Raw genomic sequence first — 71,361 nt, 5'->3', positions numbered from 1 at the left:
TTTTATGTTGTATGTATTTTACCACAATAAAAAACAATAGATAACAAAATAAAACTAGTTGATGGAGGGGCGACCGGATGGCTCAGTTGGTTAGAACACGAGCTCTTAACAGTGGGGTTGCCGGTTCGATTCCCACATGGGATGGTGGGTTGTGCCCCCCGCAACTAAAGATAGAAAACGGCGACTGGACTTGGAGCTGAGCTGCGCCCTCCACAACTAGATTGAAGGACAACTTGGAGCTGATGGGCCCTGGAGAAACACACTGTTCCCCAATATTCCCCAATAAAAAAATTTAAAAACCAAACAAACAAAAAACTAGTTGAGGGAAGTTTGAATACGTAGTCTCAAAGTTTCTCCCTAAAGATTCTTTTTTTTATTTTATTTTAAGATTTTTTTTATTGGGGAAGGGGAACAGGACTTTATTGGGGAACAGTGTGTACTTCCAGGAATTTTCCAAGTCAAGTTGTTGCCCTTTCAATCTTAGTTGTAGAGGGCGCAGCTCAGCTCCAGGTCCAGTTGCCATTGTTAGTGGCAGGGGGCGCAGCCCACCATCCCTTGTGGGAGTCGAGGAGTCGAACCCGACAACCTTGTGGTTGAGAGCCGGTGCTCCAACCAACTGAGCCACCCGTCCGCCCAAGATTCTTTATTAACTACAAAGGAATAAGTGGTTACTTTATAGAGGATAAATCTGGCAGACACCACTTTAGTCTCTTGTCAAAGTTAACTGCTAATGGAATAAACATTATCTTATTAGTGGGATAAACGGACATCAGCGACCTCCTGATGTGAGAGGATGATGTCCAGTGTTTAGAAAAAAGCACATTTGTGTATGCATATATGTATATATGTATATGTATATAGAGACATGTCATATTCACACAAATATAAAGATAGTGAGAGAAAGCATATGTAGCAAAATGTTCATATTTGCTGAATGTAGGTAAAAGGTAAAGAAAATTTCAAATTAAAAAGTTAAAAATAGGGACAAGCCCAGTGGCTCAGGCAGTTAGAGCTCCATGCTCCTAACTCTGAAAGTTGCCAGTTTGATTCCCACATGGGCCAGTGGGCTCTCAACCACAAGGTTGCCGGTTCAACTCCTCAAGTCCCCCAAGGGATGGTGGGCTCTGCCCCCTGCAACTAGCAACGGCAACTGGACCTGGAGCTGAGCTGCGCCCTCCACAGCTAAGATTGAAAGGACAGCAACTTGACTTGGAAAAAAGTCCTGGAAGTACACTCTGTTCCCCAATAAAGTCCTGTTCCCCTTCCCCAATAAAATCTTAAAAAAAAAAAAAAAGTTAAAAATAAATCCTCTTCAGGTCAGTGCAAGTGAAAGAGAAGACAATGGGATCCATTTTCGGAAGAAGGCTGTTAACTGGGTTTCAAAAGCAACTGCTTAAACAAAACAGAAGGTTACTAGGCATAAAACAAATAAAGATCTGTAAGATCTTTGAGGAAAAATTTATGCAACTTTATTGAAAGTCATCAAAGAATACCTAAATACACAGACAGATTGCCCATATTCATGGATGGAAAATACAATGTCATAAAGATATCAATTCTCCCAAAATTAATCTATAATTTCTATCAAAATCCCACCAGGTTGTGTGTGTGTGTGTGTGTGTGTGTGTGTGTGTGTGTAACTTGAGAAACTGATTCCAAAATTTATGTGGAAAGGCTAAGGACCAAGGAAGCTAAGATTTTGAAGAGAAAAAACAGCGTGAGAGACACACCCTAGCAGATATTAAGATACAGAGCCATAGTAATTAAAGCAAGGTACTATTAGGACAAAAACTAAAATAATAAAATCAATAGTGGAGTAGATGAGACAGCCCGGAAACAATTACTTGTATATGTGGAAATACAATACATGACAGAGGGAACAGATGGACAACTCAATAAAAGGAGCTGTGACAATTATTATCCATATGGGGAAAAAATTGGATTTCTGCTTCACACATAAAAATGAATTCTAGATACATTAAAGAGCTGAATGTAAAATAACAAAACTTTCAAATTTTTAAAAGGAAACATAACTTCCTAAGGCAGAGTAAGGTAGACAGTATTTGCTAAATATAACACCCCTACCCCAAAAAAAGCAAAAATATAAAAGAAAGGTGACTTTTTAGGGCACTTTCATAAATCATGATAAAATTGCTATAATAATAATAATTACCATTTATCATCGACTCACAACATGCTGGGATTAGGCTAAGTACCCTAACCCTTATATCCATGTAGAGAAGTGCCCCTGGCCCCATTTTACAGATGTGTGAACAAGCACTCAGAGAACTTGTATCCAAGGTTACACAGCCAGCAAGAATACAAACCAAGATTTAGCCCCAGGTCTATTGGGCTCCAGTTCCTGTTCCTTTGTCCCTACACCTTACCCTCTCTCTGACATTGTATGGCAGAGTTAATAACACCCAATGTGTGTGTGAGGCAGAGAGATACACTCAGATAAATAACTCTAATACAAACAAGTGTTAGGGTACATAGTATACTTAGATCCCCAGCTAGTTCACGTCAGATATTCAATAGATGATTAAAAAATAGGAATTTCCTTTCTGCCTGTCATCCTGAGAAGACAAAATAGTTGGCATGTGATAAAGAATAAGAACAGCCACAAACTGTGGGGCAGCTGAAATTTGCCAGACACACATATGCACACGCCCCTGATCTTAGGCCATTTTATGAATTCTGTAGCCAGACTTTAGCTGGGGGGGCTCTGATGGGCTAACACTTGGCACATTTTTTGTGCAGTGGGTGAGGTGAAAAGAAATGTAGGGGTATAAAAGGAAAGGGGCTCTGGAGTACGTGGGAAACTTTTCACTATTTCATTATATGTCAAATGGTGTATAAAATTTACAGCCCACTTGACCAAGTATGTGACCTTGGTTACAGCTAAGGAAAATGGATATTTTGTATAATCTTTTAGCTTTTCATTATAGTGTTACAAATTACCTTAAAATAAAGAAGTGTCTAAAGTAAAAATGAAATCCATTCCCAACCATTGTTAACAACTTACGGTAAATCCTCCTAGACATTTTCTTCTATGTATACATAATCATTTCAAACACACTTAGTAAATGCAGCCTGGAACAGAGAAATAAAATTAGATCCTGGAACAGAAAAATTATAAAAGACATTAGTGGGAAAACTGGGAGTGTCCAAATAAAGTCTGGAGTTTGGTTAATATTAATGCACCAATGCCAATGTATCAGTTTTGGTGTTGTTGTTTTTATAATTTTTTTAAATTGGGGAATATTGGGGAATAGTGTGTTTCTCCAGGGCCCATCAGCTCCAAGTCATTGTCCTTCAATCTGGCTGTGGAGGGCGCAGCTCAGCTCCAAGTTCAATCGCTGTTTTCAATCTTAGTTGTAGGGGGCGCAGCCCACCATCCCAAGCAGGAATCGAATTGGCAACCTTGTTGTTAAGAGAACCCCATCTAAACAACTGAGGAGCCATCCAGTGGCCCCAGTGTATCAGTTTTGACAAATGTATCATGGTTGTGTCAGATTCTTGTTAACATTAGGGGAAACTAGGTGAAGAATACATAGGAACTCTGTGTACTCTTTTTGGCAACTGTTCTGTAATCGTAAAATTATTCCAAAAGAAAAAGTTTATTTTAAAAATACACTTTAAAATAAGGATCATATTCTACAGTTATGCAATTTTTTTTTTCACATAACAAGATGTGGGGACATCTTTCAGGCTGAAAATCACTTTATTCTTTTTGATGGCTGAATAGAACATGATATGGATGGACCTCAATTTATCCAACCAATGTCCTCTTGCTGAACATTTAGATGGTTGCAATTTTTCCACTGCTACAAACTAGAACTTCCTTGTGTATCTATCTTTTCATGTTTGCACAAATATTTCTGTAGGATCAATTCCTAGAAGTGGATTTGTGGGTCAAAGGTATGCATGTTTAAACTTCACAGATAGTGCCACCGAACTCATTTTTCTTCCCATCAACTTTATATGGACATGCCTGCCCCCCAATACACACACATATGCAAGTGCGTGCATTCCTGGCCTTTGTACTCCTTATCCCTGATTTGCACACTAATCCAGCAAAGGGGCTACTCTTCATGCTATAGTCCCTATCCAGCGGGTTATTGTGTGGGGCACTGTTTCTGCCAAGTCTGGGGACGGCCATGACCCTGACAGCGAGATCAAAGACCTTATACTTGAGTGAGTTTCTCAGAGGCCAAGCTGTATAGACTATGTTTCTTGAGCTAGAAGCAAAAGACTATGTGCACACTTTCCAAGAGGCTGAATGTGTGCCTGACTGACAGGTGTTTACACCACCCGCTCATCTGCCACAGTCAGGGGGGTGGTGTTAAAGTTCCAGGAGCATCAGATTTTCCCAACAGAACCATTAGGATAAAGAGTGATGGTGACTGCTAATTTGGAGAGGGTGGTCAGGAAAGGACATTCCGAAGGAGTGATTGTTGAGCAGAGGCTTGAATGAGGTGAGGGAGGGAGTGTGAGTTGTGCAAACATCTGGGGGAAGGCAGCTCCAAGCCAACGGAATTGCAAGTGCAAAGGCCCTGAGGCAGGAGCAGGCTTGTGTGTTCAAGGAATGGCGAAGCAGGCCAGCGTGGCTGAATCAGAATTAATGAGAGAGGGAGTGAGCCCACACAGGTGGCCAGGGACCAATTCAAGAAGGGTCTTGGGGGTCTTTAGATCTTATTCTAATGGGAAGCCACTCAAGGATGAGAACAGGAAAGAAACAGGACGTGATTTACCTTTCAAAAGACTACTTGGAGAATGTATTTCGAGGGGCAAGCACGGAAGCAAGGAGACAATTCGGCTACTGCAAAGTCCGGGTGCAATATGGTGGTGACGTATTCCAGCAGAGGTTCCACCTCAGCACTACTGACATTTTAGGCCAATTATTAATAAGTCTTTGTTGTGGAGGCCTGTCCTGTGCATTGCAAGATGCTTAGCTGCATTTGCCCAGTTATGAAAACCAAAAATCTATCCTCCTCTCCAGCTGTGCCACAAATGTTTCTAGAAGTTGCCAAATGCCCCCTAGGGGCGAAATCACTCCAGTTGAGAAATGTGTTACTGTATTAGAATGACATAAAGGAGGTAAGATGAGATTGGCTCTGGGTATATTTTGATGGTAGAGCTGAGAAGATTTGCTGATGGAATGGATATAAGAAAAAGAATCGGAGTGGACGGGTGGCTCAGTTGATTAGAGCGCGAGCTCTGGGCAACTGAGCTGCCAGTTCGATTCTCACATGGGCCAGCGAGCTGCGCCCTCCGCAACTAGAATGAAGTCAATACGCTGCCACTCAGCTCCCGGGTGGCCAGATGGCTCAGTTGGTTGGAGCGCGGGCTCTCAAGCACAAGGTTGCCAGTTCCATTCCAGCAAAGGGATGGTGGGCTGCACCCCCTGCAACTAACAACAGCAACTGGACATGGAGCTGAGCTGCGTCCTCCACAACTGAAATTAAAAAGGACAACAACTTGACTTGGATGGAGCTGATGAGTTCTGGGAGAAACACACTACCATTCCCCAATAAAAAGTCCTGGAAACATACAGTGTTCCCTAAAAAAGTCCTGTTCCCCTTCCCCAATAAAATCTTAAAAAAAAAAAAAAAAAGAAAAAGAATTAAGAATGACTTCAATGAGTAAATAAAACGTGGTATGTCTGTACAATGAATAATCAGCTTTAGACAAGAAGGAAATTGTGCAATACACTGCAATATGAGTGAACCAAGAAGACATTATGCTAAGTGAAGTAAGCCAGTCATAAAAAGATAAATAATGTGCGATTCCACTTACATGAGGTACCTAGAGTAGTTAAATTCATAGAAATAGAAAGTAGAATGGTGGTTGCCAGGAGCAGGGGGAGGGGGAACAAGAAGTTGTTGTTTAATGGGGACAGAATTTTAATTTTGCAAGATGAAAAAGTTCTGGAGATTGGTTGCACAACAATGTGAATATACTTAACACTACTGAACCATACACTTAAAAATGGTTAAGATGGTAAATTTTGTTACATGTATTTTACCACAATTAAAAATAAAACTAAGTTAAATATATATATATATATATATATATATATATATATATATATATATATATATATATATAGCGTTTTAAAAAAAAAAATGAATGCAGTTTCTGGCCAGTAGATTCTGCTTGATTCTCAGAATGTGGCAGCTGCTGCCAGAAGGTTCCTCTGGGCAGTGGTTGCCCAATACAAGAGAATTTTCCCTCGGGATGTTTCTGCCTTGCAGCCCTTAGGGCTTAGGCTGCTTGTGAAAGAGCTGGACAAACATAAGGGCACCCGGTTCTGGTCATACAGAACTCTTTCAACACAGTACTTCACCAAACATGCTCCCGACAGTTGTCGATGGAAAGATCAAAGAATGAAGCGTCAGTGACTCTAAGGGGAAATATTTGGTATGTCTCTTCTGTCCTCTGGATGTCACTTGTGCATGTTCTGTAGAAATTGCACTTCGTGACAGCGCAAATGCATTTCACAGTGAGACTTTCATTTCACAACCGGGATTTCAGTTGATTTGTATTTCAGCCATCTTGCCTAGATAGACACATCAAAAAAGAATGGTGATTGGGCACTCTGGTCAGATTTAGTGCAACAAATTCCTGAGATCAGGGAAAGCTGGTAGTACATTAGGAGGCCTTTTCATAACTGACCTAAATGGAATTATCAAGGCATTTGTGTGTCACTGCCCTCCCAGGGAACTGAAAAGTGGAAGAGGCACTCCACTTAGGAAAGGCGTTCGAGAATATGGAGGCCCCGTGGGAATCCACTCACACTGTACACCAGATTTTCCTACACGCCAGCCCAGCCCAGCTGCTTCCAAAAGATCTTTGAGAAGATAAGTCAGTGAATCGAAACTTGGGAGCCTGCAGTTTCTCATACCAGGAGAAACCCACTTGTCTGAATCTATTTTTCACACCTCAAGGTGATAATTTACAAAAGTGCAAAACGTTTTGCTTTTATTTTTAACTATTAGTCTGTTTTGTTCTTGTAAATCAGCTAAGACTTCTTTTAAAAAGTTTCGTTTTTAAATAATTATAGATTCAGAGGAAGTCACAAAGAAATGTATAGGGAGGTCCCATGTACCGTTCACCTGGTGTTTCCCGATGGTAGTTACATCTTACGTAATTATAGTACAATATCAAAAGCAGGAATGTGACGTTTATACATTGTGTGTTTATCTGTGTGTGTAGTTGTCTCGTGTTGTCATATGTGTAGATTCCTGTAACTCTCATAGCAATGAAGATACAGAACTATTCTTTTATCACAAAGATCTTTCTTGTGCTACCTATCCTTTTACCATCATACCCACTTCCTCCCCTTTTGAGTCCCTAAACCCTGGACATCACTAATCAGTTTTCCATCTCTATAATTTTCTTAGTTTGAGGATGTTGTATAAATAGAATCACGTAGTGTGTAACCTTTGAGGTTAGCTTTTTTCACACAGCATGCTTTGAGATCCATCCAAGTTGTTGCACGTATCAATAGTTTGTTCCTTTTTATTGCTGAGAACTAGTCCATGGAATGGCTGGACTGTGGTTTGTTTAACCATTTATCGATTGTAGGCTATTTTGATTGTTTCCAGTTTGTTTGTTGTTTGTTTGTTTATAAATTTTATTGGGGAATATTGGGGAACAGTGCCTTTCTCCAGGACCTATCAGCTCCAAGTCGCCGTCCTTCAATCTAGTTGGGAAAGGCACAGCTCAGCTCCAAGTTCAGTCACTGTTTTCAATCTTTAGTTGCAGCGGGCTCAGCACACCATCCCATGCGGAAATCGACCCGGCAACCCTGCTGTTCAGAGCCCACACTCCAACCAACTGAGCCATCAGTCTGCCCTGCTTCCAGTTTTTTTCTGTTTTTTTTTTTTTTTTTTTTAAGGAGGGCACAGTTCACAGTGGCCCATGCGGGGATCGAACCAGCAATCTTGGTGTTATTAGCACCACACTCTAACCAACTGAGCTGACCGGCCACCCCATCCAGTTTTTTACTATTACAAATAAAACTGCTATGAACATTCTTGTACAGATTTTTGTATGGACATAGTTTTCATGTATCTGGAATAAATGCTCAGAATACAATGGCTGGATTGTATGATAAGAATATGTTTAGTTTTTTAAAAAACTGCTGAACTGTTTTCCAGAGCTACTGGACCAGTTTATATTCCCACTAGCAATGTATCCAGTTTCTCCACATGCTTGTTAGCATTTGGTATTGTCACTATTTTTATTTTAGCCATTCTGGTATATATATGGTGATATCTCTTCGTAGTCTTAAATTGCATCTCCCTAGTGACTAGTGATGTTGATTATCTTTTCATGTGTTCATCTGCCATCAGCAGATACTCTTTGGTGAAATGTGTCTTTTATGACTCATCCACTGTCTAATTGGAGTGTTTGTGTTTTTAATGTTGAATTTTGAGAGTTTTTTATATATTCTAGACAGGAATATATCAATTCATATATGTGGGGTAGCCATGCAGTGGAGTATTCCTGAGCCATAAAAAAGAATGAACCTTGAAAACTATGCTAAGCGAAGGGACGGGGCCACAAAACATCACATTGTAGGATTCCATTTTTCTGAAATGACCAGAATAGGCAAATCCATAGAGACAGAAAGTAGATTAATGGTTGGCAAAGGCTGGAGGGAAAGGGAATAGGATTGACTACTAATGGGTACAGGGTTTCTTTTTGGGGTGATGAAAATGTTCTGATATTAGATAATGGTGATAGTTGTGCAACTCTGTGAATATACTCAAAACCAATGAATCACACACCTTGAGCTTGTTCCAGGTCTCCCGTAGAGGGAGTATAAATGCAGAAGGCCCAGGACTGAGCTCAGGGTTCCCTCCACTTGCCAGTCATGCTTTACAATGGCAAGTAACTGGATATGGCCAACAAGACATGAGGGGATATCCGTTAGGGGTTTTCTGGGCAAGTTGTCTTAACTTTTAAAACAGGACACAAGACAGAGGTGTTCCCCCTTTTCTAGTTCTGAACATTGTCATATGCATTAAATTAGGGGTGTCCAAACTGCGGCCCGCGGGCCAACTGCGGCCTGCAATCCATTGTTAATTGGCCCACAGCAAATTCTAAAAATATATTTTATTTACTTAAATAAACCAGGTGAGGCAATACGTACTTCACCTCGAGTGAGTGGCCCGGCTGTTTGTGTATTTTACCGCATATGGCCCTTGGTAGAAAACGTTGAAAAAAGTTTGGACGCCCCTGTATTAAATACTCAGAATCGAGGCCATCATCTTAAGTCATGAGGAGAGCCACGCAAGAGAAGGAACCAACTTGCTGGTGATGGTAGAGCCGACTGATTGGAAGGACCCAGGTCCCTGAGGATGTCACTCCACTGAATTAACCAGTCCTTAAATGGCCTTACCTCTGGACTTCTTGTTAAGTAAGATAAAACCCCTTTCTGAGCGACTTTGACTTGTGTTTTCCATTACTTGTAGCCAAAAGCACTGTAAATGATAAGAGTATCAAACACTGCTGAGATATCAAGTAATACAAGGATAATGAAGCAGCTGTCATTGTCTCCTGGTATCTGCTCTCCCTTCTTTGCAGTACTAGAATTCTTAGCTGGGCTGTGGCCATGACAAGACGTTCTAGCCATGAGATGGAGCAGAAGGGTTGTGGTCATTCCATTTAAGGAAGGAGCAGGAGCATGCCGTCCATTTCTACTTTCTTTCCCTTTTCATTGTCTGTCATGGACTTCATGTGTCCCTCCAAAATTCATGTTGAATCTCTAACCCCAAATGTGACTATATGTGGAAATAGGACTTTTAGGGGGGAATTAAGATTAAATGAGATCATCAGGGTGGGGCTGTGATCCCGTAGGATTAGTGTCCTTATAAGAAGAGACACCAAAGAGTGCTCTCCCCTTCCATGGGAGGACACAGTCGGAAGGCAGCCAACTGCAAACCAGAAAAAGGGTCCTCATCAGGAACCAAACCCTGCCAGAATCTTGATCTTGGACTTTCCAGCCTCCAGAACTGTTGAGAAAATAAATTTCTGTTGTTTAAGCTACACAGTCTATGGTACTTGGATGGGGCAGGATTTAAGGGGACATCTGTTGGGGGTTTTCTGGAAAAGCCTGATCCGACTGATACATTGGCTGAAATAAAAGCTTGATGGCAGAGGCTGGAGCAGCCCTCAGACCATGAGAAGGAAGCTCCATGTTAAGGATGGCAGAGCAACAAGAGAAGGAATCTAGATCCTTAGCAATCATGAGTTGTCAGAGCAGTTCTAGATATCCTACAGGACTTGTGAGACAGAAAAATAAAATTGGATATTGTTTAAGTCTGTTATCTGCTGATGGGTTATAGCACTGTTCAACAAATATTCATTCTTTCTCCTCCTCCCCTTTATGGGAGGGGTATATTTCCCCTGCCTCACTGATAGATCACAGGCTTGGCCATGTGATTTGCTTTAAACAATAAAACATGAGCAGATGGGATGGGTATCACACCCAAGCTGAGGCTTTAAATGTGCTTGCATGGTTTTGCCTGGTCTTTGGGTTTCTGCTTTCCTCTCCAGGAGGAGCATTCCCCAGGTAACTGCTGTTCCTTTCCTGGGTCCTGGAATGAGAGACACATAGAACAGACCTGCACCCAACCCACAGCCTGAAAGAGAGCCATCATAGCCAACATGCAGAACCATGGGAGGAAAGGAATTATTGCTGTAAGCCATTGCAACTTGGGGCTTGTTTGTTCTGCATGTTACCACAGCAAAAACTGATGAATACAGGTTCTCTCTGTTGCTGTATCAGAGCTCATATTCTCACTAAAACAAGGAATGAAAATTGTCCTTTGAATCTCATGACACGGAGGTCCCTGGTGACCTTAGGAAGAGGTGCCTCACTGGAGTGGTGAGGACCAAAGGCACACTGGGGCGAGCGAGCGGTGAGTGAGAGGTAAGGAAGTGGAGGTGTGCCTGCAGACCGCTCTTCAGAGAAGTTTGTCTGTGGTGGGGAGGCGAGGTGGGCAGTAACTGGAGGAGCAGGGCATGCTCTGCGCTGGAGAGGAGCTGTGAGGATTGCCGTCAGCTGACAGCCTCTAGTCTAGCACCTCCCGGATCAACTGCAGCGCTTGAGCCAAGGCCACACTCTTCCCAGTCATCTCCCAGTGGGTGACAGAGCATGGCCGGGCGACCAGGGCCTGGCCATTTCTACCGACAACCTAACCGACACAGGTTGAAAGTTTTCCTCTGATTGGTTTTAATGACAGAGAGCAGAGGATGCTTAGAAGCCCGACGGAAGAATCCAGTTGGGAAAGAGCAGCTGACTATGGAAGAGAGAAGCTGCGCAGATGGAGAGAGGGAGGTCCCTGAGAAGGCAGAAGGAGCTGGGGTCTGGACTGCGGGGGAGCAGCTCCTCAGGCCAGAGAAGGAAGGAAGAGGCAGGAGGAAAGGAGGGATGGGAGCAGAGTGACGGCAGACCTCCCATCAGAGTTTTCTTTTTCCCCCAAAAAAGTGGGAAGCAAGATCAGGCCTAGAGTCAGGAAACGAAGTCCTGTGAGGCGCATGTGCTGCGTCTTTGTTGTTTGCTCTTGGCGTTGGTCTTCCCACCTGCACCAAAAACAGCTTTGACTAGATCCCTGGTCGCCAAACATGTTTGAGCCTCAGGGGCTTTTCAGAAAAACACTTTTAGGGGGACCCCATCCCTGAACTGCTGGAGGGGAATCTCTGGGGCAGAAGTGGTGGGGCAGGAATCTGTATATATATTTTTAAATGTGCCCCTGGGGGCGATGGGACGCACAGCCAGGTTTGGGAACCACCCTGCAGGACCTCAAAGATGCCTCCAGCTCTGTGGTTCCAGCCAGAAGGTGCAGAATTCCAGCACAGCATTTTGTTGACGCTATAAACTATAGAATAAGCTACATGCCACTTACTGTCACCTTTAACTACAAAAGCCCCAAAGATACCAGAACTCAAGAGGAACCACAGTAAGGCAAAATCACACTGTGCACACCCTGGCTCCTGCAACCATGTTTCCAAACCCCCAGGTGGGTCGTGGGTCAGGGGACTCCCCAGGCAACAGGACGAAAGGTTGGATCAGGGCCGTCACAGGAGATCGGGGATGCTTGGCTGCCCTGCAAAGGGGTGGAGACCTATCCAGCCTTTCTGAAACCTGAGCCCTGGGGTGAGGGGGGAGGGGAAGGAGGGGCTGCCTGGCCAGGAGAGTCCCAGCCGGGGCCCCTCCACCCCCTTAGCTCCTCCTCTGCCTGGGTGCCCCTTCTCTGGGGCTTCTCCAGACTGTGCAGGCCGCGTCCACTCTCCCTTTGACTCCCTCGGCCCCTAAGGTCGGGTGGGGACAGGCTGGGACCACCAGCCAGCTCCATGGACAGGAACTTTGTGTCTGCTCACCTCCCAGCTTTGGAAAGGAAAGAAGAAAAGTCTGTGTTGATTTGCATTTGGGAGATCCTACCCCCTCCTAAACTTCTGGGGGCAGAAAAAGTGATTTGACCTTGGATTGACTGTAGAAGAAGGGGCAGAAAGAGCCCAGAACATTCCCCCAGGTATGAATCCTTCACTTTTGCTGGTGTGTGTGTGTGTGTGTGTGTGTGTGTGTGTGTGACAAGTTTTCCACTGGTCAGATGTGGAGTTGTCCTTGAGGATCTCTCCTGGACCCCTTCTGACTACTTTATTCCATGATTTTGCTGCCCTCCATTTCATCCAGTCATTCAACAAACATTTCCTGAGTGCCCACCCTGGACCATGTGCTACCATTAAATAAGATCTGGTCCTTGCTGTCAAGGGTTCACAGTCTAGACGGAGAGACAGTAATAATGACCATAATAGCTATCACACTTACAGTGGGTCGGGCACTGGGCTAAACCTTTTACAAACTTTAGCTTATTTCACCTAGCAACAAGAGGTAAGTGTATTACTAACCCCATTTTACAGATGAGGACAGTGAGGCTTAGTGAAGCCAGGTCACACTGATGCTTCTAACCACTGTGTGATGCTGCCTGCCCCGCACTTAAAGAGGCAGTTCAGGGCGAAAGGTGCACTAATAAAGGGTGGGGAGGGAGTGGGAACGCTTTAGACAGCTAGGTTCATAGGGGGCAGGGAATGATTAAGCTTCATTTTGACCAAGGTTCCCAGGGAGTGAGGCAGGAGCAGGCTTAGGGCCAAGTTTGGAGCTGGAGGTAGGCAGGCTCCACAAGATCCACTGGGTCAGCTAGGACTTGAGGTCAGTGGGGTCAGGATCAAGGGTGCTTCTCCCTCACTACTGGGCTGGGGTGGCGGGGACACAGTGGGGAGACCTGAGGATTCCTGGCTAGGTTCCCTGGAAGCTGTGTGTCCCCATACTCACATAGTGGGGCCCGACCTGGGGGGCCAATGTCCCAGCAACCTGAGAGGTGGGTGGCCCAAGTCCTAGGAAGGTGGGGGACAGGCCCAGATCACTATGGATCCCCCTTAGCACAGATTGGACTGTGGCTCCCCCTCCTCACAACTCCCATCTCCCAGCTGTCCCCAGGCCAGGCAGAGGGAGGACAAAAGCTGATTATTCCATTGGGGGCTGTCCTGGGCCCCATGAATGGGGTATTGAAAACCCTGTGCCCACATGCAGATAGGTTTTCATCCTCTCCCCAACCAGACTGTTTGTATGCCAGGGGGAAGGAGGGGGGTGGTGCTGGGAGGGGCATCCATGCCCGGTGCCCTCACTATGTCCCAAGCAGAACCATCTCCTGAGCCAGCAACCCCTCCTTCAGTGGGTGAGGAAAAGGGGCGTAGGGCACTTCTGGGGTGCTGGTTACACCCCAGAAGTGCAAATGTTCACTGAGCTCTATACTTATGATGAGTGCACTTTTTTTGTTTGTGTACCTCAATGCAAAATTTAACAAAAAAATTCTCAAGGGCTTCCCATCCCAAAAAGGCACAGCATCCCAAATGGCATTTACTCTCCCAGCCCTTCACCATATTTTCATATTTGTGAGTCATTGGAACTATATTTTCTTGATTTTTTTTTTCCTTAAATTGCCTCATTTCTTCTGATTTAAATTAACTTTAAAGGGCAATTTTATATTGTTCCAATATATGGAAAATCAGGATCCTTTTCCATAAATAGAAGGCACTGTAAAAAACAATCAATGAAATCAAAACAATAAATGTACATCCATCTCCTCCTAAATGCATATGGCTTACCGCCAGTGGCACCAACACCACCCTTTGGGATACACTGTCCTCCGCTCAGGATAAACTCTGAAGCTTCCACACAGCCACATAGACCTGTCTGGGTGTGGGCTCAGGCAACCCTCCAACGTCATCCCCCATCACTCGCTTTCACACACTCTCTGCTGCAGCCAGACCTAACTCCTCATTAGCTTCAGTTTGTGATCCTGTCCTTCTCATGTCCCAGCTGTTGTTCCTTCTGCTGCCTCCACTCAGAATGCCAAACCAAAGTAGAAATGTCACTTCCCCCTGAAGCTCTCATTGGGCCCTTCCAGCTGGAAGAAGTGCCTTGGCATCTTTAATTCCAGATGTTCCAGCTGTGACTTCTCCACTGTCCCCTTGATGGAACCATCAGAAATGCCATTGACTGGATGGATGTACAAGGAAGCGGAGATGAGAATTGGTACCCAGCCAGATGAGGAGAGCAGGGGGTGGAGGCCCGGAGACAGGAGCACTGCCCCTGCACCCCTCCCCCCAGCCCTGTCCTTCCTCCTCCTCTTGCCACTGGGTGAGTGCTGTCCCCCAGCCCTTGACTATTCCCCTTTCTGGCTCTCAGTTTTCCCAGCTGTAAAATTATGGGGGGAGGTGGTTTGTAGATGAGGTGGTTTCCAGCATTTTTTCAGCTCTGACATTTGTCCAAGGTTGACAAAAGCTAGGGATCTGAGTTGGGGTCAGTGGAGAGCTCAGTGCTGAAGGTAAGGGCTCAATGTACCCAGAGTGTGGGCAGTAAGGGGACATTGAAAACAGGAAAGGAGGGAAAGTACGTGGGCTTACCAATGGCTATTAGAAAGGCAGCTGGTAGAATAGATGGAATCAAATGACCTAGGAATTATCCTAACTTAAAAAAGCAACTGAATCTCAGTTTCTTCATCTGTAAAATGGGAACACTAGTACATGCCTCAGAGCATTGTGGTAAGGATTCTCTGAAGTGACCTATGTGAAAGTGTCTGAGTACAGTAACACCCTGTACACAAGTGAGGGGCGATTATGGAGTTTTCGATTGCCCATGCTGGGCCAGTTTCCCTGCTTCCTGCTCACGTCCCAGACAGTGTACTCAGAATTGTATGGTAAAAAAAAGTGTGGCTATTTGCGTTGGAATACCAGTTCAACCCTTTGTCATGTGGCCTGAGCAAGTTGCCTAACGTCATTAAGTCTGAAATTTCCCCATTTGCAAAATCCTACCTGCCTTGTAATAAGTTGTCCTAAAGATTAAGTGAGCCAGGCTCCGTAAAGCAGTCAGCACAGTGCCTGGTATGTACGTACAGGAGAGCTGAAGCAGAAGGACTCATCTAGGTAAAACTTGTGGGGGAAATCATAATGAATCTCAAAGCCAGTTTACATTTTTAAGGCAAAGTTACTGAGCATCTGCTGAGTAACAGACTCTGGGCAGGGGACCCTGGGGAACACCAAGATGTGACAGGCGTGGCCACATCACCAGGCAGAAGTCCTGGAAAGGGGCATGGATATGGAGCCCAGGGATTCAGAGGAATAGAGAGTACTTCTGAGGGCTCCAGAAAGCCTTCCTGGAGGAGGGGGCTCCAAGCTGGGTCTTAAAGGAGCTGCAGGGCTGTAATGAGCAGGAGTAGCCAGAACTGTTTAAGCAGAGGAGACTGCAGGGTCAGAGTCCTAGAGACAAGAATGATGGGAGATTAACAAGTAAGGTAAGGCTGGTCAGAAGATACTAGAAGGCTTTGTAGGGAAAGCTCAGGGGCTGGGACTCCTGCAAGGAATGGAGAGTCTTTGAGAAATTTAGCAGTGGAGTGGGATAAAGAGATCTGGGTCTCAGGCAGATCTTTCTGGGGTGGCCCTCGGACCAATGGGAGAGGGGTGAAGCAAGGAGGCCAACTGGTTCAGTCAAGGAAAGCGAAGCTGAGGCTTCGGGAAAGCAGGTGTAGTAAAAAGGAGGGGGATGATGGTAAGGACCCTGGTGGGAGGGGAGGCTGTGCTCCTGGGGCTAGGCAGCCAAGGGAGGGGGCAGAGGGCCAATGCGCTTCTCACTCTGTTTCAGCCAGTGCCCTACAGCCCACTCCACTGCCCTTTCCAGGTAGGTGCCCCTGCTCCTCCCTCCCCCACCCTGTCCTGACCCCAGGTACTCAGAGGCTCAGACTGAATACCTCTAGTTCTCTAGATGCCCCGTAAAGGATTGTACCAGTCTCCCCATTTTATGGAAAGGGAGAAATAAAACCTAAAAGGGGTTGTTCCCAAGGCACCCACAGCTTCATGGCAAAGTGGGCATCTTGTAGGTTGGACCCAGGGATCCCCCTGGTGCCAGCTCAACACTCTCCACAGAGCTGAGGCTGGTGGGGGGTCCGAGCCGCTGCCGGGGACGCTTGGAGGTCCTGCATGGTGGCTCCTGGGGCAGCGTCTGTGACGATGACTGGGACGTGGTGGACGCCAATGTGGTATGTCGTCAGCTGGGCTGTGGTCTGGCTCTGCCCGTGCCGCGGCCCCTCGCCTTTGGCCAGGGCCGAGGCCCCATTCTGCTGGACAACGTGGAGTGCCGTGGGCAGGAAGCTGCTCTGAGCGAGTGTGGCAGCCGAGGCTGGGGTGTCCACAACTGCTTTCACTACGAGGACGTGGCCGTCCTGTGCGATGGTGAGCCTAGGCCTGTGATCTAGGAGGGCAGACAGACTGTGGCATGCCTCAGGGCTGAAGGCTAGATAAAGGGACTTCCCAGCAGTAACACTGTTCCCTGTAGAAACCCAAGCCGGCGGTGCATTGCATGGTGCTGGGGAAGAGCTCAAGGCTGGCTGTCAGGGGCCCTGGGCCTCAGTGGTGCTTCTGGCTCAATGTGACCTTGGCCTAAAACCCACATTACTCCTTCTGTATAGGGCCTTGATGATCCCAGCAGAGCTCCCTTCCCATTTTTAAAACCAGATGATTGCGGTCAACACTGGCCATAAGGTCTACTTGGCATAGAACTGAAACAGAAATATCTGAGATTTCTTTTACTGAGAGCAGTGGTTTTAGTTTTCAAGAAAATCACCTGGAAGATTCATTAAAACATAGATTGTGGCCCCGTCCCAGAGTTTCTGATTCTGCAGGTTTGGGGTGGTGCCTGAGAATTTGCCTTTCTGACAAGTTCTCAAGAGATGTGATGCTGCTTTTAGAACTAAAAGAATTCCTCTAGAGCCACTGCTTTCTGGACTCAGGGGGCCCTTTCTCCTGTCATACCCCAGGGTTTCTTGCTTTGACCCTTTGTGTAGCCAGAGGTCCTGAGGGGCGGGTACCTTAGGAGCCCATGCCCTGCCACTTCTGTGGGTATGAGGATGGAGAACAGAAAGACCCATGTGTCCTCCTCCGTTCCGTCCTGATTCCTTCCCAGAGTTCTTGCCCACGCAGCCCCCGACGAGGAAAGTGTTAACCAGTAGGGCGCCCCCTACAACTCCCCCGAATGGAAAAGGTAAGTAAGGGCAATGTGGGGGACCACCTGAGCCTTAGGAGAGGGTCCCAGAGAACAGTCTCCCATATCTACCCTAAGTGGTGGGAAGAGAAGGATGACCGACGGGTGAGTTTGGTCATTCTCCTTCACCACCCTGCTTCCTGAACTCCTTCAGGCTGCTCACCATCTGGATAGGGAAGGAGGATTAATTCCTGTGCAATGACTGAAAATAGTCAGCACAAAGTTAGAGAAAGTGAGAGAGGTGAGGGCTGGAGCTTAATCTAATGGGAGAGTCAGATAAGCACAGAAATGCTGATTATGATGTAGAACAAGAAAATGAAAAGTACCCTGAAAGAAGGACAGAAAAGGCAAGGAAGTCCAGAGGAGGAAGAGGGTCCAATACATCAGAGATCAGGGAGGTCTTCCTGGAGGAGCAGTTGTTGGTGCTGCAGCTGGAAAGGTGAGAAGGCTTTCAGTATAGTCTGAAAGCAGGAGCAGCACAACCTCCACGCTTAGGAGAGCTTTGGCAAGAGCAGGGAGAGTTGCTTTTAGGCAGTTAGTTACACAGTCAAAGCAATCTGTCCTCTGATCCCACAAACCACCCCCAACCTGGGCTGTGGAAGGCAGTGCCTTGGGGGTGAGTAGTAGCTCTTCCTGGGTTTTAAGTCCTGGGGCAACACGCACTGTGGGTATATGGCCATCCTGGGGCATCATGGAAGTCCATTCAATTAGGAGAGGAGGGGAGGCAGAGTCCTGTGGGATTTGCTCCTTGCCCCACCCCCACCCCTCCGCGGTCACCAGGTGAGGGCAGCGTGCGCCTGGTGGGGGGTGCGGGCCCCTGTCAGGGCCGAGTGGAGATCCTGCACAGCGGACTGTGGGGCACAGTGTGCGACGACGACTGGGGACTGCCAGACGCCACCGTGGTCTGCCGCCAGCTGGGCTGCGGGGAGGCCCTGGCTGCCACCACTAACGCCTTCTTCGGCTACGGCACGGGACACATCCTGCTGGACAACGTGCACTGTGAAGGCGGCGAGCCCCGCCTGGCAGCGTGCTTGAGCCTGGGCTGGGGCGTGCACAACTGTGGCCACCACGAGGATGCCGGAGCGCTCTGCGCAGGTGCTGGCTCGAGGGACACGGTTGGGCAGGCCGGGAGGGCCTAGCCAGGCAGGCGTGGGGGGTGGGGGGTGGGGTGGGGGGGCCTGCGGGCAGGATGGAGCCTTGCCCTGATGCTGGAGGAAGCTGAGTGGGGCCTGGGCGGGAGCGGGTTGGTGGCTTCTTTGGTGTTTCCCAGAGCAATCCAGGAAGGCCCCAAAATTACTTTTAATACCTCAGGGCTGCTCTAGAAGTGCCCAGGAGAACCCCAGTACTCTGTGGTGAGCTCCACAGCTGTGTAATACAGCACTATTGCTCTACCTATACTCCGGAATGATCTAGCACTACCCCAAGAATGTCTATAGATTTTTCTAGCAATTTCTAAGTACTCTTCATGGACTACTTCAAAGTAATACCTTGTTTCCCCGAAAATAAGACCTAGCCGGACAATCAGCTCTAATGCGTCTTTTGGAGCAAAAATTAATATAAGACCCGGTATTATATATTATATTACATGACATTACATTATAGTATATGAGACCTGGTCTTATAGTAAAATAAGACCAGGTCTTATGTTAATTTTTGCTCCAAAAGACACGTTAGAGCTGATTGGCTAGGTCTTATTTTCGGGGAAACACGGTAGTACTCTAGAATTGCCCCAGAAATACTCCATAGTAGCCCAAGTATGTTCCTATGATTACCTAGCACAGACCTCAGTAATTTTGATGCTCTTATAATATTCCTTCTCCTGGCTCCTCTCCCATTTTGAGAGGTTTTCTGAACAAATTCAAATAGTAGGGCCAATAATGGCACTTCATAGATGGACTCCACTCTATAAGATATAAAATGCTTGTCCATGCCAGAGGCCATCATTCCCAGTTTACAGATGGGAAAGCTGAGACCCAGTGAGACAGAGCCATAGCCATGGTCACACAGTGAGCCCTAACAAAGTCATGGCTAACCTTGCTGCATGGTCTCGAGTATACCCCTTGCCTATTCTAGTCCTATCTCACCTGTGTGATTGGGATAATGAGTCTTGTTCTGCAAGCCTCGCAGGGTTATGCATGGCCCTCCACAGCATGCCCGTCATGGACACACATTGGGTTTCTGAGAACACAACAGAAATGAAAGCGTGTCTGTGAAAGCCCTGTATAAACTGTGAGGTGTACATCTATGCAACACAAGTAAATTACAACTGCTGTCGAAGTGGGACAGACCTTCTTCGACCCCAACAGGGGCTGAGCCTCCAGGTCTGGAAGTAAAATCTGTTTTCTTCTTCAGAGAGACAACATCATCCTGACAGCCAAAGGCTGACCTTGCTCCCTTTTCTCTCGCTCTAGTTCTGGCCCCCCCCACTCTCACAGCACTGCCACCCTCAGTCACAAGAGAGGACTGGGCCTGGCACACAGAGCCAGAGGGTAAGGAGCATAGCCCTCCAGGCTAGAATGGTAGGGGTAAGGCGGGTAGGGCTGAGAATTGAGAAGGCTGTTTGGATTCACAGGAAGGGGGTCCTGACTAGTAGCCCAGGGCTTTTGACCAGATGGTAGAGGTGGGTGAGAAAACAGATGAGCAGATGGAGCAAGGATGAAATCCAGACCTCTGAAAAGTTCAGCAGGATGGGAGGGGGTAGTAAGAAATTTCTGATCAAATATATGGTGATGGAAGGAGAACTGACTCTGGGTGGTGAACACACAATGGGATTTATAGACGATGTAATACAGAATTGTACACCTGAAATCTATGTAAATTTACTAACAATTGTCACCCCAATAAAATTAATTAAAAAAAAAAATTGGAGCAGAAAAATAGGGCCCATCAGAGGCCTTTTCTCTCCGAAATTCCACACACAAAAAAAAAAAAAAAAGAAAAAGAAATTTCTTCAAAGCTCTGAAGTAAAATTTGGGTTGGTACTGAAGTTGGGAATTGAGAGGCCTTGTGAGAGGGTTGAGATAAAGCTTGAATAAAGGATGTAAGCACATTTGGAATTAGGGCTGAAACTATCATTGGAATTGAAACTAGGATAATGCCTGGATGTAGGATTCGGTTCATTCCAATCAGGTTTGCTGAGGATTCCACCACACCAATCAATATGATGACTCTAGGATTGGGGCTGAAAGTGGGGTGCGGGCGTGGCACAGTTGGGGGGGTGTCTCAGTAGGCGCCTCTGCTGTAGGCCAGAAGGCTTCTTTGTCCCCTTCGAATGCTCTAGGTATCCTGTCTCCGCAGCTACAAGAGTTGGTGCCCTGCCTTCCAGGGAGACCGCACTGTTCACCACAGCCTCCTGGGCCGCGGGGAAGAAGAGTAAGTGAAAGAGCAGGGATTCCGTTACGGGGGTGGAGAGGGTGGGGCCGGGGCTCTGCACCGGGGCAGGTGGCTCCAGCCCAGCCTCTCTGGCCGCGGGCCTGTGCTCCCTGCAGGTGGGCGGCTGCGGCTGGTGGGGGGCCCAGGCCCGTGCCGCGGCCGCGTGGAGGTGATGTACGCCGGGGGCTGGGGCACCGTGTGCGACGATGACTGGGATTTCGCGGATGCGCGCGTGGCCTGCCGCGAGGCGGGCTGCGGGCCTGCGCTGGGCGCCACCGGCCTCGGCCACTTCGGCTACGGCCGCGGCCCAGTGCTGCTGGACAACGTGGGCTGCGCCGGTACGGAGGCCCGCCTGAGCGACTGCTTCCACCTGGGCTGGGGTCAGCACAACTGCGGTCACCACGAGGACGCGGGCGCGCTCTGCTCAGGTGAGGCGTGGCCGCACCGCGCACGCAGGTGCACTGTTAGGCGGGCCAGGCGGCGCGGCCAACCAGGAAGGGGCGGGGCCGCGCGCAGGTCGGTACTGCGGCACCGCGGAGACAGGCAGGCTCTGAGAAATGGGCGGGGCCGCACGTAGGCACGCACGGCGGCGCGGGCGGGGTGGGGTCTGTGGAGACCTGGGCGGGGCCGCACGTGAGCGCTCCGAGCCGCCTGCAGCGAGCCGAGCGGAGGGGACGCTCACTCCGCAGAGGCGGAGCCCGCCCATTGACGCTCTACGCCGCTGCTCGGCACGGGCGGGGCGGGGCGGGGCGGGAGCGCGCTCTGCAGTGGGAGAGTGGGGCGGGGCCTGGAGAGGGCGTGGGGTCCACGGCAGTGGGGGGTGAGGCGGGAGGTGGGTCTGCGGAGGCCAGGGTCAAAATCTCAGTCTGAATGGCGCGGGGCTGTCTTTGTTCTGCTGAGTCAAGGACCCGGAGAGTGAGAGGTGATTAGCTTTCGGGGGTCAAGCGTCTGACCTTTGGGAGGAATGAATGGAAAGAGGTGTTTGCAGAGCCGGACACATTTTTAAATGCTTCTGTTCATTGATTGGTGTGGGAATTGATTTCTTCGCCCGCGGTTGGTACTCCCCGCCTAGTAGCCTTGGCCACAAAGGGATAGGCTACAAAGAATTCTGCTTTGGGCCCCAGGGTGAAAGCAAGCAGTCATCACTTCTGATCCCTGGGGTGGGGGACAGTTCTTTAGGGTCCTGGAAGTTCGTTGTTCCCTCGATCAGGCTTCCATTGAGAGGGTAGGAGGTGACCTGGCCTCAAGGAACATGTTCTCCAATGTGACAGCCATCTCTTTTTCTTTGTCCTTGCTGAGCCAGGCCCCGAGGAGCTAGGACTGCAGGATGGTTCTGAGACCACCCGGGTGCCCACTCCTCGGCCCAGGGACGGTAGGTGACCACAGACCCCAAGAGGGAGATGGAGGCATCGGGATGGGAAGGACCAGAATTGGGGGAGATCACAACCTAGAGTTGTATAGCTCAGCAGATTCGCACCAAGTTCTGAAACCTTTGTCCTTTTGTGCTCATCTTTAGTCTCATTAATAGAGGTATGGTATCCAGAGAGAGGAATTTGGGTTTTAAACTCAATGAACCAAGAGATTTCAGAATCGGGACCAAAATGAAGGGATGGGGCTCCTGTCCTGTGGAGAAAAATGAAACAATTCACTCCTTAGCTTGGGGAGTCCAGGGGGCGAAGGGAGACAAAGACGACTTCGGGGAACACAATCACAGGACCAGGGAGCAGCCCTGGGGCTAAGGTCCTGATTATGAACAGAGGAATAAGTAGAGAACAGAAATGGAGTGCCCAGCATGCCCAGAGCACCCCCACAGATGCTTATACATGTTCTTCCATCTGAAGACTGAGTTTGGATTGATGTCCATCCTACTTTAATCTCATTTGTCTGCCCTTGTTCAGTGGCTCCCAGGGCAGTGCTGTGTCTCAGACCACCCTTTGCCTCCACTATCTCCCCCTTCCCTGGCTTCGCGTGGGAGTGGCCTGGCATGGGTCAGCGCCGTCCAGCCCCAGACCTTGTCCCCCTACAGGGCACCTACGTCTGGCCAATGGAGCCCACCGATGCGAGGGACGAGTAGAACTCTTCCTAGGCCAGCGGTGGGGCACTGTTTGTGATGATGCTTGGGACCTGCGGGCAGCCGGTGTCCTGTGCCGCCAGCTGGGCTGTGGCCAGGCTCTGGCAGCCCCTGGAGAGGCCCACTTTGGCCCAGGTCGAGGCCCTATCCTCTTAGACAATGTCAAGTGCCGCGGGGACGAGAGTGCTCTTCTGCTCTGCTCTCACATCCGCTGGGATGCCCACAACTGTGACCACAGCGAGGATGCCAGTGTCCTGTGCCGGCCATTGTGACCCAGCCTACTCTGCAGACCACCTCTTCTGGGAGCCTGTGCTGGCCTGCCCCTCTTCCTGCAGGAAGTCTTCCTCCTGTGACAACTGCAGTTCACTCAGCCCTTCCCTCCCCTGGCCTAGGAGAGAGCCTGCCCAGGTGGTGTGGTCCTGCACGGGGGAGCCTGGCTGTATCCCATCAACTTATTGTGTGACCTCACCTGTCATCAGCTGTGTGGGCCCAATTCAGTGAAATCTCCCACTTTCTGCTCAGCCAAAACAGAAAACTGGGGGGAAGGGAATGACTCCTAACTCCTCTTTGGTGGGGCTCCTGTTACAGCACCCTTCATTCTGCCTTCCTGGAACCCAGGCCAGGAGATTCAGGGGCTCTCTGAAAATGAGGTAACTCCCTTATTCCCTCCCATTTTGGAATCCCCAAGAAAAGGGCAGGCAGGAGAGGCCTGCAGCTCTTACCTTAGACTGCCTGGGACTGTGGGAGGACCTGGGTTGTTGCCCTGGACTACTCCGTGAGGGCCCAGGCTCAGATGGTGCTTGGCTGGATAAGGGGACTAGAGGGGCCAAAGCAGGGACAGTGGCCCCTCCCTGCAGCTGGAACCAGCATCTCTGATTTATGCTGCCCCCACCACAGAGCCTCTACTTTGCAATAGCAAAGAACCCTGGGGCCCTGTAGCCACCCATTCATAGGTGCCAAGTCAATAAAGCATTGTCCCCCCGTCTTTGGAAACAAGTGCATTGTTTGTGGCAGCAGGAAGACTGGTTAGGACTCTCTGGAGGCTTGGGAATGGAGGGTGGTTCAAAAGCGTCATCAGACAGCTCTCTGCAGGCCCATCACATCTAGGAAATGCTGACTCACAGTGAAGACCTGGAAGGCCCCTAGAGGGTCTCCTGGCCCATCCCTGCTTTCCTTTTACATGTAGAGAAATGCAGATCCTACAAAGGAAGGGGTCTACTCAAGGTCACATAACAAGGTGGTAGAATCAGTAGAAGACAAAAAAATCGAGAGGAGGCAGAAAGGCAGATGAGGAAGCAAAGTAGCATTGGGGCTTTCCCAGGGGCTGCTTTTGGTGCTCCTCACTTGCAGCTCCAAGGGCAGAGAGAAGTGGGGGATCCTTCCAGAGCCTCTCTCAGCTCCAGGGTGGGTCACTTGCCAGTAGCAACTGTCGGGCATCAAGCCTCTGCCCTCCAGGTCCGGCCCACAGGCTTTGTATTATTTTCTTACAGCTGCTATATCAAATGACCACAAACTTAGTGGCTAAAAACAACACAGATTGGTTATCTTACAGTTCTGGAGGTTACTATTCTCCCTGGGCTAAATTCAAGGTGTTTACAGGGTGGTGTTCTTTCTGGAGGCTCTAGGGGGGAATCTGTTTCCTTATCTTTTTCAGCTTCTGGAAGGCTGCCTGCAGTCCATGCCTGCTCATGACCTCCTTCCAGCCAGCAATTAGTCTCTCTGATCGCTCTTTCTACCATCTCAATCTCTTCTTCTGATTCTTCTGCCTCCTCTTCCATCCTCTAAAGCTTCTTGTGATTATGTTAGGCCCTCGGGGATAATCCAGGATGATCTCCCCATCTCAAGGTCCTTAATTTAATTACATGTGCACAATCCCTTTAGCCAGGTAAAGTAACATATTCACCAGCTCCATGGATTAGGACGCAGCCATCTTTGGGGGGAGGGCTTGTTCTGCCTCCCACAGGCCCTAAACCTGGGTCCTGGCTCCCAGCCAAGGAGGGAGGCAGACACTTAGCTCCAAATTCCATCAGCTCTTGGCAGTAATAGCTTTGTCTCCACTTATTAGGGAGCTCTCTGAGACCCACTGTGGTATTGGAGAGGTGGGGGCTGGAGGAATGTAAGGAATGAAAATGCTTAAGAAGTCAGGATAAGACAGGGATACTCTAGCCACCCCCCAGCCCCCAGATCTGAATGCAGGATACTCAGATTCTGCTTAAGTCCTGGTCACAGCCACTCCTGCCACACCAACATTTGAGTGTGCCCCTCCACTGTCCTAAGAAATATTAGTTTCCCATGCTTAAGAGTCCCCTTTCACATCTAAACAAAGTGGTTTCCTTGACGCTCTCATTTGACCCTCATAGCAGCCCTGTGAGAAAAGCATTACAGACAGGGAAAACTGAGGCTTGGAGAGGGGAAATGGCTTGTCCAAGTTTGCCCAGTGGACCCAGGATGAGAACCTAAGGTTTTTGACGCCCATTAATACTGGTCACCAACATGTCCAGTTCTTCCCCTTCCTGGCACCTGGTAGCTATGCACTTCCCCTGTCCTGTGACCCGAGCATTCCCCTAGGACATGCTTTGATCAATGAAATGTGAGTAGAAGTATCTCCCTGGGCAGAAGTCTTCAAGGACCTGAACACAATCTGCCAAGTTCCCTTCCTTCAAGGTAACCAGTGACGTTCCAGGTGGTGGAGACTCCATCAACCAGTGTCCCTGAGGACCACCTGGAGCAAAGCCTTCATTGACTCAAGATGGACAGAGAGAGTGAGTGAGAAATAAATCTTTGTTGTTGTACTGAGATTGGGGGTTGTCTATCAGAGCAGCCTAACCTAGCCCATCGGATTAAGACTGTCCTGTGGGGTTACCTGAAACCTGTTTTCCAGCCAGTTTATTAAGACTGGTTCTGTTCACTGTTTTATTCAGCACATGTGGTGTTCCATGTGTGAGGGCCCAGTGGGGGTGGGAGCACACAGATAATAAGACAGGGCGTTTGCCCTTGAGGAACTCTGACTAGTCCAATGCTGTCTCGAGTGCCCTGTACTCTCCTGAAACTCAACCTGTTCCACTCAGATGTGGGTTTCCCTGTTTAGTAAGTAGTACTACCAACCACTAACTTAAGCTAGAAACCTGGATGTTATCTCCAATAATCACTATATCCCCCTAAAAAAAACCCCTAATCAATCACTAAATCCTATTGATCACTAAATCCCAAACCGTGCTGAATTTGTCCACTTCTCTCCACCCCCACATTTCTTACCATTGCGTCTTCACTGTCTTCCTGTCTCCCAACCCATTCCCCACATCATAAGAACAGTGAGCTGTTTACAAATTTGAGGCTGCCTCTCCCCTGCTCAAACCCCTTCCATGGCTCCCCAGTGCTCTTCTCTTCCTCAACTCCTTACTTCAGTTTTCAAGGGCCTGCACAGTCTGGCTCTGCCTGTTTTCAGCACCACCTCACCACTCGCTGCCAGCATCTAGCCAGGCTGAACTACTTTCAATTCCTCTAATGTCTGGGCTTTCTTCCCACCAAGCCTCTGCACATGCTGTTCTCTCTGCCTGGAATACGCGTCACCCACTCCCCTCCTTCCCCTCAGTCAACTCTTATTTAGCTTCACGTCTCAGCTTTCCTTTTCTCCAGAAGGCCTTCACTGACACCACCCCCTCTCAGTCTGGACTAGGAGCCCGCACTGCACCCTCTCCCTCCCCCAGTGACACCACTCACTCCTGCATCTCAGCAGACTGCTAAAGTGGCTGTACCCTCCGCTAGCCCAGGAGGTCTTAGAGGGTGGGGTCTGGGTCTGTTGCGCCTACCTTTGTACATAGGACCTCACACACAGTAGGTGCTCAGATAATATTTGTCAAGTAAATGGGGGGCACGTGCAAATATTTCTGGAGCACCTGTGTGCTACACCCAGCACTGTGCTGGGCTCTGAGGCTGCAGAGCAAGAAGAGATGTAGACCAGGTTCTGGTTTGTAAAGCACAGTGATTACCTTCAAGAGAAGATAGATGATAAGCCATTGAACAAATCAGTAGCCAAGAGAATGTGAGCTAGTGACTAGTGCTGTAAAGAACATAAAGCAGGCAGTTGTGGTAGACATTGAGTGGTCAGTGAAGGCCTCTGAGGAGGTGGGGAGTGAGCTGGGCCTCAGTAGTGAGAGGGAGTTGGCCATGAACTTTGGGCCATTCCAGGTCCTTCATTGGGGATTTAGCTTGGCCTGCAGAAGGACCAGTGAGAAGGGCATTGTGATCGTGGCAAAGAGGGACATGCTGACGTGAATCAGAGAATCTGGGAAGGGCCAGACCACTCAGAGATTTCTAGGCCATGGGGAGGAGTTTTATCTAAGGGCAATGAGAAGCCACTGGACAATGAGTGATATAGGCGCTCCAGGTATCAGCCTCTTGAATATCTCCCACGTTCAACTTGCTGAGAGCACCTTGCCTCTTAAGATTTAATGAAAAGGACCCAGCTAGGTATCTCTCGTTAAAGTAGGAAACCCAGCATCCCTACCAAAAACCTCAGGAATTCTTAGCTTGGATTTTGCTAAGCACCCCTGAGTTTTGCTGATTTCTGAATCTCCCATCTGCTTTTGCTTCCTCTGTGACTCTCCTTTTCCCTGGTCACTGACTAAGCCTTTAATCCCAAAGTTCCACCAGTGCCACGCTGTGCACATAGCACACCTGGCTGATGATTTGGAGCAGGAGCCAAACACTGAAAATTTTTAAAATTAGATACTATTTTTAAAAAGCCCTTGTCTACACACACACACACAGATAATTTTCACTGATTAGCCCTAATGGTCTGTTCTAATGTGGGGACCTTCTCTCTCTGCTATTACCTCCTTTCTTCTCCCTTGTTTGCAAGCCATCAGACTCCCACATTTTTGCTCATTGCTTTTTAAAAAAAAGAATGACTTTCTTGAGCTATAATTCACATACTATAAAGTTCACTTCTTTAAAGTATACAATTCATTAGTTTCTAGTATATTCGCAGGGTTGTGCAACCATCACCACTATCTTAATCCCAGAACCATTGCCCAAAAAAACCCCTCATACCCATTAGCAGTCACTCCCCATTCCCACTTCCCTCAACCCACTGGCAATCACTAATTGCCAGGTGCAATCACTAATCTACTTTCTATGGATTTGCCTATTCTAGACATTTATAGACATGGAATTATGCAATATGTGGCTTTTGTGTCTGGTTTCTTGCACTTAGCATAATGTTTTCAAGGTTCATCTGGGTTGTAGCATGTACTTCATTCCTTTTAATGGTGAAATAATATTCCTTTGTATGGACCTACCAAATTGTGTTTATCCATTCATCTGTTGATGGACACAGGCTGTTTCCACCTTTTGGCTATTATGAATAATGGTGCTAGGACATTCACGTGTACATGTCTGTTTAAGAACCTGTTTTCAATTCTCGATTGTATACCTAGGAGTGGAATTGCTGGGTCATATGGTAATTCTGTGTAATGTTTTGAGGAACCGCCAAACTGTTTACCACAGTGGTTGTGCTATTTTACATTCCCACCTGCAAAGCACAAGGGTTGCAATTCTCTATATCCTTGCTAACTCGTTATTCCCCCACTTCTACCACCCCCCTTTTTTATTTTAGCCATCCTAGTGGGTGTGAAGTGTCATCTCCTGGTTTGGGTTTGCATTTCCCTAATGACTAATTGTGTTATCCTTTCTTGTGGTTATTGGGTATTTGCGTATCTTCCTTGGAGAAATATCTATTCCAGTCCTTTGCCCATTTTTTTCCATTGGGTTCTTTCTCATTTCTTGTGCAAAACTGCCTCGCTATCTTGTCTATTGCCTAGCCTCCAGGACAGCTTTCCAAAGTTGTCCTTTTTGTTTTGCTAGTCAAAGCTGGCTCTCCTAATTGGAATTCTGCAGCCACCTATGCAACTTGAGTCATTTTGTTTCTCCTCCCCATTGGTGTACACTGTCTCATTTCACTGTCACACCCTGAGGTGGAGGTAAAATCATTCTCAGATTTTACACGAGGATTGAAAGATGGCCAGGATCACACAGCTAGCTAACTAGGGGACGGGATTCGCACCCTGAACGTACAAACTCCAAAAAGCCCACGCTCCTCTAGTCTCTTGACCGCCAGGGAGGTGTTTGTCCTATCTCCAGTGTACGGGAGGGAAACCAAGGGCACAAGGCGTCAGTTTCCCTGCGTCACACAGACAGCTTGAGAACTAGGTCTAGGGACTCCCACGTCGGCCGACAAATGCTCCGCTCAGGAGCGGACGGCGGGGCTCAGCCCTTCCGGCCCAGTTGGGCCCCGCCTTCCTGCTGAGTCACGGCCGTGGTGCCAGGCTGGGCGCGTCCCGCAGGGAAGGGAAGTAGGAGCGGGAGTAGGAACCCACTAGGCGTGGACACCGAAGCCGTGGCTCCGCGTCAGCCCCCTGATTGGAGAGCCTGGGACCCGCACAGCCAATCACAGCAAGCTGGCGGGGCGGGACCAAAGGCAAAGGAGGCGCCCCCTCCTCCCCTCGAACCAACCCCTCCGGGACGCACCCCTGGGAGCTTTTGGTAGCGTCCAGGGCTCCGTTACTGGGGGGGCGGAGCTGATCGCACCTCGGGCTCGGAGCCCTGGTGCGCGCTACGTGTGCGAGGACCCGAAGGAAGGGTCCAGAAGGGCCCCCAAGAGCCGGGGGTGAAGGCGACATTTTCTAGACTGAGCGATCTTTCGCAGCTGACAAAGAGCGTTTGATCCACCCGTTCAGCCCGGGCTAGGTTCTTGACTTGTTTTCAAAGGGGATTAACCTACGTAGAGAGAGGCCTGTTAACATTTTAAGGCCAGTTTTCAATAAAACTGGAAGCAAAAGGGCCAGGCTGGAACATTCAGACATGCTACCAGCTGCATAGAGGTACCCCAGCAAAGGCAAGGGGGTTCGGTCACAGTGAAGATGTGGCCAATGTGAGGACACACAGAGACACACACACTCATACACTCACACACCCTCTGCTGCTGATGTCTTGATGGGTTTGAGTTTAATCTTACTCTCCAAGACTTTTCAGTCTTTCTTCCTTTCCGGCTCACTCAGCTACTCAGGAAGTATTTGAGGCCCTTCTTGTGCCAGGCGGGTTCCTGAATAGGCAGATCACAGGGCAAACCACGTCCCTGCACTTCTAGAACTTACAGTCTGGCAGGAGACAGACCAATGGTTACATCAAAGCCTGTCAGAGTTGTGATGAGAAAGAACAGTGCTAAGTCAGGGGCAGGTTGCAGGTTATCCTTAATCTAGGGAGAGGGTCCTCGGAAAGCTTTTGAAAGAAAATAACTTTTAAGGAGAAGAAAGGGACGCTGTCCTTGTTGGAGGAATAGACCAAGAATCAGATGGCTTGAACAGAGGTTCAAGGAAGATGGATTGAGATGGGAGGAGAGCCTTGTCAGCTCATTAAAGATTCCCAACATCCTGAGAGTACTATGAAACTAGAGGGTTTTAAGCAGAGGAGAGTCACAATATCTGAATTTTTAAAAGACTCTGGTCATCCTGTGGAGAAGAGATAGATACTAGTAGGAGAATAAGATGGAAGCAGGGAAACCAGTTTGGAGACTACGGCAATAATGCAGGGAGAGATGATGGTTTAGACTCTAGTGGAAGTGGCAGAGATGGTGAGCAGAGGATGAATTGTTGACCTGTCCAAAGGGGGCTCTAATGCTTCAGGAGACTTAGAGTGGCACTTTCTCCCTGGGGCCCCATTTGTTTATTTGTTCATTTATTCTCTTATTCATTCAATAAATATTTGAGCACACCACTTTGAGACTATGCGTCATTGCCCAGGGAGAGGGGCTGCTGCCTGACCCAGTCTTGGGGTGGAAGGGAAGGGGTGATGTCTGCAGAATGGTTGGTGCTGACCTCACTGTGACCCCACAATTGCACAGTACTTGGACATTGATGTGGGGGTTCCTGTGCATTGCAACTCTCACCAGGGCTTTGCCAACCAGCTAGAGGCTATTCCTACTTGGCAGATGGAGAAACTGATGCTCAGAGAAGGGAATGATCTGCCCAAAGTAACCCACCCTGAGCTAGAGGCTAACTTGGAACTTGGATATGTGAGCTCCCACTGGCTTCTCTTTTCACTTCAGTCTGGCTGCCCACATTTGGGTAGTTTCAGACTCAGAGAGCCACTCCACCACTGTCAGGCAGGAAGAAAAGCTGCAGACAGAGGGACGCCTGCTCCCTGCCTCTGGGTGCAGCTCTGGCCTTGAGATTGCTGTGTTATTAGCACCAGCCTATGGCTATGCAGAGCTGTACAGCCTGCAGCTTGCCAGGGGACTGTGTGTGCAATACCTCATTTGCTCCATCTGGCCACATCAGGAAGGGAAAATTATCATCCCCGCTTTACAACTGAAAAGACTGAGGCTTAAAGACACAAACTGTTATGCATCTATTGAACTCCATTGAGGTTCAGAGACACACAATTAATATGTATCCATTGAACTCTGATTCCGTGCTACTGTGCTGGGCTTGATAGGATGCAGAGATGGATGAGATCTGGGCTCTGTCCCAAAGAGGAGACGACGACCTATAGAAATATAATGCATATACATTCCTAGCTCTTGTATAAGACTTCAGTGTATGGGGCTTCAAAGAAGTGTTGTGGCTTAGAGGCAGAAGAAGTCACTCCTAATAGAAGTTCTGGGAAGCTTTCTGGAAGAGGGAGTTGAAGGCCATGGAATTGGATCAGCCAGGATAGGGTGCTATGTCCCCTCTGTCCTTGCCTAGCGTCCTGGGCTTGCCTTCTCATCACAGCATTACTTGTCTCACCTACCAGATTTTATACACCTTGTAGGCACTCAGCATTTGAATGAATGAAGGGGCAAATGAAGGGCAGAGAGGCAGGATGAAGCCCGTTTGCAGGTGGCCTTGGGGATCAGGAGGGTCTCTTCCAGCCCAGCTGGGGAGGGCTACCATCTGGGGCAGATCCTTTGGATGCTTAGGACAGAGTGATGAAACATAACCTTTCTTCCTTGTGACAGGGATTGACACCCAACATAAGGGTTCGGTGCTGGGGTTTGGGGGTGAGGAGAGGTGGATAGGAGCCCTTAATTGGTAGGATCTTTATCAATTGTGCAGCCCTGGGAGCTGGGGTCACAGCTTACTCTCATGACTCACCACCTCAGCCCAAACTGCTTGGCCATATTTTTGGAATTATCCCCCAAGAGTGCTGGGAACAGAAGGCATCTGTTACCTACAAGTTCTTGTTGGCTCTAAAGGACACCCTTAATGTCCCCAGGCTATCCAGGTCCCTGCCTCTGTGGAGCAAGTGGAAATGTCAGGATCACTGAGGGGTGAGTGGTTGTTCTCACTTTACAGATGGGAATGAAGACAGCAGGGAGCTCCTTGGCTGCCAAACCTCACGGCTAGTGAGAGGCAGAGCAGGGATCCATCTTCCCTGACTTCCTGCTGCCCTGAGGAAGTCCTCAGGAGGCACTCCTCAGTCTGCTTGTGGGCAAATAGGGTCACCTGGCTGGACTTTTTGCAGCAGATTGTGCAAATGGAAGAGATGGCCCAGCTGCCTTGCCTGGTGGCCTCTGCCTTCCCAGAGCAGCCATCCATCTTGCACTGATTGGGTGCAGCCCAGAAGCTTCCGGGAGGAGCCATGGCGCCTGGCCAACCTGCTTAGCACTTTCTCTCCCTGTCTCTGTCTCAGGCAGTCTGTCTTCCTGTTTGTCCCCCTATTGGATCTCTCTCTCTCTCTCTCTCTCTCTCTCTGTCTCTCCCTCTCTCTCCCTCTCCCTCTCTCCCTCCCTCCCTCCTGGGTCTGTGTCTCTGCCACTGTACGTCTGTCATTACCCTTTTCTCATCTCTGGGGTTTTGTGTGTTTGTTCATGGGGATCTGCCTCAGGGTCTCCTCCCTGGCCTTTCCCCTGCTCCAGGAGTAACTCCAGGACATCCAGTCCCTCAGGAATCTCGGTTGCCCCCCCCCCTCCCCCGCCTGGTGCCTGTCCTCAGTCACCAATGTGATCCCAGTGGATGAAAACATGACAAAGCAGGGGAATGCTGTAGTCACGCTCTAATTTGTCCAAGCCCTTGGCTTCCTCTTTCTTCTTTCTGAAGCTCTAATTGTCCCCATCTCACACAGGTGGAAGTACTGGCCCGGAGATCACAGTTAGGGAAGAAAGATGTGAGGGTGGCAGGGCCTCTGTGCCAGGCAGAACTGAAGGGGCTAAGGATCCAAGCCACTCACTGCCCTGCTGGCTGGGCACACGGCTGCTTCCAAACACTTTGGGTACAACCCCCTCCACCTTGGGGCTTAGGCCTTGCTCTGCCCTTTGCCTGTATAGCCCATTCCTTGTGACATTCCTGAGGCCTTTGGTTCCTGGTTGCAGTTTGTCTCTTTCCCCAGGCCCTGCCTCACCCTGGGGGATTCCAGCATCCACGAGGCACAGCACCTTCCACCAGAGCCTCTCGGGGGAACCTCCTCGAACCTGGGCCTCAGCCCTAGCCCATGTCCACTCCCAGAATTTTCTGTGGGTCTTGGAGGGCCTCCCAGAATGGCGACCCCTCACTCCTGATCCTCTGGCACTCCCACTTCCCTGCTCCCCTCTACTTGTTCTGTGTCCCTGCTGCCTCCAGCCCCTGACCCCCTTCTGGCCTCTATTTTCCCCACCTCGTCTGATCCTTGGCCAATCCTTGCATTCATTCCTTTGATATACTGGGCTCCCTGTACCCCAGTCTCTTGGCTGCAGCTGACCCCAGCCTACTCTGGGTGATTTGACCTCCACCTTCTCAGCTCCCGGCCCACACTGCAGAGGGTTGCTGGAGAAAACCGCAGGGCTGTGCAGGAGGGGCCCCTGTGCATGTGGCCTCCAGTCCCAGCTGGCCCTCGAATGGCTGGCCTTTCCCCAGCTCGCTTCCCCACTCTCCTCAGAGGCTCCCTGAAACCTTCAGCCTGTTGCCAGCCTCTTCCCCTCCTCCTCCCCGTGACTCAGCAGATGACTTAGCTTCTCCTCAGAGAAAGAACTTCCCAGGAACCTCCCTCCTTTCCACGCAGAATTCCAGCCCACCCACCTTCCATCCCAGTGGACTCCTGACCTCCCCACCTCAATTCATCCACCTGTGCCTTCTACCCTCCATCGTCCAGGCCTTTCTTTCTCAGCAACATCAGCTTCTCCCTCCTTCATCTGAGCATTAAACTACCAATGCGAACAGTCATTTCCAAATCCTAATTTGTTGCCTCTCTACCTTCTGCCATCCTGAACCACTGTAGTTGGGCTCCACCAAGGTCAATAGAGATGCCCTAACTCGTGAAATGACCCCCTTTTCTGTCCTTACATGAGTTCTCTGGAGGCATTAGTCACCATGGAGGACCATGAGGGCCGATGGCCACATCCTTCTGTGGTCTCTGTGTCACATGGACTCCTGGGCTTCTCAATGCTCCATGCAGGCTCCTGAACCATTTGTACTGGCCACTCCCATACTTCACCCCTGCTCACTCAGGCCCATGGGTCTATTCCCACTGAGAATTCATATTTCTATGTCCAGACCTAACCCGGGTATCTCACTTGGATCTATATATATCCTTTCATACTCATTACTTCCCAAACGGAACCCATCATCTTTCCCTGAAACCCACTCTGTCTAGTAGAATGGGACCATCCCTGACCATCCACCTTCCCAGTAGTCGTGTTGGTCATCTCCCTCCTCCAACAGCCACCACCGCTGCTCTAAGCCAACCTTCACCACCTCTCACAGGGGCGGTTACAGGGACCCCCAAATGATCTCCCTTCCTCTGGTCTCCCATCCAATCTACCAGCTGCTCTAGCTGCCAGAGTGACTGTTCTAAAATGCAAATCTGACCCCCTCTCTCCCTTGCTTAAAATCACTCCTGGCTGAGGAATCTAAAAGGACAGTATCTGGTCCATTTTGAGATTCCCAACCTTGGTGCCTCTCAGGACCCATTTATTTATCCTCTCCTCTCTTGCCCCTAGAATCCAGAAATCCACGTGATGTCATAGATAGCCAGGAAACCTCCATGATGTCATTGTGAGACATCCTGATCTGCACAGGATAGCTGGAGTTCAGATCGTTTCAGCGAAGCCAAGAGCATGTAAAGGCTGTTGTATTAACCCAAGTGGCTTACTGTCAGCTCATGGATCACTGGTTCCTCATTTTGCAAGGGAGGGATGGAGATCCAGAGAAGAAAAGTAATTTGTTTAAAGTTATTCAGCAAGTCATTGGTAGAGCCAGGTCTCCAGGGTTCTGTTTACTGTCCCCGACCCCTGAATCCAGCATGGATAGCCACAGCCTTGGGCAGTATACCTGGAAACTACTGTCCCTCCAACTCAGGGGGGGCCTCGGTTTTGACTTGTTCCTCTAGAGACGACACTGCTTCCCACTCTCATGAGTGAGCAGGTCACTCACCTCCTCCCTCTGTCCTCCCATCCCCCCACTTTATCTGCATCCTTCCACAGGAGAGGTTAGAAATAAACCCAGCTGTGGGTAGGGAGTCAGGTCTGCGTTCATTGGTTCCGAAAAGGGGTCAACAAAAAAGAAGAAATTCTCTCCACTGAAGTGGCGCTTCTAGATGGTGGGATGAGGAATAGGAGATACATGACCCATTCCCTCTGCTTCCTAGCTGTGTGACACGGACAGGTTACTTAACCTCTCTGTGCCTTGAATTTCTCATCTGAAGTATGGTTTCTCTATTGTCTATGGGGGGCATGGGGGCAAACACATTTGCTCTCCTGTTTTTTCTCACTGATTGGCCTTTCCTTGCTATCTGAGTGTTAGAAACCAAGATGAGGACCTAGGGGGAGGAGGACAGAACATTGATTATAGCCCTGAGGCAGGCAGCTGGCCCAGCCGAGGTTGGGGGTGGCTGTCCTGGGGTTGGAGGCCAAACCTCCACTTGTCATGAAGTGCTCTTATGCCTTACGTAACCCTCTGGGCACATATTTCTCAAGTGGAGCAGGGGTCGAGAGCTCAGTAATGCATGTCCTGGCCATCCATCTCTTTTGCCATCTCTCCATTCCCATGAAGTACCAGGTATTATGAAGGGAGCTTATGCTCAAATCTAGTCTCTGCTCCTGGGCAAACGGTCCAATGTGGAGACAAAAGGGCTTCACGTGTTCCAGCTTAAATGGAAAAGGCTGTTGGGGAGAAAGGTTTTCCTTTCACTTGTAACATCAGAAGGTAGAATGAGGAACAGTAGGCGGGAGGGTCCGGGAACATGACTGCTGTCCCACGGAAGAAGGGAGACCTCAGGAAATGGTACTTGATTGTTGCTGGAGGTGTGCCAGCAAAGGCTGCCTCCCAGGAGTTGGGGTGCTGCAAAAGGGATTCCTCTACCAGACAAACAAGAGTCCTTCTGCCGTCCCTTCCACTGCCAACCCCAAACTCCAGGAAGACGGGGAGGAAATTTGGCTGGCTCTGAAACCTAGAAGACAGTGCAGGGCAATGCTCCTGAGTCATCTTGATTCACTCAAGGCTTGGCGTGGAGGGGGTGCCTTTTGCTCTGCCTGCTCCCAGGCTCAGGGCAAGGAGTTGGTGCTGAATGTCTGTGCCTACCTCCCGTCCCCGGATGGAGCCCGGGCCCCTGTCTGCCTGCTGTGTCAGCATCAGCGTTCCTATTACATGACCAAATGGGATTTGTACTCTGGAAGCATTAGTGCTGGGCTGACTCGGCAGAATGGCCAATACAAGAAAATGCCAGCTCCCCGACCTCTTTCAGCCAGCTCTCTAACGGCCTCATGGACACTCCACTTCTTCAGGTAACCCAGCCTGCCTCCATCAGAGTTTCCAGGGCCTTTTCAGGTTACCCTGGTGGAAGAAACCCCCAGAGAGCTTTGAAAACATACAGGTTCCCAGACCCGTTGCTGGAGATTCTGACCCTGTATGTTAGACCTGCGACTCTGTATTCTAGTCAAGCTTCCCCCAGGTATTGGGGACTGTGATTCACTGCCAGGTTGAAAATTACTGCTCAGCATCACCTCTGGTTGGCTGGTCTGGCCCTGCTTTTGTAACTGGTCCTTCACCGCTGATTCCTTTCCCACCCTCTCCAGACTCAGCTCATGCCATCACTGGACAGTTCCAACTGATGGAGAAATTGCTTCCTTGAAATGAACTGCAACTGCGGGGCTCTCTGCAGCTTGGAGTCCTCTAAAAACAAAAAGCACCTGCTTCATTCTGTGTAATGGGCAGGCTGCCACCATCCCCATTACCGTGGGACTCCCATGAGTCATTTGCCCTCTGTTGGAGCTCCAAGCATCAAAACCCTGGCTTCAGACCCCTCTATCAAGTCAAGGAATGCATTTATGTCATAGTCCAATTCAGAGGGCAGGGTGGAGATTTGTCTTTAAAATTCAGTGGGGAACCCAAGACCCAGACTGGTGAAGCACTTGGCCCAAGTTCACACGGCTGAGTTTAAGGAGAAAATTCTAGCCCAGGCTCCTCTGCCCTAGAACACCGGTCTCTTGAGAATGGGGACAGTTTATCTCTTTGTTTGAGACAGTGGCCCATTTTTTTATGGTGACAGACATTCCCTTGATGTGCTAAATTTTGAAGTTGGCTCTTTTTAGGGGAAGGCAAAACTTAAAATGTAAAGATATAGTAGACTTTGGAATCTTTCCCTCTTTCCAGCCCAATCAGTTTTAGGGGATCTGAGAGTCAGGCCTTAGATTTAGGGAAGCTAGTCGGTGAGGGGTGGTCAGCCCCAGGTACTCAGAACAGAACATTTCTGTGAGTCATCAGTCCCATGTCAACAGGCTCTTCAAAATCCACTGTCTGGGGGCCGGCCCGGTGGCTCAGGCGGTTAGAGCTCCACGCTCCTAACTCCAAAGGCTGCCGGTTCGATTCCCACATGGGCCAGTGGGCTCTCAACCACAAGGTTGCCAGTTCAATTCCTTGAGTCCTGCAAGGGATGGTGGGCTGCACCCCCTGCAACTAAAATTGAACAGGGCGCCTTGAGCTGAGCTGCTGCTGAGCTCCCGGATGGCTCAGTTGGTTGGAGCACGTCCTCTCAACCGCAAGGTTGCCAGTTTGATTCCTCCATTCCTGCAAGGGTTGGTGGGCTGTGCCCCCTTCAACTAGAAATGGCAACCAGACCTGGAGCTGAGCTGCGCCCTCCATAACTAAGACTGAAAGGACAACAACTTGAAGCTGAACGGCACCCTCTACAACTAAGATTGAAAGGACAACAACTTGACTTGGAAAAAAGTCCTGGAAGTACACACTGTTCCCCAGTAAAGTCCTGTTCCCCTTCCCCAATAAAATCTTTTAAAAAACCCACCAACACTTGAACATTAAAAAAAAAAAAAATCCACTGTCTGGATCCTCTCCGAGACATCGTTTCGGGCTGTGGCCCTCTTTGCTCCTGGGGTTGTCTCCAGTTCCGCCTTCCTGAGTTTTTGCTGCAACTCGGCCATGACCACTAGTTTGGGGCAAAACCTTTCAAGTCTTCCTCAGATGGTAAGACCAGCTTCGAGGTCGATCTTTTCTCGAAGCAGAGTCTCTTTCACTGAATAAAACTTCCCTGAACACTTGCTCCATGCCAGGTTCAGATTTCAGAAGTGACTCAGATGATGGATCTTTGTCTTTGAGGAATAGTTTGTAAGACCCCAGGGCAAGACAGACTCATACAATGCAAGTGTAGTAAGGAGGTCTAGACCCCATGCTGGAAGTATGAAGCATGGAGTTATGGGGGGGCACTGAGGGGAAACAGTCAGTTCAACGCATAGGGTCTGATCTGAAGGAGGAGGAGGTAGGAGGTGACTGGGGGTGGGAGTAGAAGGAATTCCCACAGAAGGAGCGGCTTTTGAAAAGGCCCAGAGTTGGAAGAGGGCACTGTGTGCTCCAGTGATGCCAGTCGAGTGCCTTGTGTGAGATGCAGCCGGGGAGGTGAGGTAGGCAGGGGCCCCCAGGAATGGTCTTGAATTCCAGGCTAAGGAGCAGGGCCTTTGGCCCATACACAGTGGGAGAAGCACGCGTGGCAGAGCCAGGGCAAGGGAAGGAGAAAAAGCGAAGGTACATTTGGAAAGATCTTTCACATCTTTCACTGGGGAGGCAGGGAAGACACTGAGGCAGGGAGTTAAAAGGCTGTTGTTATAGAGGGTGGAAGATCTTAAAAAACATCCGTCCGGTTCTTTTATTTCTGCACAATCCGAGGCAGAGAGTGGTAAAGTCACTTCCTCGAGATCACCGGCAAGATCAATAGCAAAGCCAAGGCTTCAACCTGTGGGTTCTGCCTCCCAGGGCAGGCCTCTTCCACTGCTTCAGTATCTTCAGGAAGAGAGGAGCCCCTTGAGATTTCCCTGTTGTCCTTTGCCACTGACTCTGTCGTGTGCGCTGCCTTTACTACCGACCAGCCTGCTAGGACAGTGACAGGGAAGTCTTCCCAGAGGACAGGGCAGGGAGCATTGCCTGTCAGCTTATGAAGCGGGGGCTACTTCTGCTGCCTCTCCACCAATCAGGGAGCTTTGCAGCCGCCGGAGAAGCCAGGAGCCAGAGGCTGGGGCTGTGGTGATGATTTATGAAGGCACAGAAGCAGCAGGACACTAATGTCTCTGACTGGCCTGCTTGTCCACCAACCCAGCAGGACAGGACACACCTAAAGGTCATGTCCTCCGGCACTGGAGATGGGGCCGAGGGTTAGCCATACTGCTTGCCCAGTGCCCTTGTGTCAGGCCAGTCACCAGAGGGCAGGGCCTCTCCTTTCCTGAGCAGATACCAAGGGGTAGATCCTCACAGCCTGGGAAGGAAAAGATGTCCTTGCTACTGGGAGTCCGGAAGATCTGCCTGGGTTTGAATTCAGCCTCTAGCAGTCACCTTTGTCTGGTTACCCAGCATCTCCATGTCTCAGCTTTCTTGTCTAAAAAAACAGGGATGACTCTGAGCCTCTCAATTCTTGGGACGTGACCATCTCCCACATCTGTACAGATCTCCTGTTTCCACAGCAGAATGCCAGTCGCCTTCTACTTCGGAAGAGGAACACGTTGAATCTAGAACTACAACTATCACAGCTGGGCGGAGCACTTAGTTCTCATTTAGCTTAATTTCTCACGTCAAAGAAGGGGAAATTGACATCCAGAGAGGGTACAGCCTTGCACGCAGAGCTGGGGGCCAGGCAGAAGCCGGAGTACTAGTTCTCCAAATCCCTGCTCCAGGTTTCTTCCAGCAGTCCCAGGCAGTAGAGGAGGAAGCCAGAATATTAAGCCATTTGCTCTGTATAATGTCATCATGCCTCTGAAGCAATCCTCTAAACAACCATGGGCTGCTGGACAGCTGCAGCTTTAAGCCTAGAGTCTTAAAAAAAATCAAAAGGGACAGGAGGGCAGGCCCAGCTCTCCCCTGCACCATTGGATGGAAACCTCAATGTGGAGACTACAGATGTCATTACTGTTTGGCTTTGGAATATCCTTTTGATGGAGGAATATTTTCCTGTGATTCCCCAAATGATGTAGATGGTATTGGATCTGCCGGCAGTTTCTGGGTGTGGGCGGGATCGTGTCTCGTGAGACCGAAGAATGGAAACACGGACCCAGGAGAGGCAAAGAGTTTTAAAAAGAGGATAGTTTATTGAAAGCAAAGAGTCAGAGCTCCCGAGTGGGAGGGGGTCCCGAATGGGGGTGGCCCCGTGAGTGAGGCAAAAGGTCTTATTTTTATACATTCCCTTGTCCACTTGGGGAAGGGAACCTGTCTGAAGAAGGGAGCTGTTTGAAGAAGGGAACTGGAGCCTTCTAATGAAATTCATCTACCAGGTTTGTTCTGCTTGCCCATCCTAAAGGAATTAGCAAAGTAATCCACTCTTTATCTATCAGATCTGTTCCGTGTGTCAGGCCAAAAGGAATTTTATCAACCTTAAGGCCTTGTTACATTATGTCCTGGAGCGAAGGAGTGATTTCAAAACCTGAAGTTTTAGGATATGGCTGTCTTTATTCCACCAGAGACCTCCCTGTCTACCTAGGGACATGCCAACTCTCCTGTATCACTTTCTTTGCATCTGCTTTACTTTTCCAAAACAGTTTTGGCCTTGATTTTTTAATTTAAAAAATTTTTTTATGTACATTGGGCTAGTGGGGAGAGGAACTGAGGTGGAGAGGTCCGAGAGGCGGCCTGAAATGTGCCAGGAAGTGCCCGAGATTTAGCATTGACACATTTAATTCACGTGTGGACAACCAGCACTGGCTGGAAGGGCTCATTCCCACGATCCTGTGATGCCCAGGCCAGAATGGTTCAGGCCTGGCCTGCAGGAAGGAAGAGAAAGGAAGAGGAATGACTTGGCGAACAGTCATGTAAAAGACAGAAGGAAACAGGAGGGTTTATTCACCAACAAGATTGCATTTTGCTGGGTGGTGTAGTAAGAGAAGAGGGGCTGGATCCTATGTTGGAGGAGGGGGAGAAAAGAGCTATTTCTAGATTCTCTCCTCCCTCAGTCCATCTCCACTCCTGCCAGAGCAGAGACTGCACTAAATGAATGCACTAAAGTGCATTCATTCACTCATTTCTTTACTTCATATGTTCTACACATTTACTGTGTGCCAGGAACTGTGCTAAGTAAGCACTGATGAAGGAGGCAATGAGGAAGACAAAACACAAACCTCACTTTCTGCCTTTGTTAAAATCTCTCACAGGCTTTCTATTTATTTCAGAATAAAGACTTCACTCCCTTGCCCGCTATGCAGGGCTCCTGTTCTGGCTCCTGACTCCATCCTCAGCCCCACTACCCATCACTTCAGGCAACGAACACAATGAATTCTTTGCCGACCAATAAATATGTCAGGGAGGAACCGGCCTCTGAGTCCAGCTGCCTGTGTCCTCTGCCTGCTGTCAAATCCTACAAGTCCTTTAAAGGCTGGGTTGGAAATGATACCAACCTCCCTGGAGAAGCTTTTCAGAATCTCTTCCTATGTAGCCTGAAAGAATAACAAAACAAAACCAAACCCCAAAACTTAACAGTGCTTAACACATTTTAAATTATTTGAGGGCAGGGTTCCACGCCCTCTTCCTCCAGCATATAGCCCGGAGCCTGGAATATTCTTTCAAAGAAACTCCTTCATTCTAGGTTCTCAAACACAACATTTCATATCCCCTACTTAATTTTTTTTTATTCCTTATCACTCTCTGACATGCTCTACATGTTTATCTTGCCTATTTTCTTGGCCAGGGTTTTGTTGTTGTTGTTCACTGCCGTACCTCATTGTTTAGACCAATGCTTGGAACATGGTAGGTGCTCAATAGATAATTGCTGAATAAATTAATAAAATGTGCAGTCAAAACAAAACTATGGGGTATGTGAGCTATGTTGAATGTCAAAAAGGGAAGCACATGAGCAAGACTTTGTCAGCTTGACCTCAGAGTGTATTTCCTAGGTGGGGAGAGGATTGGTTAACCCCCAGATACAACCCATGTTAAACATGTTGTAGGCTGTGATAACAGAATTGGATTTTTAACACAACACCCTAGAGAGGAAGAAGGGGCTCCCCAGGGGTCAGCCGGCAGACGGCTGCATCCTTGCCGTAGGTTAACCAGTATGCCTGGCCAGTATTTGTCCTTCCATGTTTTCACCTCATCAGGTTCCAAGAACCTCAAGGTGGGGTTGGGGAACTGGAATCTTGTGGGAGAGGGAGACAGTTTAGTTCCTTAATTCAACCATCCCAGGGGCGGGCAGCATTCTGGCAATTTGGATCTACAGTGGTCAAGCTCCCTCTCCTGTGAACCCCCTTGGCCTGTTACTTTATCTCGGACATTGGGTCCAGGGCTAAGGCCCTGGCCCCGTCCTCTGGTAATTTCCAGGAGAATACGGGGCGGGGCCGTGAATCAGCACTTGCTCCGACTGATGCAGCCTTCGTCCCCGCCAGGGGTCCCCAGCGGCCGCGGATTTAGAACCCTCTTCTTCTTCCTCCTCCTGTGTGCGATGACCACTGGGAGATGTAGTGTTGACCGCCCCTTTGTCCTTGATCTTTCCAACGTATCACCCCGCCAGTGGATGAACTACAACTCCCAGAGATCCATGCGCCGGAGGTCTGGCAGGGCGGGGGTCTGAAGGGAGAAGGGTGAAGTGGACTGCGTCTGGAGAAACTGGGCCGCAGGAAGCCGAGTGAAATGAAGAACCGGGAGTGCTGGGGTGCAGCGGAGAAGGAAGGGTTCGCCTAGAAGGTGGCGGCAAGCTGATTGGGGAGGGGACGCCCGAGAAGCGGAAGGGCCGGGGAGGGGCCTGGGCGGGGTGCGCGGGCGGGGCTAGTTGCGTCACGGCGTGGGCGGGGCCGCAGGGGGTTGTCCGCCCGCTGCACGCACAGCAGCCGCAGCCGCCTCGCGCCCGGTCCCGCGGTCGCAACTTGAACCGCAGCCTCCGCGCCGCCTCTGCCGCTTGGTTCGTGGCTCGGTTCCTCCGGCACACGGGCTCCAGCCGCGCCACAGCTGCCTTCCAATCCCTCTAGCCGTCCCGATTTCCTTGTCCGGCCCGATTCAGCCCCGAAGATGGTGGACCGCGAGCAACTGGTACAGAAAGCCCGGCTGGCGGAGCAGGCGGAGCGCTACGACGACATGGCCGCGGCCATGAAGAACGTGAGTTTCTCCTCCCCTCCCCCGCATCGCCCCAGCCCCTTCGCGGACGCGGGCCTTCGCGTGGACGGCCCGGGGACTAGTCGCCGGTCGCGACTACAGGGTTGGCCGCCCCTCCTCGCTCAGTGAGGGGACAGGGGAACGTCTCGAGGACGGGAACCCGGGTTGTGACGCGGCCTCTCCCCAAGTGTTCGCCGGAGCTGGCGTCGCTGCCTCCGCGGCCTCCCCGGGCTCGGGCTGGGGCGGGGTCTTATAGCGCAGGTCTCGGGAGCAGGGTCCCTGGTTCCCGCGTCTGTGGAGCTGCCGCGGATCTGAGCGGGGCCGTGGGCATCCTTTGTGCCCCACTTCCCCTCCTCCCAGCCGGGGCGTGGGGGCGGGGGACCGCATGGATGCGGTTCCTCTTTCTCTCCCTGGTGTCTGGGCGGCGCCTTTCTCATTCACGGAGCAGGTCTCCGGGTTTCCCAATACTTACCCCCCGCCCCAAATCTTCCCCACAGCTGCTCCTGGCAGATCCCTTAGAGTCTCCCCGGGAAAAATGTAGTCAGGCTCTCCTGAAAACCTGGGCTCAATGGTGCAGAATCGAAACCTCCTTTTTCACGTTTTCCTTAACAAAAGGCTCCTCTTTCTCCATTTCCCAAAGCAAAGTCCTCGTGCGTTAAGGAAGGGGAACGTTTGTCTTGCTAGCGTTTTTCATTGATTGTTCTCAACCTGTCATCTCCATTTTCCCCTAATGTTTTGTATTGAAAAGGGTAGGTATTGTCTTCAAAATAAAGGTTGTGAATTTAGCTGACTGGTTCAATTTGTGACATGCTGTGTTTTTTTTTAAATACAGGCACACATCTGTTGAAATTCCAATAAGTTGAAAAAATACTCTCTGATCTGATATTGCAAACAAAGCGGTGGTGGGAGGCAGTATCAAGTCATTCCAGAAGATTCTGCATTTGTCATATTGCAGAGAGCCTAGACTGGGTGGAGGCTGGGAGGAGTTATTTTAAAGGGGAAAAAGTCTTTTTTATTTTTCCCCAGTTTGTTTTGTTAGATACATCTGAGGCTTTTATTGAAAAAAGCTAGCGCATCCTCATGCTGATGAAAAGAGAATACTGATCTCCAGTTGTCGCATTTTGAATAGGATGCAGATTCCTGCCTGTATTGCACCATTTTGTCAGTAACACTACATTTATCTAACGGCCTGTCAACGACTTTGATACCCGAGGGGAGGCATTGAGCATTACTAAATGAAACATGGCAAATTATCCAATTAATGATTTAGATTTCTCACTAACTTAGTATTTAAATTCCTGCCTTATGTAACCAAGATTTTAGTGTATCTTCAGCGTGAGGTGGATTTATTCAGAAGTGTACCTTGCATGTTAAATCTGTTTAATGAAGCAGTATAGGTATTCAGATTCCTGAATAACTTCACTAGTTCACAGAGGTGATAATGCTTTTATATTTAGGCCAGCTACGTGAACAACAAAGATTTTTTTTATCTCACTGAGGAAGAGAATTGGTTCTGAAATTGGTAGTACCACTGTATTAATATGTTGCCACAGTTGCTGTCTTAAAACATTTTAAAACTGGAATGATAGAAGTTGCACTTTTAATAGTTGGAAATGTCTTTAGTTCATGTTACTTAGATTCTTCTAATTTTTCCATGTTTCTAGTTTCACAGGAAAGCGAGTGACCTCGCACCTATATCCATAGCAACCCAGTGATGTCACACACAATGACACAGAGTCTGCAATGCACCTAAGGGCTGGTAGGGAGTATGCAAATGGCATTTATCCAAGGTAATGCAGAAATTAGCTGATAAGCCAGGTGGAGTGAGTACTTCATCTCTCACCAGATAAGAATTGGTGCAAAAATAAGAATTTCATTTACCCTTAGACATGCAAATCAGTGACCCATAGATATGCTTATTCATGTTCCTATTTCTAGTTTTCTCACAAAAGTTTATAAGATAATTTGTATTTTTAAGTATTGGTCTCTATTAAAATTGGGCAATGATGAATAAAGAGAAATTTTAAAAAATAATGTTTTATGCTTAGTGCAAGGATGGGCTGTATACTTGGGTTTATTGCAAATTTATTTGGCAGGTTTTAATAAAAACCTTAAACAGTTATGACTTCCCACTAGGTCATTTTCAGTAAATGTTAGGGAATGGGAATCTATTACAAAACACTTTAGAATTTGGCAAAGTTCTCTTTTGCTCTGTTAATGCTTCTGCTCCTTGATGGAGGTTGGAGGAAAGAACAGTTTATAAAATAAAGCAGACCTTGTTTTCAAACCTGTTTCAACCTTTGAAGAAGTACGTTTACCTCATTCCTCATTTTCCTCATCTATGAAATGGGTCAGTACCTATTTGAAAAAGTTGTGAGGATTAAATAAATGCAGTAGGTGCTCAAAAATGGTAACTATAAAACTTTGTTTCTTCCTTTTATAAAAATCATCTCATCATGGAGCATTTGGAAAATACAGGAAGATATAAAGGAAAGACTCAATCCTGCCAATCCAGTGAGCTCTCTGAAATTGCCTTGCTGATAAGAGGGATAAAACTTACTTGTATTTAATAATATTATCCTACTAATGACACTGTTGGGGCCTGTGCAACAGAAAGGTAGTTGTATGTGGGTAACCAGGATAGAAGTTATATGTAGTATTTTGAAAGGAAAGAGGGAAATTTAGTCTTTTAAGACAAATGTGTAGTCTTGTATTTAAGGAGAGAGTGAATACTTAGATGATTCCTAGTGGTTAGACAATACTGCCTTGTCCTTTGGATTTTAATAGCCTCTTGAGAAAATATTCTAAGTAGGCTACTGATACGGTATTTGCCTGGGGGCTGGGGAGAAAAAGGCTCTGGGCTACTAATTTTGTTGAAGTTACTGGGTTAAGCAATTTAACTCCGTTTGTGTGGGGGGCATTGGTGGCAAAAAGCTATCTTAATTATATTAAAAAGTCTTCCTAGTAGAATCAATATACTTTAAAATTCTTACTATCTTAAGTATTCTGTTTTTCCTACTAGCTCTTCCAGGAGGCTAGATCAATAGCCATTATCGCTAATGGAGTAATACCTCTGAAGACTCTTCAGAGGTGGACTTCTGCCAACCATTATTCTGAGTCATGTGGTTTCAATTGTTCTTTGGGGTCAAAGAATACAGACAACATTTTGCTTTCTATGTGTGATCCTTCATGATAACTGAAATGAATATTAAGTGCTTTCTGTAATTATTAAAAATCTCGTATGTATCTTATTTAATTAGTCCTTTGGATAACTGCCAACACAGGGGAGGATTCTTTCCCTTAGTACTTGGGGGAAGCCTTATTTATTACATCAAACTCTTAATTTATTAAAAAGTGGAAAAAATGACCTTGTTTTTATTGAGATAAAAGTCACATAACATACAGTATACAATTCAGTAGCATTTATTATATTCACGATGTTGGAAAAAAAATGAGAAAACGATATCTTTAAAAAGTGATAATGGTCTGGCTATAGCTGGCTGGATTTTAAAACATAACCGATTCAAGAATGTGTCAATAATGGAGGGCCCACAACAGCGTAGCCAGTGGTAATCAGTATCTCTTTGTTTTCTAACTTCTGAACCATTTCGGCTTACATTTTAAAAAAGGACTTAGCTAGGTTTGCATTTCCATTAAAGTTATAAAGCTTAAAAACCATATGACGTTCACCCAAATAAATAAGAACAATTTACCTGAAATCAGAGCATACTATTCACTATTTGGAGATTACAGAAATGGTGCTGGTGTTCATTCTACACCTCGTTTTCCACCAAGGCTGACTTTGGTAAAAATGGTTTCCCTGCTGTGTGGCAGCAGTCCCCTGATGAACACTGCAGTCCTGAGAGCTGTGAGCTATTCACACATGGAATTCTAAACTGATGGGATTCCCTTCAATAAGAGATTAAATACATTGTTTTGGTGCTTCTGAAGCCATCAGGAGCTTCTCACCCCATGTCACTAACCCTAACTCTTTCATCTGGCAGAACATCTGATTATTTCTATATTCCCTACCAGATTCCATGGGATGTGAAAGAAAAGCAAAGACCACTTTGCATGTTTAATAGTCAAGGGGGGTGATCACATATAAACCACTATCTTTTTGTCGTATTTTCTAAGCTGTTTCTTAGTGCTTGACCAGATATTTGAGACTATAATTTTGGGGGGCTGTATTTGTTGTCTTCGTAGGTTTTAAAGTCTACCAACCAGTACCAGCTGCCTTAGGGCTTTTCATAATCTTTTCTGTTCCCCCAAATTCCATTTTAGATATTAGCTATTATTTTGGTTCACTAGCAAACCATATCATCTTACTTTAAATTGGCACTTGTGGAGAGACTTGAAATTTTGATTTTACTAATTTATGAATTTGAGTAGTAAAAAAATAGATGAAAAGTGATAAACAAAAATTCCCAAAAGAAAGCTTTAATTTTAAGATAAATGGTTAAATAACTGGTTTGGTCCCATGGTTTTGCAGAAACAATAAAAATTGTAAATCTGAATTTGCATGAGTTTTTTTCCTTTTTAAAGAACTGATAAAGTCTAAGCCAAGATTTCATCACCCTTTCACTTGTAAAGGTATGTCCCCCAGAGGTAGGTTTTTCTTTACCTGAGTTGAATACTGTTAATGTACCACAAAGCACTAGTTGGGTTATGAATGGGTAAATAGAAATGAGAGTGTTCTTAGATATACAGATTTTTAACGTGACATTAAAAAAATTAATTTCCAAATAAACTCATTGGTCTTACTTTTTTAATCTTTGGAGCAAGATACTATTTTTGGAGAGCTCGAAAGCCAGTCTTTGAGCAGGGCCGAGGTGGTGTCCCCTTTCCATAATTGTTACTAGAACAGGGGTGTCAGAGCTCGGAATATGACAGTGACAGCAGTGGGCAGCTGAACAAGTAATGACAGTATAGTAGCGCAAGAGGAATCCCTTAGCTACCCTCCCCCACCGCTGAGGGAAGAGCAGCTGCAGTTGTGGGGAGAAGTGAGAGGGCTAAGAGGTAACAGGAGAAAGGCTTAAAAATGTGCAGGTTTGTTTTGAAAGAGATCATTCAATTTCTTCAGCTTTCTGAAAGCAATTATTAATATGACACTTAAGCTACCATATTTAACCTAGATTAGGAAACAAAGTTGCCCATGGTGCCAGTACTTGGAGGATATAGAAATAAGCTTAACATTATTTAACTGAACCTTTCAATTCAATACAATGTTCCTTTTGTAGCAGTTTAACATGAAACAGTGAATGAGTAGTCTGCAGTGGAGGCCCAGCATGGGTAGTAGCCATGTGAATAGTCCCGTACTCCCTGCCGGTGCTTTCACATGAGGCCTGCCTGGTACGGGAAGACTGGTTCTTTTCAAATCATGCTCTGCTCTTCACATATGAACTACATCTGGTCTTTTCTAATTACATCTGTGTCATAGAAATAGAAACTTTAAAGTTTAGATACTGGATTTTTTTCTTACTAGGTTGAAAATGACCCAATCCAGAAGGGCAAGGAAAACTTGATAGGAGGATAGGAATGGTAGGAAAGGGAATTCTGAGGCAAGGAAAGCTAGTGGGAACAAGTGAGGAGGGAAGGAATATTCTAGAATATCTTGAATTTTGGGATGCTGTGGTTTTCTAAGGGAGTCTGGTTTTTGGAAGGCTGTTATCAATGGGATTGACAACTGAGTGGTTTTTAGGATGCTAGAAAATTTGGGAAAAAATGACAAACGTTGTCACTGTAATGATGTCCCCATGGAGAGGTATGAGGCTTGCTTTTGTATGTTGCCTTTTTCTCTTGACATTTCAAGGATATTTTCTGTCTTTAGTATTTTCAGTGGTTGAATAATCCTATGGATGTGTCATAATTTAACTTTTATTTAGCATTTAGGCTGTGCAAATTTGTAAGTAATATTGCCATGAATATCTTTGAGTCTAAAGGTTTCAACACAGTTTATGCATTAGGACAGAGATCCAAAAGTGGAATTGCTGAAAGAATGGCCTAAGAATAATTTTTAAGGGTCTTGAAACCACCACTACTTAGTATTATCTCTTAAAAGTTTTAAAAATGTAATTGCTTGAATAGGTATTCTGCATACACATTCAAAATTCTAGGATTATGCTTTGCTATTTGTATTCAAGAAGGAAAAATGGGATTGAAATGGGGGAAAGCTTGACTGCTAGTTTATTTGGCAAGTCTCCCTTTTGCCTTCTTGTGGTTGGAATGATTGCCTTAAAAAGATACGGAAACTCAGATTTATATAAAATAAAGATGACTAGGTTATATAATATACCCCCACATATAACCAGCTGCACCATTTGGCAGCATATTGGCCTGCCTTATAGCTACGTACTTTCATATTCTTCCGCCCCTTTGGGATTTACCACCTTGGAAGATGGCTTTTTATTGAACTAAAATTACCCATATTTGCCGCAAATGCTCAACTTACCAGCAGGATCTCTTTACATTCAGATTTGGCAACCTCAAAGTGTAGTTTCTTGCCTAAAGCTTTTAATTTACTTAGCAAATAACTTTCTTGAATTTTTTTTTTTTTTTTATAACTTGAATTTAAGAGGAGTGCTTCTTTTCAGTGGGCACCATGTGCTGCTTCCCCTCAGCCTTTACTCAGGAGGGGTTGGTGGAAAGGCTGGGTGGGTCATTAGTGGGGAGGGGAAAGATGATGGTGGTGTCTGAGGGCTAAAAGAAGAGTTCATGCTTCCTGAAGTTTTTACTGCCTAATTTTCTTTGAAAGGACAACAAAGGTAGATTCTTTTTTCAGTTCTAGCCTTTATCACTAATCCGATAGAAGAACTAAAACCCAGTTGATTTGTTGAGGACAACGAATAAACAAGTTTGCGTTTGTTTGGCTTTGTTGTTTGCCAGGCATTTTTTTTTTTAAATCACTTTTCCTTAAAGTCAGTATACTACTGGGTGGGTGGTGGATGGATGGACAGGAAGGAAGGAAGGAAATATACTGTCTGGATCCAGACAGCCTGGGTTTGAATCTATGCTCAGAAGTACGGAGCTGACCAGAGTGATGGTATCAGTAATTTAGGTCGGTATGCTGCCATTTTATTTATTTTTTTAACATTTGAAGGTCCTACAGGTAAACACTTTAGATGTTTGGAACTTGATTCATTTATTGAGGAACAGCTTTTTAAATTTTAATCCAGTAAATGGATTGGATTTTTAAATGCATAAAACATTTCTATTGACATTACTTATTTAGAACTATGTCTAGCATATAGATTCTCAAAAACACTGAATTATAACTAGTTCTTATTTGGGATATATGGGACTCATGCATTTTGCTCATTTTTCTCTGCGTAAGCTGGCTGGCTATATATATATATATATATATATATATATATATATATATATATACATACACACACGTGTTATACATACATGTATTTTTAACAAATGATGATTAAAGACAAACGTTTTAGCAAGTGTTTATCTCTGTTGTGAAAATCATCAGCACCATTATTCACTGCGCTGTTGCAGCATAGCATTGCTCTGAAATGTAGATGAGGTAAACTAAGCGTCGGGACCACAGTGGAAAACTTAGGGTACATTTTTGTTATGACTTTTTAAAAATATCTGTAGATTTCTGCAGACTGAAATCTTTTGGGGAAGATAGAAGATTGTAAGTTACACAATCTTAGATAAAATACTGGAATACAATTTGACATTTACTGTCACTTGGAAAGCATTGTTATATACGTTTCCCACTTAATTTTACAACAGTTTTATAAAGCGATACACTCCCATTTTACAGATGAAAATGTGTAATTTGCCTAAGGCTTGAGCTAAATTTTTTTCCCCTCTAACTCTAAGGATCTTTTAACAGGTTTTTTAGTTTTCAGAAAAGAGTCACAGGTAATATATTTATGGATACTGGTGATTCTTCAGCTGTTGTCTCAGTAATTGACTTATTTTAATCAATTTTAGGAAATGTTCCATTGTCTGCAGAAGCATTAAAAATCCTTTAAGCTACTGTATATTTGAGTTTTTCATTTAGTTGTGCATGAGGGTCATTATGGAGGGTAGGTTAAAATACAGAACAAGTTTCCTTTAGTCCTAAGGTATATTACTCAACATGAGTGTAATTTGGTTAATTGTAGAAAACATTTGATCCCATGATTGTGGTGTGTTTTAAATGTCATTTAACAAAGGAGGTCTTCAGATTTTTAACGTGAGGGGGTAAGTACTGTAGGCTTTGCCATTGGAGTCTTAGGTATTTGCAGGAGGTGAAAGATTACCACTCAGAACTGAATGAAAGCGTATACCTCACTTGAAAGAAATGGGAGGAAGCTGTGACCGTTTTGTGCATCAAAATAATATTCTCTTGTGTGGAATTCACAAGCTGGAGTGTGAAAACATGTTTTGAGGGGAATTGGGTGAAGATCAAAGAAAAAAGATGGTAATTGGTATATTTTGTAGATGTTCTAGGCAGGTGGGAGAAGGGAAGGGTACTGATCCAGAATCACAAAGGGAAGGTAAAGTTGTGATGGGGGATTATTGTACATTTGTGGTACTGTTCATTCCACACATACAAACTGAAGTGAGCCCAGGGCTGTGGAATCATTGTGGTCATACTGAGCATTAGGGAATATCATTTACTATTAGGAGGCAGTAGCACTCGACTAAGTATGGCAGCCTCTGGCCTTCAGGGCACCACATTAGTACTGAGGTGGCATCTCCACTCCCAGACAGCTGAACTCCCAGTACCACATTCTCCATCGAGTACGGCTCTTGTTTCTTGGAGGAGGTGATGCCAGAGCAGTATCTTAGGGGTCGAGGTGGAGGGCTGAGGGGAGAATGCTCAGACGGAAGAACACGTTCAGCTTCGGGATGTACAAGGAGCAGAATCTTTTCTATGATTATTTATTCGCTGTTGGTTACACGGAATACTGCAGTAATGTGCCTTTGGGGGAATAGTAGGAACTGCGTCTAAAGAGGTAAATGGGCCAGTTCATGAAGGGCCTTGTGGAATTTGTGTTCTTAAGCTATGGTGAATCATTGAGGAATTTTTAAGTGGAAGAGAATCATCATCTGATTTTAGGTCTTGAACATTTGGTAACAATGTGGAAATTGAATAGGAAGACAAGCCAGCGATTGGAAGGGAGACTGATTAGTCTTGTAGGGTGTAGGCTGCAGCCATGCCTGCCTGGACGAGGACAGCAGCCTTTGGTGGTTGAAGACAGAACAAGAAAGGAAGGAAAAATGATGGGCAGGATGGATTAAGTAAGTCGAGGCCATGCAGAGTTTGAGGAAACTTAAGTGGAGGTAAATAGAAACACCATGGTTTCATGTTCATATGTGAAAAGCACTTAGAACAATGTTTGGCGGAGTGGAAGCAGTTAGTGTTACCTGTTATTAAAATGTTTATTTTTTGTTTTATTTTTTTTCTCCCCATCCTCCTGAGTAAAATGTTTACCGAAGACCCACTGATGACCAGGCTCTGGTCTAAGATCTGAGAATATAGCCTCTGCCCTCGTGGTGGGAGTTCGTCCACCAGGTAAAATGGAGAGTTGAAGTCAAAATGTGCAATTCTGGGGAGTAGCACATTAGTGACAGGAATGAGGAATAAAAAGACTTAACGCGTAAGAGTAGATATATATATAGCAAACCAGGAAAGAATGCTAATAAAAGGAAGAGAATATCAAGAAATGTAGGAGTAAGTCAGCTGCATTAGTTCTTTTTTTCTAATCATGTTGTTTTTTTAAGACAACTTTTTGGGGGTGGGGAATATTGATTGGGGAGCAGTGTGATTCTCCAGGGCCCATCAGCTCCCAAATAATTCTTCAGTCTAGTTGTGGAGAGTGCAGCTCAGCTCCAAGTCTATTTGCCATTTTCAGTCTTAGTTGCAGGGGACGCAGCCCACCATCCCATGTGGTAATTGAACCGGCAACTTTGTTGAGAGCTCGCACTGGAACCAACTGAGTCATCCAGCCGCCCCTGTATTAGTTTTTTTTTTAATGAATTAAAATTTAAAATGAAGATGTAAGGTAATACTGGGTATGTGAAATAGGAAGACATTTGATGACTTTAGTTACAGTAATGGGGTGAGGAGTGAAAGAATGTTGAAGAAAATAGTTAACAAATACAGAAAATCCTTGCTTAACACCAATAGGCTCGGCAACTTTGAGTGAAATAACAAGGAAACCAAGGTTACCATAGGCTAACTGATATATATAAGTTAAGTTCTTATGGCATCTCATCAATGTTATAATGAAATGAAATTCAGGGACCTGCTGTATAGACTAATTTTCAGAAACTGGATTTTGAAGGAACTAGAAGACATGGGATTAAAAGGCACCATTTATTTTAATACTGTAATTGTACTATTACAGTATTAGAAGAGTAGGAGAAGGGAAAATACGGGAAAGGGAATGACTGGGAATATGTTGGAAGGGGAAGAAACATCTTGTTTGACATACTGGGTGGAGGCAGCGAAAGGTACAGTTGTAAGGGCCTTGAAATTGGCTTATCTAGTGGTTACTTTGTAAAGTAAGCAAAGATTGCTAGGCAGTGAGTGCTAAGGGCGGGCACAGCTGAGGTTAAAAAAACCTTAATTTGTAGTGACGACAATCTGTACTTTTCTGTTGGTGTCTCTGTCCACTTTGCCTATATTTGGGGTATAAGAGTAGAAATACAGCAGAAGGACAAGGCCTAGGAAAGCTGATATTAATGCAAAATAATGGAATTGATGCATCTTGATGAACCTTGGAAGGAAGGAATAAGAATAAAGCTTAAAGGGAAAGAGCTTAGAGAAAAAGGGGAGGATTCAAGAGTAAGTCCAGTAGGTGGAAGGACGGACTGGTATTGGGGAATAAGAGTTTGATTTGATTTGATTTTTTTTATCTAGAAAATACTGATTTTTTTGTTTTATTTTTATTTTTTGCAAGTCACACAGCGAGGTTTATTTCCAGCTAGCTGGGGTCCGAGTATCTGCCCAACGCAGCGGGTTTCAACAAGGACCTCGAGCACTCAAAGCCAAGGGTTTATATAGCATCTTTAAAGCATCCAGTAATTTTCCATAGCTTCAGAGTATACATATCATGGGCTTGTACCACATTCTGGGGATTTGACAAGATAAGCTGGTTTGTACCCCACCCAGTTGGCAGTTAACAAGATAGGCTCTTTTCAAACAGGACATCTGGTCCACACCCTGTTAAGGTCATCCAGAAAATGGCTTCCTTTCTTATGCTAACCTACTCTTACATTCCCCCCTTTTGTTGTTTATAATGAGGAATCTTGCTCAGGCACCAGCTGATTGTAGAGGCCCTCAGGGGCAGGCAATCTCTCATACTGTTGTCTTAGGACCATGAGCTGGACGGTATTAATACGATCTTTCACAAAATTAATAAGCTTGTTTAAAATGCAAGGGCCAAAGGTTAAAATAAGCACAAGCAAAACAACGGGCCAACCAAGGTAGAAACTAGGGTGGTGAACCAGGGGGACCTATTAAACCAAGCCTCAAACCAGTTCTCCTGAGCTTCCCTCTCCCGTTTTCTCTTGGCTAACCCTTCTTTCACCTTTGTTATGGATTCTTTTACTATATTAGTATGGTCAGCATAAAAGCAGCACTCTTTTCCTAACGCGACATACAGTTCCCCTTGTTAACAAAGGCAAATTTGAGGGAGTCAGGTCGTGATACCTACCATTTCCAATCTCCGTCATTAGAGGTGACACAGTCCCATTTTTTACAGAAAGAATATTGGACCCCCCACAATGTCGGCCCTTAGAATGTTCCGGACAGGCATAAAATCCATAGCTACGGGCTAAATTGGGTGCCGTGGACCTGTATTCACGGTTGATATCTCTGGAGCAGAAGTATAGGTCTGGCCACCCCATGGACAGTGGGGCCACGCGGGTGGTTTCACTAAGAGTTGCACCAGTCTCTCCACCGGTCAGGATCCATGTCTGTTTATAGGGCCGATGGGCATTGGTCTCCGAGCCCCCAAATGTTATGGTCCCCGTGCGGCTCCTTCTCCAGATGTTGAACAGAGTCAAGGCTAGCAACCACTTCATCGTTGAGCGAGGCAGGGGGCGAGGTGCTTCCCCGAGGTCGGGAGAGCTGCAGCTTCAGAGGGTTATCAGGGTGTCGCCGCAGGGTCCACTCCCCAGCTTGTGTCTGCTCCAGCCGATCGGCTCGGCGCACGTGAGAGTGATGGACCCAAGGCCCGATGCCGTCAACCCAGGGCCCGTCCAAACGGCGTCCATTGCGGATGTCGCTGGGCCACCTTCTCGTCCGGGACGTCTCCCACGACTTCCAGTAATGGAGCCTCCAGGGTCGTAATCCGCTCCTTCCTTCCCATGAGAATTCTCAATTGGGACCGGGCAGAGACCTGTTTCAGTCCTCTCCTCTTGGAGGTGGCCAAACCTCCTACCATGGTTCCTATGTAAACCTCGGTATCGGGAGTCGTCTGTTCCCTTGAGAGGGGGGATCCCGGACGAGCCCCCAAATGTTAAGGTCTAGAATCGACCACCCCTCAATTGGACAGAGGACACACGCGATAATGCAAGTCACACAGTGAGGTTTATTTCCAGCTAGCTGGGGTCCGAGTATCTGCCCGACGCAGCGGGTTTCAACAAGGACCTAGAAAATATTGATTTTGACATTTTATTCAAATAGTAGGCTGATACCACGTGGGTCCAAGAACACTCAAATAATAAACCAAAAAGAAACAGATGCTAACGATTGGTCTTCAAACATGATAGCCCGTGATGCCAGGCTTGCCTATGATCTCGCCCACCGACATAAAAACGGATCCACACCTCGGTGGCCAAATTCAGCAGAACTTCCTTAACTGAGCTGTTTGAAGCCACCAGTCTGAGCACAATTGACTGTTTTTTCCAAGCTCTGAATAGCTGTAGGGATCTCAGCAGGGGTTGGAGGAACCAGCCCAACCTTGGCATAGTGCCAGAATGTGGCCAATGGAGGCTTTGAGTAAGTCACAGCGGAGTAAGTCACAGCAGCGTTGAGCAGTGCCGGGGCCTTCCCTGTGAGGTTCCCGACAAACTGGGCCGTGGTTCTAGGATGGAAAGTCGAGTTTGATTTTAAAAGTAGATGATTCTGAATGAGGTCAAGGGTGTGATTTGGGGATAATTTGTCAAAATCAGTGAGATAACTGAACTATTGTTTATAATTAATTTGGGGAATAGTCTTGGATAATGGAAGTATAACCAAAGGTCTGGACACACGTAATGGTCTCAAAGAAAGTGAACAGGACATTAACTCCAGGAAGAATTGTAGAAGCAAAGAAAAGGCCTGAAAGAGGAGATTATGAAGGAGTCAATATGCATTTGTGAGAACCTGTTTGATCTTTAATTTCCACGTAACTAATTTTTAGAATAGGATTATTTGACTACTAGCAAAAGGAGTACTAGAACATAGTATGTCTCAATTTTTGGAAGACATTCGATGGGTGTTCTCCTGATATGTGGGGTTAAATAACAATCTGCAAAGCTTTGAAATATGTCCTAATTGTCAAAAAGTGAGATCACATTGGAGCAGCAGGTGGAATTTAGGCTAATGAAGTTGCCTTAGTTTTTGTTTAAAGTCCTGTACCTTGGCTCCAGATTCAACAGGTCATTACATTGGGTGCAGGTGGCGCTAAACAATAGTGCTTGTGGGGAAAATGACATAGGACCTTTGAGATTGCAATAGGAATTAGTAGTTGTTGTCAGCAGATTTGATTTTCAGAAGTTTATGCAGAAGTTAACACTGCAAAAGTTGAAAGAAGCATGTTTTTGTTTCTGTCCGTCTGTTGGTTGTATAATAGTTTTGGCCTAGACTAGCTCCAGTAGGCTGGGTGAGCTACAAAGGCCGTGGAAGGTTCCTGATACACAAGCATTTTTCTTTTCTTTTAAAGGAGGGTACAGCTCACAGTGGCCCATGTGGGGAACTGGCGTCATTGGTGCTGCCAGCACCATGCTCTAACCAATTGAGCTAACCCGCCACCCCAACACAAGCACTTTTCAAACCTTTGCATGCCTCGTACTTGCTAATGTTCCACTAGCCAAACCAAGTCACATGACCAAGCTCAGCTTATAGGGGTGGAGAAATATATTCCATTTCTTGATGGAAGGAACTGAAAAATCCTATTAAAAAGGAAGGAGATGTATACAGGTTTGGGAGGGACTTATTCGGGCCATTTTTGCAAATAGTCTGGGCTGGATACATGTAGATTCATGTTGTCACTTAACACTCAGAAATGATTGTTAAGGTACCATGGTGATTCATTGCTGAGTGAAATGTGCTACCTGCCCTTAAGGACTTCAGGGTGTTTTGTTGTTGTTGTTGGGGGAGAGGTACATAACAACACAAGGCATTAGAAATAAGAATATAAAAGGGGCAAGGTAAAAGTTACTAATACATGAGAGTAAGCAGTTACTAGTTCTTCATGACAATTTATCAGAAGGCCTCAGGAAGTCAGTGTAGTATTTGAATTAGGCCTTGAAGGTATATAGAGAATTTTTCTTCATGGGTTCTGGAGGTAAACTTTTTAGGTGGCTGGGAAAGCATGGGAGCAGAGAACTGGAGTATGAGAAAGAGCAACTCTTGGACCTGGTTCTGGGTGTGGATGGCTTGGAGCAGGGTTTTTCTACCTTGGCACTATTGACCCTTGGACCAGATTATTCTTTGCTCTTGTAGGGGGCTGCCCTGTACGTTGTAGGACGTTCAACAGCATCCCTGACCTCTGCCCAATAGATAATACCTCAATGGAGTTGTTTTTGAAGAACTCCTGCAGTATGCCGTAGTTAATGCAGCACTTTCTCACATACCAGCTTATTTCATTTCTTCCTCCCCCAAATAGATCTATGATAAAACTAGCAATTATAAATATTAGCACATTTGTTTGCTGAATTCTGAAAATAGCCCAGCTGAAGTTTGAAGTTTTGTATTCTAAAAATAGGCCAAAGGGTACTGGCCAAAACGAGCATGTTTTGGGGGAAAGCCTCAGAATGGTGAGGGGAATTGTGTGCAGAACATAGAAAAAGTAAGTAGAGAAGACCAGGAACATGCAACTATCTTTACCTGTTTGAAGAATTGATTCTGGCCCGAAGAGGTAAAATTCTTAAATTAAGGCTAACAAGTGGCAGCTGGAGGGAGATAACGGACATGAAGTCCTTCTGGAGGTGGATACAAGCTGATTCCTCACAGAAGTTGTGCAGGTGTAGCGGAAGGACGAGTTTGGTATGCGTGTAGATTGTATTTTTGGGAAGTGCGTTACCTTAGTATATTTCCCTCCCTGACTTTTTTCACATTGTGGTGGGATTGAATGCTTCGTAATGAAAAATACCATGGTAAAGAATGTAAGATTCTTACCCCTTTTCATTTGTTTTAACTGTACCTGAGCAATAAACAAACTTTTCTTGTTGTCGATTTTGGAAAGGGCATTGAGAAATACTAACCTACATCAGAATCAGACTGCATAGGAGTTTATATGAAGTCAGAAGAGAAGGATTAAATATTAAGGCTAGAGATCTGTGCTCTATGCATGGAGTTTTTGTGTTAGCCCACATATTATGAAGTATGAAGTATTTGGATTTCTGAACTCATCAAACAAATGAGTTAATACTTAATTGCTGGTATGTGTGAAAATGCTATGGTATAGTACAGTAAGTTTATTTTTACAGCTTTATTGAGATAAAATTCACATATACAATTCACCCTTTTAAAGTGTATTAATTCTGTGGTTTTCAGTATGTTCAGAGTTGTGTAACCACAACCATTACCTAATTCCAGAACATTTTCATTACCCCCCCAAAAAAACCGTGTACCCATTGCAGTCACACCCTCCTCCCCCAACTCCCCCCAAACCACCAGCCCTACACAGTCACTAATCTATTTTCTGTTTCTATAGATTTGCTTATTCAGGACATTTTATACAACTGGAATCATGCAATAAATATGTGGTCTTTGATGATTGGCTTTCACTTAGCATAATGTTTTCAGTGTCATCCATGTTGTAGCATGTGTGAGTACTTCATTTCTTTATGCCTGGATAGCAGTCCATTGTATGGCTAATACTGCATTTTGTTTATCTATTCATCAGTTGGCATTTGGATTGTTTCCACATTTGGGCTGTGTTAACTAATGCTGCTGTGAACATTCATGTACAAGATTTTGTTTAGACATTTTGTTTTCATTTTCCTTGTATATACCTATGAGTGGAGTTGCTGAGTCATGTGGTAACTCAGCGTTTTGAGCATTGTGCTTCAGCTCTGAACCTGGAGAAATCGGTATGTGTGGATCTCATGAGATACTGGACCTTCCAGGGTTGGGCTGCTCCGCAGAGTGTTTTATAAAAAACTTGCCCACCTTGGTTAAGGTGAGTAGTGGAAAGCATGTGGGATTTTGAGCCATTCGATTTGGGTTCCCTTTGGCTCCGAGTCTTAATTTTCTTAACTTTAAAATGGGAATAACAATACTAAATCATAAAGGATTATCTGGAGGGCCAAAAGAGGAATTAAATTTTGGTGAAAAACTCGTTTCTGATATTACAGAAGTTATTTAGAAAAATACAGAATAGGTGATACTTCCTTAACATGACAGAAAAAATATCTTTTAAACCAAGGGAAATATTTAGGAATGAAACACTGGCAGTATCATATTAAATTCAAAACAAAGATGCTTATTACAAATATCATTAACACTGTCCTTGCAGTAAGATGTGGTACAAGTACAAGAAATAACAGTGGGAAATGACAAGTGATACTTGGAAACTATAAGATTACGTATGTAGGGAATAAACTGAAAAATTGTTAGAATTAATGTCAATAAAATAGGGTTGAAATCTATAGCTTATATTTTATGTATCAGCTGTAATCTCTATAATGACATCATGAAAGATTTTTATACAACTAAAATAAGTTTTTAAAAAAGATATTCTTGGTGGAGGGGGATGGTGACAAAGCAACAGATGTGGGTTTGAGTTCGTTGTTTATATCAATAAACGAGGGGTGGCTGGATGGCTCAGCTGGTTGGAGCGTGAGCTCTGAACAGGGTTGCCGGTTCGATTCTCACATAGGCCAGTGAGCTGCGCCCTCCACAACTAGATTGAAGGACAATGACTTGGAGCTGATGGGCCCTGGAGAAACACACTGCTCCCCAATATTCCCCCAATGAAATATATAAATGAAATAAAAAATAAACTTGTTTATACAACTACTGACTTTGGACTTTTTGAAAACTTGGTTTTCAAACTCAGCTTTACACTTTAATTGTAGATATGATTAACAGGGCAAATTATGGAGAGGGGTTGTTTGAATAGGTACTACTGGTAACAGGTCAAAATTCAACCTTCTCAACCTTGGCTGCCTTTCAGCTACTGTTTTCAGACCCTTCTAGAAGTATACTGATGATACAAATCCTTTTATGATGACTATCTAGAATTCCATTACCTGGGTGTATCATAGTCTAATCTCTTATCAAAGATCATTTGGTGGTTCCAGACTTCATCTGTTACAACTAATGTAAATCAGTTTCCGGGAATGGAATTGCAGTCAAAGGTTTTGAACATTTGTGGTTTTGATAGTCGTTTCCAAATTGCCCGCTATAAAGGCTGCACCAGCTTCCAGTTGCCAACAATGGGTGCGAGTGCTGTTCACCCATGCTGTCACCTTGACGATGAGTCATCAAACTTAAAGTTTGGCCAATCTGATAGGAGAAAAACCAACATTTATAATGAATGAGGTTAAATACTATACCTGTATTTTCCTTTTCTTTCAACTGTCCATTCCTTTTGCCCATGTTTTTTTATTACTGGCTGGTTTTAAATTCGTTTTAGGAGGTCTTTATGTATTAGAGAAATTAGCCCTTTCTCTGCTGTGTTGCAGTGTTCACATTATCAGACTCTGCATGGGAGAAAGCACAGAATTTGAAGCCAGAGGGCTCGAGTTTGTGTCCCTGCTCTGCTGTGTGTTAATGGTGTGATTAGAAAAAGTTAGGTCTCTGCATCATGCCTGTCTAGTTAAAGTATAATGTCCTCTGTAGGGTAGTTGTGAAAAGAACACAGGACTTGGTGAGCTTGGCTTGGAGACCTTGAGCGTGGCCCTGAGCACACCATGGAAGTTTGATGATTCTTCTAGGTGTTCCTCTTCGTAGAATGTTTCCCTTCTGCAATTTTTCTCAAGTGCATGCTGCTGGATTTAAAAAACCCAGCTAAAGTTGTTATTTCCTAATTAAAATATTCTTCGAGCTTTCCAGGCAGAGTTTTTGCTACCTTGATAATACCTCTGACTGGTTTCCTAATGTGAATAAGCTTGTGTTTCTTCTGCGCGGACTGAGCATCTTGAGGATAGCTCACTGAATTTGGTATCTGTAGCACATGGGGCAGTGTGACACATGCTAGATGTTCAATGAAGGCTTGATGAGTTACCTGGTAAGGAGTGGCTTTAAGTATACTTTCCTTGTCATCAGACCTTATGCGACATATCCAGTTTTCTAGAATGAATGTGTTGGAGGTCCTTAAGACTGTCCTCCCAGCTGTAATGATTCGCTGGGGCTCAGCATAGAGTCGCACTCATGGTTATGATTTATTACAATAAAAGGATACAAAACTAAATAAAACAGCACAGGGAAAAAGTGCTTGGGGTGAAGATGAGGGTAACCCAGGCACAAGCTAGCTTTCAGTGGTGGTCTCCCAGTGGAATCATACAGGAGACGTGTGAAATGTCGACTACTGAGGAAACTCAAGACTCAGTGCCCAAGGGTTTCTGCCTATCACATAGCAAAATTTTGAGACTCCTAGAAGGAAAACAGGTGCTTAGCATAAACCACATTATTTGCAATTTTGGGACAGTGAGCCATTCTTATCTGGGAATGGTGGGAACCCTTCCAAAATCCAAGTTCTCAGATGCCAGCCATGGGTCATCTTTGCAAGCGGTCTTTTCTAAAGATAGCAGTCTTGAGCCTGTTTGTTTTCTGCACAGAAAAGGTTAAGGCATTTTACTCAGATATGAGAGACACAATTTCAGATTATTTTCAAAAATTTTAGTTAGGTCATCTCTAGAATAAATGATTAATTGTATTCAAGCCAGAACAGTGTCATATTTATTTACAGTGGTATCAGTGAGTTGAAGATAGAGCACTTTGAGTAAAAAGGTTAGAAAACTTATTCTCACCAACAGTTTAAGAAATAGAACTCCCCAAATCCCAGCCGCTAAGGAACCAGACGTTAATTAGTGTCAGCCGTTCTCCCCTAAGAGTTGAGAGAAACTTCATCGCTGCTGGTCACGGAGGCGCTTTCGACGCTGCCTACAGTGTGCTGACACCGTGGCCCCACCTGCACACGGATGCCCGTCGTCTTGTACCTTGTCGTCTTGCTTCTGGTTTGGGGTGGGGTGTTTGTATATAGCAGTCACTGCGTGTACCTTTTTCATGGTCTCTTGTTTGGCCTTTCTGGGGATTGTATTCCAAACCTGGGAGGACAAAAAGTACATGAAAGCCGAATGTCAAAGTTAGTGTCTACTAGCTTTTTGTTTTTAAATAAACCATCTAAAAAGAGCAGTTTTAGGTTCACAGTGAAATTGAGTGGAAAGCACAGAATTTCCATACTCTCCCTGCCCAAGCCCGTAGCCTCCCCCACTGTCAGCATCCCAGCGGGGTACATTTACAATGGACCTACATGGGCACCTCATCACGCAAAGGTCCACAGTTTACATTAGGGTTCACTCGTGGTGTTTTACATTGTATGGATTTTGACAATTGTATGACATGTATCATACAGAATAACTTCACTGCCTTAAAAGTTATCTTTTCTGCCTGTTCATTCCTCCTATCTTATTTTTTGGATGTGAACTTCAGTTCTTTTGTGCAGATTTTCAGCTTCTTAAGTCAGTTTTATGTTTACCACCATTACTGTTACTGTGTAACAGCTACATAAGGTTCTGTAAGATAGAAATACGTTTTAAATAAAGATTAATTCAAGTTTTATCTAAGATTAAAACATTTAAAGTTGCATTCATTACAGTTTAAGGTTCTTGATAAGTTGAGGAATTTGTGAATGACGTGGTGCTTTAAGATTTAGGGTCAGAAAGTCATTAAATAGCTTTCCAAGAATCTCAAGGGTTGCTAATCTTAGGTAGAAAAGATTTCTCTCCTCAACTCTTAGGGGAGAACAGTTGACATTAATTAATTGTCTGGTTCCTTAGTGGCTGGGATTTGGGGAGTTCTATTTCTTAAACTGTTGGTGAGAATAACAATTTTCTACTATTTTTACTCAGAGCTCTCTATTGAAAAAAACTTGAACTTGAGCTAGTATCACAGGAGTTAAGACATGAAAAACTTCAATTTTGTTTTTTTTTTTAAGCAGAACACAATGCTAGAAGATACAAACACCCATGACAATAAATTTTGGAGACGGTATTTACATGTGTTGCATTCTTAGAAACAATTCAGTGACTTTTGAAAAACATTACCTATCTTTCCAAATGATGCGTATCTCAGGTCTTCCCACCTGGAATAGTTCTTCTATCTTGGTTGACCCCTTTTCTGGATACTGTGGGAATTCCAACTTTTTTGTCCTTCTTAAAAATTCTCTTGACTTTTAAAAGTAGTATGGTTGAGATCTATTTTAATGTAAAAATCATAGGTTAATTCTCGTACAAGTCATTTTGCTCTTAAGGATTTTTTAAAATTCTGATTTAAGGTTTTTAGAGGAGGCTTACTTTCCTTTGAGCGGACTTTTTAGAATGGACTTTTTTCTCTTAGCTTTTCAGTGACAGAACATCTGGGTATGTTCCAAATGTGGTTGAGTTACTGTATCTAAAAGTGATGTTGGCATTTCATAATATCCATGTTCACGTTTGTCTGAACCTGACAACTAGACAAACTTTCCCTAAGCACAGATTGCTACCTTTGGGCTCTGCAGCCAAACTTCATTTGCTGCAGGAGAGCTGATGGTATATAGCATACTGGTGAGGTAATTTGAGCTCTAAATAGTTACTGGCTCTCGAAATAAGGACAGCATGATTTAGGGGAAAGGCCAGAACTCTATCTCAGTGGCCTTAGGCACTCTGGCTTCTTGCGTGGGAGACAGTTATCAGGTTTCACTAGAGGCAGCTAGTCTGCAGTATCTGCACGTTTGGTGAATATAAGCTCGAGTCCTGTGGTATTGTGCCCAGGCCTCGGGGTGGTTTGAAAGCCATTCGGGGGAATTTTGCTAGCTATGTGATACTACAGGTTGTGGAAAGGAAGTGATACAAGACAGGCAAGGAAGTTTCAGCTTAGAACAGAGCAGAATGAAGTGGAGAAGAGATGCTTGATATAGGAAGATAAGCTAGGAGGTTCTGTAAGAGACTGAGAGGCCTGGGGGAAATGCAGGAAAATTATTCAAGTTATTCTCAAAAATGCTCACATCTCTAGCATTTCCCTGTGTCAGGAACACTTTATTGTTCATCTAGTAGATGAATATAATCTACTTATAATAAAAACCATAGGAAAGAGGCAGAAATCTGTTTTCCAGATAAGCAAACCAGGGAGGGCCCAGACAGATGAAATGGCGTGCTCCCAAGGTCACTTAGTTAATGGTGGGACTGGGAAAACCCCTGTCTTCTGGGTTATTTGAATATACATCAGAAATCAATAGGAATGACAGTGGTCTGACGGCTGAGAACAGTGTTTTCAAAGCACAGAATTGGATGTGAGATATTAAAGCCTCCTTATTCAGGAGAAGTGGTGTTTCCACAGGATGAGCTAGGGGTCGTGGAGCAGAAAGCTCCTTGGTCTGATTTCCTTCTGCTCTGCTGTCCAGTGGACCAAACCCTGCTCTCATTCTGCAGTGTGTTGCACTTAGGTCCTACCGGGTAGAGGTACTGGTGTTTTCTAGCATTATAATGGAGAATTAGTAATGCATAGTAAAATTTTAACATAAGAAATTACTGATCAGTTTAGGAAATACTTGAGTGTATATTATTTGCTGGATATTGTGAGAATTAGCAAGACATGATCCATTTATTCAAAGCTTGCAATAAACGAATAAGTATGATTTGGTTTACATTCTGATTTAATTATCTCTGCTGTTAAATTATACAACCAGTTTTCCTAAGCATAACCTTCCCCCACCCTACCCCTTTATAAAGGTGGAGTACATACCGAATGTAAAAATTTCAGACATAGAAAACAGTCTCTCGGTGTCCCAGCACCACCCTAGCGCTGTAGTTCAGCATACCTTTGGATTGTATCCCCCTACCCCGCACATCTATAAGTAATACAATGTTATGTAGGAGCTATGGTTGCTCTACGCAGGGTACAGTGAGGACCAGAGAGTAGCCAGTTTAACTGGGAGTGGAAGGCGGACAGTGGGGGAGATTCCATAGGGGACATTGCTGTTAACTTGGTTCTTGACAACTGTGTTTTCCAGGCAGGAACACTGGAAAATATTCTAGGCAGGGGCAGAAGAACGAAGGGCAGAAGCATAAAGTTGTTTGCAATTAACGTGTTACTGGAGCACAGGTACATGAGAAGCTAAGGCGAGGGAACCATCTAGTGTGCTGTAAGACTTAGGAAATAGGGAATGATCTGGGAATCCTGAGCTGTGACATAGTAGTATACACCAGTTTAGATATGATAGTTAACTAGACAAAAATGTAACCCCAGAATTGGAATAACAAGTAAGAGCTCTATCCTTCTTGTAAAAATTTCTGTTTCGTATGGTTGTCATACAATACCGTGTTTCCCCGAAAATAAGACCTAGCCGGACAATCAGCTCTGATGTGTCTTTTGGAGCAAAAATTAATATAAGACCCGGTCTGATATAAGGTCCAGTCTTATATAATAAAAACTGGGTATAATATAATACAATATAATATACAATATAAGACTGGGTCTTATATTAATTATTGCTCCAAGGACACATTAGAGCTGATTGTCCGGTTAGGTCTTATTTTCGGGGAAACACGATAGTATATGGATGGCTCTGAGATCGCAGAAATCAGGTAATATAATTAAATATAGTGTTAGTGACTTGATTTATTATAAGCAGTTGTTTGGTAATCATAAAAATGTGGAACATTGGTGTGCTGTTGCTTTAGTTTCCTCAAGGTGATTAATCTTTGGGATGATGAAGACCCTTTAGAAATGCCCGTATTGAAAGAAGCATTGATTCCTATTGGCCACTCGGCTCAAAAGTACTTTGCTATCCACTCGTTTGTATTGCTAATTCTAATTCCTGTAAAACCCTGCAACAAATGCATGTTCCCCAAGTTGCTAAAATATCTCAGTGTTCAGACTCAGTCCCATGTCCCCAGTTTTGACTTTCTGAGATATGTAATTCATATGATCGTAACACAAGAGCAGAAAAGCGTCCTTGTTTCTCAAAAGTCAACTTGAAGTTGACTCAATATATTCTCACCCAAAAGGGATGGGAAACTGAAGTAGACAGGGCAAGATTAGGAGGTAGCTGTCATTCTATTCTCTTAAAAAGAATGTTGAGGTGTATATTATAAGCCATCTATACTTAAAATCCCAAGGATCAGTGTGCATTTAATATTACATGAGAGAACTGTTGACCTTTGCAATTTAGATTAAAATTTGATTTGTCATCTAATAGCTGGACTTGATAGTTCCTTCATGGAACAGCTATGTGTTAAGCTTTGTCTTTAGGAGAGAAGCAGGGGTTCAGGCCCCATTGAGCCAGCTGCTATTTTTACCCCCTTCTCTGTCGCTCCTCCTACCTCTGTTCCCCTTCCATGCACCCGCACAGCCTGACTTTTTGTCTGTTAACTGTGTTTTAGTGGCCTAAATGTACGATGAACTCAGCCGACACCGACTGTACCATAACAACTCTTCATTCTTTCCTCCCAATAGGTGACAGAGCTGAATGAGCCCCTGTCCAATGAAGAAAGAAACCTCCTTTCTGTGGCCTACAAGAACGTAGTTGGGGCCCGCCGTTCTTCCTGGAGGGTCATTAGTAGCATTGAGCAGAAGACGTCTGCGGATGGTAATGAGAAGAAGATAGAGATGGTCCGTGCTTACCGTGAGAAAATAGAGAAGGAGTTGGAAGCAGTGTGTCAGGACGTGCTGAGCCTGCTGGATAACTACCTGATCAAGAATTGCAGTGAGACCCAGTATGAGAGCAAAGTGTTTTACCTGAAGATGAAAGGGGACTATTATCGCTACCTGGCTGAAGTAGCCACTGGAGAGAAAAGGGCGACTGTCGTGGAGTCATCGGAGAAGGCCTACAGCGAAGCCCATGAGATCAGCAAGGAGCACATGCAGCCGACTCACCCCATCAGATTGGGCCTGGCTCTCAACTACTCCGTTTTCTACTACGAGATCCAGAATGCCCCCGAGCAAGCGTGCCACTTGGCCAAGACCGCCTTCGACGACGCCATCGCCGAGCTCGACACTCTGAATGAGGACTCCTACAAGGACTCCACGCTCATCATGCAGCTCCTCCGCGACAACCTAACGCTCTGGACAAGCGATCAGCAAGACGACGATGGTGGAGAAGGCAACAATTAAGGCCCCAGGTGGACTGGCAGCGCACGCTGATGCTACTACTGCAGTCTTTATTTTTTTCCCATGAGTTGGGGGTCGGGTGGGGGAGGGAAAGGGAGGGTGACCTTCCTAGGGAGAAGCCCACGACCTGTCCTGTCTTTGATCGCCTCTTTGACATTTTTGCCAAAACACCACTAGTGGAAAGTCAGGCTAGCTGTGCTGGTATTGGAGTAGCAGTCTCACACCGGCATACGGACTGTTCTGTAGATTAACGCAAGTGGAGCTGTCTTTAATTTAACTTATTGCTAGATAATAGGGTTTTAAGATGAAACGAAAACTTCAGTGGAATGGCCCTCATTCAATAAGTTCTGTGGTTCCAGTAAGGATTTTTATGTACATATGCTCTTGTCTTAAGTTTTGGGTACTTTCTATCTCATCTGTTTTAGCTGTGCATTTTTTTCAGGGTGTACTCTACCAAACATGGAATAGTTTAAATCCCAAACTGACAGACTTAGAACATAAGGTATATGTACCCTTATGGTTTAGGCCTTGCTAATTTTCTGAAGTCTCTGATTAGTTGACAGTATTAACACTAAATTGCAGTTTACAATATTTCTACATTACAGCCATATGCGACATCAAGTCACTGATTGTGCGTTTTCCTTTGCTAGTTATTTTGGCTTTCCATCCGCATTTAGCCTGATCCAGGGTGGTTTTCTCCTAGGCCAGAAGGCTGCCTGAGGAACATCAAGGCTACTTTAGGTTTTGGTTAATAGGTGCTTGGCAGGTGGCTGTGGGATTTTTGTCTTTCATTTTAACTTACATCCACCACAAAAAATCACTTTAATAGAAACGTTAAACACCACAAAAATAGAGAAAATTCAGGTCTGTATGTCATTTACCATGTTGATATTTTCAGAGAAATCCTGATTTGTAAGCTGCCACAGCTCATTCCTCAGGGATTACGCTGCCATTTCACTCTTCACTTGAGTCTTCTACGCTGTACCTTATGTGAATGCCACTCAGTGGGGTTATAGAAACTGGGTGGTGGTTTTGAGAAAGTTTGTGGCGCAGTGTATGAAAATTCAGGTGCTAGAAGCTTACTGGTAGAAAAATCCAAAAGGAAGAGCTCTTCATAAACATTCTGTCTTGATTTCGGGAGCCTTGTAAGTGTGTCAGTTTTTCCTCCTGAAAACACTCTTTCCCCAAGGAATTGTTATGAGAAAACAAATTAAAATCATTATTAGGTAATAAATACTTAACTCCTATTTGACCAAAAGTTTTTTCTATGTATTTTTTTCTCTTTAATGAAAGCATAGAAATCAGAGATTGATTTCTCTCTTGTAATCAGGGCATGTTTCGGAATTGAAGGAATCCACATTGCTATTTCCACAAATTTTTCAGTTAGCCTTCTGTCCTTCATTCTCATTCTGGATAAATGTCTGAAAACACAATCTGTTGCATGTGTGTTCATTCACCTTTTGTATAAGATCATTAACAGTGTGAACTCCTGAGATAGGTGATGACACTAAACTTGTTTTATTTAGGCAAGAAGAGTAGGGGTAATAATTGAGGAAAAACTGACACTTGTTTTGCTAATACCAAAATTGAGCTTACAATTATGAAATGAATATGTTGAACAGGATCCAGGTGACAGTGAAGATAGAATGGTGATGATACCTGTAACACAGTCTACCCAGCATGGCTTTCCTTAGAAGGTCCCCTTCCTATGCTAGAGCGAAAGTCCCCATTAACTGAACCCTCCCAGAAGAACGGATAGGAGAAAGCTAGCATTCGTGCTGTTCTACAGGGCCCTCCAGTGAGTGCCAGGAATGCGAGAGGATTTGAGGGGGTAGGTGGGGCTTTCCTTAATTTCTCTTCATGTCCAGTGAGCAGTGTTGTGTCCTTTCTTGTAGCATTTGGAAATGATTTACTGGAATTACAAAACCTATTTTTCTTTTAAATTTCAGCTTTGGCTCTGGCTGCTTTTTAGAATAATGCAAGATAAAATCATACCTGAGGGCTAAAAATGAAGAGGGAATGGGAGACTTGATATTTAAGCAGCTTGAATGGTTTCTTTTCTTTTCTTTATTTTTAAAGAAATGCACTTGCCTATGATACTGTCTCTCCAGTGAAATGATTACTCCATTACTCTATTGATACAATATTGTGCATGCTAGTGTTGTATTTCTATACAGTAGCTTGAAATTTATTAACTTATACTGTAGGTGTTATGTATTCCTATGACAAAAAATTAAGTCTTCAAATTTTTTAAAGTTTTTTTAATTTAATTTTTCCTTTTTGGGAGTAAAGTTTGCTCTACCAAATAGTGATTGTAACAAATTGATCTGTATTGGATGTTGCTATAGTGACATGCAGTTATATATTTTGTTTTTAAGGGGGGGGAGCAAAAGAAACACCAGTGTTAGCTTAATCTTAATGTCTGGTGTTTGTCATGGTGAAATTATAACTATTACAGTGTAGGAGAACAGTGACTATGTTCTCTGAATGAGCCTTTGTGCTTTTTGTCATGTTATGCAGTGAACTATTTTTAAGGTCTAATCAGTGATTATTTTTCCAACTCCGTGTTTCTCTAAGGAATTATTTCACACACGGACCATTCTTAGCAGTTTTCCTCAGTGATGGAATATCATGAATGTGAGTCATTATGTAGCTGTCGTACATTGAGCAAATAAACTTACAGATCTGATGTCAGTGCTGCATACGTTTCATTTAATGCGTTTGAATTTTTCCTTTGTTTTTGAAGATTTGAACATGGGTGTTCTTTACCCGTCCCCCACTCGAAGAATGAGGTTGGACTGCGGCGAAAGGGTCAAGGCAATATATGTTGCAAAGTGCCTATATCCAGGACTCAGGCCTGGGTTTACCGACCTTGAAAAATCATTGTACTTTGCAGGCTTTCATTGTTTGTCTTACAAAATGAGTGCTTTCAACTAGGTCTTTGAAGGCAGGGTACAATTTTTGAGAAGTGCAGAGACCATAGTTTGAATCATGGCTCCTTGATCTTTGGGCAGATGACTAAACTTCTGAGCCTAGGGTTGGGGGGGGGTAGGTCTAATGGGGTCATGTGCCTGGTTTAGTATCTCTCTGGTACTCTCATCGTGTGTCAGATGAAGTAGTTCTTTGCATTTACAAATGTTGATAAATATACCATCTTGGGTTTTTCAGTCCTTCAGGGCATTCAGCATCCTTGGTTGGTGTGGGCCGAGTTCTCAACAGCCCACTATTGCTGGTGGCAGCTGTCAGGCTGTGTCTACCACCTGAACACATACGTGACCCGGGTGTCCTGCTACAACCAGCTGTG

The 71,361-nt window shown here is 45.8% G+C and overlaps 2 protein-coding genes across 3 annotated transcripts; both read left to right on the top strand.

Moving 5' to 3' along the window:
• Positions 1-14,550: 14,550 nt before the first annotated feature.
• SSC4D (scavenger receptor cysteine rich family member with 4 domains) lies at positions 14,551-24,029 on the top strand (the record flags this gene model as incomplete). Of its 2 annotated transcripts, XM_081053846.1 has the most annotated exons (11): positions 14,551-14,716; positions 16,217-16,252; positions 16,498-16,803; positions 17,534-17,611; positions 18,392-18,706; positions 20,023-20,100; positions 20,909-20,983; positions 21,100-21,411; positions 22,287-22,355; positions 23,010-23,322; positions 23,394-24,029. In XM_081053846.1, the coding sequence occupies 11 exons, from the start codon at positions 14,551-14,553 to the stop codon at positions 23,515-23,517; spliced, it is 1,872 nt and encodes a 623-aa protein (XP_080909972.1). In that variant the 3' UTR covers positions 23,518-24,029. The 2 variants fall into 2 exon arrangements, with proteins under 2 accessions (XP_080909972.1, XP_080909973.1); XM_081053847.1 differs by having other exon boundaries at positions 23,010-23,523.
• A 19,009-nt stretch (positions 24,030-43,038) lies between these two features.
• YWHAG (tyrosine 3-monooxygenase/tryptophan 5-monooxygenase activation protein gamma) lies at positions 43,039-70,751 on the top strand. Its single transcript, XM_081054240.1, has 2 exons — positions 43,039-43,579; positions 67,404-70,751. The coding sequence occupies exons 1-2, from the start codon at positions 43,493-43,495 to the stop codon at positions 68,058-68,060; spliced, it is 744 nt and encodes a 247-aa protein (XP_080910366.1). The 5' UTR covers positions 43,039-43,492; the 3' UTR covers positions 68,061-70,751.
• Positions 70,752-71,361: the final 610 nt, after the last annotated feature.

Source organism: Rhinolophus hipposideros (genome assembly GCF_964194185.1).
Source record: "Rhinolophus hipposideros genome assembly, chromosome: 7".
Classification (NCBI taxonomy): domain Eukaryota; kingdom Metazoa; phylum Chordata; class Mammalia; order Chiroptera; family Rhinolophidae; genus Rhinolophus; species Rhinolophus hipposideros.
This window is presented reverse-complemented; position numbering and strand designations above follow the sequence as displayed.

What these genes read in the sequence shown, in the direction of transcription:
- YWHAG (XM_081054240.1), top strand. Translation starts at nt 43,493, where the DNA reads ATGGTGGACCGCGAGCAACTGGTACAGAAAGCCCGGCTGGCGGAGCAG. An exon ending in TGGCCGCGGCCATGAAGAAC is followed by an intron (nt 43,580 to 67,403) that starts GTGAGTTTCTCC and finishes TCCTCCCAATAG; the next exon opens with GTGACAGAGCTGAATGAGCC.